Source organism: Nicotiana tabacum, chromosome 24, assembly GCF_000715075.1.
Source record: "Nicotiana tabacum cultivar K326 chromosome 24, ASM71507v2, whole genome shotgun sequence".
Classification (NCBI taxonomy): domain Eukaryota; kingdom Viridiplantae; phylum Streptophyta; class Magnoliopsida; order Solanales; family Solanaceae; genus Nicotiana; species Nicotiana tabacum.
Window position 1 is genome coordinate 44,619,142 of NC_134103.1, and position 72,089 is coordinate 44,691,230.

The 72,089-nt window shown below is 38.6% G+C and overlaps 2 protein-coding genes across 19 annotated transcripts; one reads left to right on the plus strand and one right to left on the minus strand.

The window, feature by feature from the left end:
• Positions 1-9,185: 9,185 nt before the first annotated feature.
• On the minus strand, positions 9,186-14,015 carry LOC107796453 (uncharacterized). Of its 18 annotated transcripts, none has more exons than XR_001650406.2 (10): positions 13,270-14,010; positions 12,361-12,724; positions 11,737-12,042; positions 11,494-11,648; positions 11,322-11,409; positions 10,800-11,199; positions 10,463-10,720; positions 10,235-10,357; positions 10,019-10,151; positions 9,186-9,585 (listed from the first exon to the last, which is right to left on the minus strand). XR_001650406.2 is itself a non-coding variant. In XM_075248078.1 (7 exons), exons 4-7 carry the CDS (start codon positions 11,539-11,541, stop codon positions 10,934-10,936), a joined length of 330 nt encoding a protein of 109 aa, XP_075104179.1. In that variant the 5' UTR covers positions 11,542-11,642; positions 11,737-12,042; positions 12,361-12,633; positions 13,270-13,904; the 3' UTR covers positions 10,795-10,933. The 18 variants fall into 15 exon arrangements, 6 of the variants coding, with proteins under 6 accessions (XP_075104181.1, XP_075104180.1, XP_075104179.1 ...); XR_012706637.1 differs by having other exon boundaries at positions 12,361-12,717; positions 13,270-13,927; XR_001650403.2 differs by having other exon boundaries at positions 10,463-11,199.
• A 980-nt stretch (positions 14,016-14,995) lies between these two features.
• On the plus strand, positions 14,996-58,722 carry LOC142178127 (replication protein A 70 kDa DNA-binding subunit B-like). Its single transcript, XM_075247458.1, has 14 exons — positions 14,996-15,145; positions 15,725-15,995; positions 16,068-16,164; positions 16,247-16,371; positions 16,461-16,545; positions 16,629-16,764; positions 16,849-17,006; positions 17,085-17,205; positions 17,270-17,344; positions 17,490-17,897; positions 18,504-18,508; positions 20,079-20,187; positions 20,332-20,424; positions 58,714-58,722. The coding sequence occupies exons 1-14, from the start codon at positions 14,996-14,998 to the stop codon at positions 58,720-58,722; spliced, it is 1,842 nt and encodes a 613-aa protein (XP_075103559.1).
• The last annotated feature ends 13,367 nt before the right edge of the window (positions 58,723-72,089 follow it).

The window sequence follows — 72,089 nt, forward strand, 5'->3', positions numbered from 1 at the left end:
CCGCTACACCAGATGGTGTCGTTACAGGTATGGTTTCGATTTGTTATAGAGGAGCATCATTCTTATTTTGATTCGGTTCCTTATCTGGGTGATTCCTCTTATCTTGCTTCATACATGGGTGAGTTTCGTTATTCTTGTACTCTACTTATGTGTTTACCCCCTGTTAGGAGATTCTATAATGGTAGCCCGTGTCTATTGTCTTGGTTTGTTCACAATTGAGAGCTATAAGACTAGAATGAACTTTTTGTTACTCATTATGGTAGGTTTTGATGTAATTTCTAGGTAGTTTGGTTATGATTTGTAATTTAGGTGCTCTATCGGTATGGGAAGTCCGTTACGCGTTGTGATTTTATTTTGCAGAATTGAGTTACAGGAAATTTTCGGTTGGTGTGATGTGTATTCTACTTGTGATTCAGAGCTGAGGATGGGATCCTCGTATTTTCATGTGATTTGATATGTTTGAACTGGGCTACGTGCCGTGGTGGAGTTATATTAGGATGCGATCCTTGTGATTAATTCATATGCTTTGATTTTCCCTTCTGTCATTGATTCGTAGTATCGTACTGATAGGGAGTTGTGCCTGTCGGGTTTGTTTGATAGTTCTCTCACGTGTTTCTCTTTCAATATTCAGTCATATTCGCGTTATGCTTATTGGGTTTTAGCTTGCGAGGCGTGTGCCCGGGTGGTGTTGGTGTGAATTATTGAATTGGGTGAATGGTTATGAGATCTTCATGTTCTTGCATCATTGTCAATGTCATGAAGGTTTGGGACAAGGTTTTAGCTAATACGAGGTTATTTAGCAGTGCTGGATTTGTATATGGGCAGCTATTATGGTCAGAGATATTGTTATGGGAATGTGGATGATGTATTACGTTAGGTGGTCATACCTTGTGGGTGTATGCATGAGCTGTGGCAGCTGATTGGATTGGTACAATGTGTGTATGTAGGAATCAGGTCTTTGGGAAATGATCGGATGGTGAAAAATTTGGTTCTAAGGCTTATCGGTGTGGGTGGAAGGAAAAATCTTCAGTTGAGATGGTATTGTCATGTTTATGTGGATTGGGGTGATGTGGGATCATCCCAAAGTATATGTATGGTGAGTTCATTCAGAGATTTGATGAATTTGGAACAGTTCTTGGCACATTCAAGGACAAATATTTGTTTAAGAGAGGGAGAATATAATGACCCGACTGGTCGTTTTTTGAATTAGCGTCCCATTCGGTGGCTTAAGGTCTCGAGTAGCTTTGTATTGTGTATCATGACTTGCGTGTGTGTCCGGATTCGGTTTTCGGATGATTCGGGATTGATTTGGAAGAATGATTCTTGTTTTAGGAGCTTAAGTGGCAAGAGTTGACCAAAGTTTTGACTTTTGTGTAGAATACTCCGGAATGGTGTTTTGATGATTACAATCGCTTCGTATGGTGATTTTGGACTTAGGCGCATGTCTGGATTTGGACTTGGAGGTCCGTAGGTTGATTTGATTCATTTTGGCAAAAATTAGAAAGTTGAAGGTTTGGAAGTTTGAGAGGTTTGACCGGGAGTTGACTTTGTTAATATCGGGTTCGGATTGTGATTCTGGGAGTTGGTATAGCTCCATTGTATCATTTGGGACTTGCATGCAAAATTTGACGTCATTACGGGTTGATTTGATATGATTTAGCGCGATGTGTAGAAGTTGAAAGTTCATTAAGTTCGATTTGAGGTGCAATTCGTAGTTTTGATATTGTTTGATGTGATTTGAAGCCTCGAGCAGGTCCGCGTTATTTTATGAAACTTGTTGGTATGTTCGGACGGGGTCCCGGGGGCACTGGGTGTATTTCGGACGAGTTTCAGATCATTTATATGTTTTTGGGCAAGTCTGGTTCTGGTTTTTCGCACCCGCATATTTTTGGAGCGCAGGTGCGGGGCCGCTTCTATGCATTTTGTGTCGCTTTTGCGACATTGAGGCTTGGGCGGGAGCTTCGCTTCTGCGGACAAAGGAGCGAATGTGCGATGGTCGCTTCTGCGACTTAGTGATCGCAGATGCGTTGTATCCCACGTTTGCATTAGTGAGGGCGCTTCTGCGATGTCGTAGGTGCGACCACCTTTTACGCAGGTGCGAGGTGTGGTCCGGTAAGTGAAAACCGCAGGAGCGGGAGTTGGCTCGCAAAAGCAAGAGCGCAGTTGCGCATTTTTTGTCCGCAAGTGCGGAATCCCGGGGCAGCTTCATTATATATCGAGGGTTTGGCCATTTTTATCACATCTTGAGTTGTAGACCTCATTTTTGGGCGATTTTGGAGGGAATTTTCACCATTTGGATTGTGGTGAGTATCTCTTGACCCAGATTTGGTTATATTTTATGATTCCATCCTTGATTTTATCATTAAATTAGTGATTTGAGTTGGAGAAAATTGGGGAGTTTTATAAAAATATTCTAAAATGTAAAATGAGAATTTGAAGGCCGGTTTGATGTCGGAATTGGATAATTTTGGTATGGTTGGACTCGTAACAGAATGAGAGTTTGGATTTTTTGAATTTTGTCAGGTTTCGAGGTGCGGGCCCGAGATTGACTTTTTGAGTTGACTTTTTAGTTTTCGTTAAAGATCGAAACTTTATTGTCCGGAATTATTTTCTATGATTTTTATTTTTGATATTGAGTTATTTTGGCTAGATTTAAGCCGTCCGCGGGTTTGTTTCACACAAGAAGGTCATTTTAGAATATTGATTTGGCTTATTTGAGGTAAGTATCTTGCCTAACTTTGTGTGGGGGAACTACCCCTTAAGATCTAAGTTGTTGTGTTATTTGTGTTATATGAAAGCCGTGTACGCGAGGTGACGAGTGCGTACTCGGGCATATATATGGAAATTGACTGGTTTAGACTCTTAGGCTTCTTTCGTGTATTTATTTGAAATTATTGTTACATTTCACATCCTTTACTTATCAAATTTACTCTTATATGCTTTATTTGAAGTTGTTACCTCTTTTATCATTACGTGACTTCCTTTATTGTTGAGTTACTCTTAATTGAAATATGTTGTTACATGATATCCTTTTGTTGCCGGGTTATTCTTATGTATTTAGACGTAGTTTCTATTTCGTGCCATCTCTTTCATTGTTAGCCTATTTCATACATTAGAATCCGAAGTTTTGCCATTTCATAGAAATACCTTCATTATCGAGATTATCCTTAAGCAATTAATTGAAGTTGAATTTATTGAAAGTCATAATCTATTCTAATTGAAGTTGTGATTAAAGGGGTATTGTTCATCGTTGAGTTACTTTTCCGTTTATTTTGTTGTTATTAAAATTCTATATACATTGTATTGGAGCCGTGGGCTATTTGTTGTGGAAATGCTGATATTGTTGGTTCTTTTGGGAAGGTTGTGGCCTTTGGGCACTTGTGGCACGAGTTGATATGTCGTGTTGTTGTGATGTTAGCACATGTGAATGATTGTGTGGATTGGTTATTGTTATGCAGAGCATAAGGGTGGCATCTCATTATTGTTGTTATTCGGGGCATAAGGGTGACATCCCACTGTTGTTGATTATACGGAGTGATACGGGTGGCTATTGTATTATTATCTGGGTGGAGCGATAAGGGCGACTATTATACGGAGTGATACATGTGACTAATGATATTGTCAGGGCGGAGTGATACAGGTGGCTGTTGGAGAGATAAGGGTGGTAATGTCAGGGATGATGTGAGATGGACTAGGGGAATTATGTAGATGATATTCGTGTGATGTTGTGATTTTCTTTGTGTAAATTATACACCTTACGTTGCTTGTTGTGTTTCTTTCAATGAGCCTCTCGATATCTTTGATATTACTTATTGACTTGAGTTGTACTGGTACACTCACATAAGCATACACCGTAGTATACCAATACCAGTTCAGGAGTATAAAACTTAACATTTAATGATCATGCCCATGTATTCTTGTATTATGTGCCTTCATGTTGACATTGAGCATGTGACCATGTCGGGCGGATTGTGATATTGAGCCTGTGACCATGCCGAGCGGATTGTGATATTGAGCCCGTGATCATGCCGAGCGAATTGTGATAGTGAGCTTGTGACCACGCCGGGTGGATTGTGATTACGAGCCTGTGATCATGACAGACGAATTGAGATATTGGCACGTAAGTTGTCCATGCTGTTGTGATTAGAAATGTGGGCACAAGGTGCCGTGAGTATATGATTGTGGGTTGAGACTCGTGATTTATGGCTATGAGATGAGGTATCTCGGAGTAATTTCGTTGCGAAACTTGCGTTAGAACGACTTGATTAATTAGTTGTCATTTGTGTCCCTTATTTGGTTTCAATGGTACTTTCACGGTGTTCTTATTACGTTACTGCTTATATCACATGTTGATTCTTGTTGCCATTTACTGATTCCTACTTTCCATTATTAGCTTTATACTTTTATATTGCACAAGTTATTTTGACTAGTAGGTGTCTTGACTTGTACCTCGTCACTACTCTACTGAAGTTAGTCTTGATACTTACTGGGTATCGATTGTGGTGTAATCATACTATACTTATGTATATTTTTGTGCAGAGCCAGGCATTGGAGATACCAGACTTGGGCAGAGTTAGCTTATTGATTGCAAGGATTCAAGGTAGATCTGCTTGGTCTTCGCAGTCCCTTGGAGTCCTTTCCTTTCATTGTACTGTCAGCTTGTCATTTGAACAGTATTGTGTTTTGATCTTTGATATCTTTCCATCTATTCAGCTAGAGTTCGTGACTCTCTATTACCTAGTCTTGGGAGGTTGTTATGATTATTGTCGCGTGGGCTTATTTTGCTTATGTTTCGACATTCACATTAAATTATGTTTTAAATTATCATTGTTAAACTGACTTAATTGTTGAAAGTAATTAGCTTACCTAGTCTTAAAGACTAAGTGACATCACGATACCTGTGGTGGAATTTTGGGTCTTGACAAAGAATACAAAGCATGCCCGTGAAAGCAGCATCGCACCATGAAGATGAAGCTATTGATATGTTAACAACAAGAAAATCAGAGGGTGATAAGAATATGAAAGTCAATGATATGAATATAATTACAAATGCTTTACACAAAAAGGTTGAAGTGGGTCAGTTATTCAAAGATAAGGAGACCATACGTAATGTAATGAAACATCACGCAAGCAAGAATAATTTCCAATTCAAAGTTCGAAAATCATGTTCAAGAAGGTGTGTATGAGATTAGGATTTGAATAAGTTTACCAACACCTGATTTCTATCACCAAAGATACTAGCTAATAATGTAATCTGCTTTGCCTGCTGTAGTTTTCTTTGTCTTAGTTTCAACAAGTCAGGTTTACTATTTATTTTTAACTTTCAAAGTTGTAATAGTATACCATATTTTAATTGGCATATGTTAGAAACTAACATTACACCTAAATAATAACAGGTACTTCATTGATTGTGTATATCAGGATTGTTCATGGGGTTTTAAAGCCTCAAGGCTAAACAAGTCTCATATGTTCAAAGTTAGAAGCTTCAACAAACTTCACACATGCCCAGCTGATTGAAAATTTGATACACGTCAGGCTACTTCAACAGTTATGGCAAACTTGGTAAAACACAAGTATACTAACCCAAAGTTAGTACACTGCTAGAGACAACAACAACAACAACAACCCAGTAAAATCCTACAGGTACAGGTCTGGGGAGGGTAGTGTGTACGCAGACCTTACCCCTCCCTCTACCTCTTCTCGTAGCTGTCAAATCCAACCGCTCACACCTTCTTACCGGCTCCTCCATACATGCCCGAACCATCTGATCTACACTTTCCGCATCTTGTCTTCTATAGGAGCCATGCCCATATTCTCCCAAATATCTTCATTCCTAATCTTATTCATCTTAGTGTGCCCGCACATCCACCTCAACATCCTTATTTCTGCTAGTTTTATCATTTGTATATGTGAGTTCTTAACTAGACAACACGAAAATGCTCTGAGTCGCCTCCCACTGTTCTAACCCGAGTCTTATCTCTGTCATACATGTCCTTGATCGCTCTAATGTAAGCTACTGGCACACCTTTTGCCTCCAGGCATTTCCAGAGAACCTTCCTAGGGACCTTGTCATATGCTTTCTCCAGTTCAATAAACACCATGTATAGATCTTTCTTCCTATCCCTATATTGTTCAACCAACCTTCTAATAAGGTGGATAGCTTCCGTGGTAGAACGACTCGGCATGAACCCGAACTGGTTGTCAGATATAGACACCGACCTTCGCACCCTCACTTCCACCACCCTTTTCCAAACTTTCATGGTATGGTTAGTGACATACAACGTGATGTTGAATGATTACGACGTCACCATGAACTACAAGCAAGCGTGGAGACAAAGGAAAAGGCTTTTGAAATTTTGAGAGGAAACCCAAGTAGTTCATATGGGAAGTGGCCGAAATATCTTTATATGTTGGAGGTAACAAATCCAGGATCTGTTACTAAGCTGCACAAGTCGGAAGATGGATGCTTCTTGTATTTATTTGTTTCACTTTACGCAACAATTAAAGGATAGCAGTATTGTTGGCCTATTCCAGTAGTTGATGGTATTTTCCTGAAAGCATCATATAAAGGAACTTTAATCACAGCTTGCACGCAAGATGCATCAGGTAAATATAGATCATCAAATGTTATACTGTTTATAAGGTTTTTTTTTCCTTAAATCAATGATATACTATTAATAATTCAAATCTTTTTATACAAGTAAAATTCTTGTCTTGCTTATTCAGTGGTTGATTCAGAAAATGATGCATCATGGGAATGGTTCTTCAAGCAATTCAGGGATACATATGTCCTTAGGGATGTCATGTGCATAGTGTCAGATAGGCATAAGAGTATCACAAAGGCATCTTCTACTATCTATCCGGAGGTACCCAATTATTTCTGTATTTTTCACCTCTGGAACAACATTAAGGCGAAGTTCAAGAAGAGTCATAACCAACTTGTGCAAATATTCTTCAAAATGGCCAAAGCATATACAATTGACAAGTTCAATGACCAAATGGTAGAGATTGAAACAATTGATAAGAGGGTGCATGAATATCTATTTGATACTGGATACAACAAATGGCCAAGAGCACATTCAACAGTTAACAGAACAACAATAATGACATCTAACATTGCTAAATCCATGAATTCAACAATAAGTCTACAAAAGATCTCCCAGTAACTCCGTTGCTAGATTTCATGATTTGGATAAGGAGTGGAACTACAGTAACAAAAAGCTCGCAACAGAAATATTTATATAGGTTGGACAAAAGTATGAAGATATGCTAGAAGACAACTTTATTTCTCCACGAAAGATGACAATATAATTTTAATGACCATACTTATTAGATATATTTCAGTTTGTATGATATTACGCTAGAACAATTTATGGTATATCTATTTTAATAATGTAGGTAAAGCCATCAAATAATATTTTGTATATAGCATATGATGGAGGTAGCAGATATGTTGTCAGTATGGAGGAAAGAAAGTGTAGTTGCAGATGATTTCAACTGAATGAACTTCCATATCCGCATGCTTTGACAATTATTAAGAAATTCAATATGGATCCATGTCAATACTGCTTAGTATACTACAAAAGGAGTACTTGATTAAGATTTATGAAGAATCAGTGTATCATATACCTGATGAAACTACATAAGAGATCCCTACAAAAATCTCAGAGTATGATCTGCTATCACCCGGGGAAGATAACACCGGGAAGGCCACAGAAATCGAGATATAAAAAGTTGCATGAAAAAAAATTCAAGAGATCAAAAGTTACATGTGGAATACGTGAACAAGAGGGTCACAACCGTAAAACATGCAGGAATCTTCCATAAAGAACTCAACATACATTTAATGTCTTACAAATTTGCATAGTATCAAATTGTTTCATTGGATTACTGTAATAGTGTTACTCATATCTACTTTTCTGGAATAAAGTTCAAGAAATATATTGGTTTTATCTATTTTAGGTTCTTTTCTTTCATTTCAGTTTATTTTTCAGTTAATGAGATGAGGTGCTAATATATCCAACTATTTTTCTATAGAGAATACCATTAATCCAATTATTCCAAATAGTCTCGGTATACTATAATATATACCATCATTACTGTCATTCCCCATACTGTTGGTGTGCCACTATTCTTGGTAAACTCTATTGAATACCACGATTATTGATATTCATATGGGTCTTTGGTATACTACAAAGGATACTAGTAATACCACGATTACTGGTATTACCAGGGGTCTTGGTATACTCTGTAGTATAACATGTTTATTGGCATTGCCGGGGGTCTTAGTATACCATTATTCCCAATCTTGGTATACGACAGAGTATACTACGATTACTGGTATTCACAGTAGTGTTAGTATACTGTATACCAGAGTTAGTGGTATTCCCCCATAATGTTGGTATACTACTATTCTATGTATACCGTGGTTACTGGTATTCCTATTATAGTTGGTATACTCTAGTTACTGGGATACCATGATACCAACACTATGGTATTCCCATAGTATTGGAATACTACTTTTCCAAGTAATGATAGTATGCTACAAATACATAGTTTTGGTATACCGCTATAGTATACCGGTGTTCCCATTATAGTATACCATAGTTAGTGGTATTTCCCTATAATATTGGTATACTGTTATTCTTCGTATACCACGGTTACTGTATTCCCATTATAGTTGGTAGACTATAGAGTATACCGTGGTTACTGGTATACCATGATACCAACACTTTGGTGTTACCATAGTGTTGGTATACTACTCTTCCCAGTAATGATAGTATACTTTAGAGTATATTCCCCCTAGTATAACATATCATACCATGATCACCGGTATTCTCATAGTGTTGGTATATAACTATTTCCAGTAGTATACCATCATAATTGGTATTCCCCCTAGTATAACATATCTTGGTATACTACTCCAGTGAGTCTTTGGTATAACTACAAAGTATACTATAATAACTGGAATTTTTAGTATACCATGATAATTGGTATTCTCAGTGTCCTTGATCATTACTGGTTATTTTCAGTGGGTCGTTGCTATAATAATAGAGTGTACTATAATTATTGGTATTCCAAGTGGTCTTGGTATATCTTTTACATTAATTAGCCAAAAAATAAATATAGAAGCATACAAAAAGTTATGATATTAGCATAAGGTAACAGTTGCAGAAGGAGCACAATTACATCACAAAAAACTAAATTTAAGATTTCTAAAAAGAAGTTTAGAAGATGTTTGCATATAGCATACTCAGAAGCAAAAAACTAGAAATTTCCTAAAGTACATCAGTAATCTGCTCACAACTATAATACTACTTTTCTAAAAAGTTGTATGAGAGTACTAATTAATCAACATCATCACTCACACCTACAACCTAAAAAACTACTTCTTACTCCTCGTGTTGCGCCTTTTCGAAACACAAGGTGTGTCTAATCTTCCAATGGCTTCATCTTTACTAACCAGATTTTTCACCTGCTTTTTCTTCCCATAATGGTATACTAATGTTCCAAATCTGGTTTGAAGATGTTTAGAATCAAAGATGTGATTGTCTGCAAGAATCTTCTTACCTTCAATGATATACTCTGCAAATGCACAAACAGATACACCGCAATCACTACATATAAAAACATAAATAAAAAGAAATAAGATAACAATAAAACAACAAAAACTAAAGAAGATTATATAAAACAACATAACCACTTAAGCTTTTTCCTCTTCATGCAAGTCTTTCACTAATAAAAGAGGAAGTGGATCAACCAGATTCTCTTTTCAGATAGCAAATGAATACAATGTTTCACAAACAACAATATCATGATTTACAGATCTCATAGAGTCGTATATGTAAATGCACCCATCATGGAAAGACATGACGCCCAATATCCAATGCCATGCAGTTTTTACATTAATTGGCATAAGCACATAATCAACATCGATCCATGGGGTGTTACAAATAATGTAATAGCCAAGAATATACTCTTTTACTTTCTTTGTCAAGGCGAGCATCTTGTTTCTTACATTTGTGCCCCTTGAAGTTGATTTAGCGAATAACTCTTGAATGCTACAACCAAAACAATTTGTCAGTCGTTGTCATCCTCACATTTTCATATTTAGCTTTCTTCCAGAAGTAGTAGAATATCACATCAAAGTGCTGCAAAAGAAAAAGGTATTACTCCAATACATACACACACCTATCAACTAAACAAAAATAAAAAAAAAAGTCTGTTGACATACCGTCGAGCTGATACCTATACCAGCATAGTGTAGTTCAAAAATCACGTCATCTGAGCTATGTATGCAACTCCAAGATCAAACTCTTTCTCAATTATATCATCATTCTTTTCGTACACCTTCTTCCTAAAGATTTAATAAATATATAAATAAACTAGTCAAAACTATCATAAACAAAATAACAATCATAAAAAAAATAACAATCAAACATAACTAAAACTGTAACATTACCTGCGAGTTACAATTAACTTTCTTTCAAGAAACTGACAAAACTCACGACTAACTAATAGAGGAACTTCTTCTGTAATTGAGGATTTAAAAGGGTGATCCCCTTTCACAAGAACACGAGGTACAACAGGTTATCTCATTCTTGTTGCATCTTTTTGATTTGAGTCATCGGAAACCACATAAGGTTGAACATCTTCACATGTTGACTGGATCGACAAAGAAGACGTTGCAACACCTTCTGGTGTAGAGAAATTGCAACACCTACACATATGGATTGGTTTGCAATCTTAGAAGTTAGTTTATGAATCTGAGACTCATTCTAAAAGTCGCTCATCTCAACCTCGTAATCTAGAAACATTTCCGTTGTTGATTCTTTACGAATCTCAACAGCTGGAACATCTTCATCACCTGACTGTTTAGGCATATGACAAAATGAAAGATATTCAGTTGTGGTTTGTTTACCAAGCTCACATGTTAATTTATGAGCCTCCGAGTCACACATTTTAAACCACTTATCATCATCCACATTTCTAAAGTCGTTTTACCAACTCCAACATCAACTAACCCAGGTGCTGCATAAAATACATCAAACTGTCAGAAAGATACACATAAAAAATTAAATTTAGAACTATACAGTTAAATACCAGAAGTCCCTTCCTTGTTCCCTTCTAAATTCACATTTTTATTTTTATTGCCATCATTTTCATTGATATCATGGGCATCCTCTTGAGAGCCAGACACTGAAACATTTTTAAGATTCTTATTACAGAACACGTAAAAGAATCACAACTAACATGAAATATTCAGTATGTTGAACACACAAAAATAGACCAAAATATAATACAACAATATACTTGTATACCTTCTTTCTCTTTGGTTTCATCGACTGCATCCTGATTAGTATCACCATCGCCATCTCCATCTTTTTCGACATCTCTGTTGTGTTGCTTCTACATCCGAATTTTCAAAAAGTCTTATTAATTTCAGAACTATCAAAAAATAGAAAAATAATTCAACAAGGAATACTAGTATACCTCTGAATTTCTCTTCTTAATTGAATCAATGGATTCTAACACCTCCATAAATTTATCGGCAAGATAAGTCTTTAAAACCACTAGTTCATCCTTATATTACTTCTTCAATGTCAATATTTCTACAATTCCCATTGTCCATCTGCCAAAATCTTAAACTGAACATCCCAGTCATTACCTATGTGCAAGGCATTTTTAACTTTAGACTATTTTTTTTTCCAGGTGGAGGTTCGACAAAGGCATTACCTCAACTATGACGTTTGTCATGAATATTCTCTACCACCTCCTTCTCCAAGTCATTTGCAGCTTTGACTTTCATTTTTGATGTTTGAGGTGGAGGATCGACAAAGTCATTATCTGCCACCTTATTGTTCAAGTCAACTGCAACTTTCCCCAGCCTTTTGCCCTGCCTTTTGCCCCGCCTTTTTGAGCTCTCAGGTGGATAATCAACAAAGTCATCATCTGAACTAGAGTGAACTAGAGTGTCTCTGATCAACATTATTTTTCGCGCCATTCTCCTAAGTCGTCAAGAGACATATTCCTTAAATTCAACTACATAAACAAACATCTAATAAGTTAGTAAAAAAAAGAAGTATTTACTGATGGTATACTATTTTACATAAGAAAAAGTCATAGTTATACTAGTGACTTGGTATACCAGAAATACAAATGAGTATATTACATGATATACCACTATTAACTGAAACAAACATCTAATAAGTTATTAAAAAAATAAGTATTTACTGATGGTATACTGTTTTACATTAAAAAAAAAATCACAGTTATACCAGTAACTTGGTATACCAGAAATACAAATGAGTATACCACTATTAACTGCAAAGTAGATAGGAAAGCAAGAAAGTAATTTACCTCGTGAGAAGGAAAACCATACACTTTCTCATGTAATTCCTCGAACTTTAGCTGCCTTGTGATCTTCCATCTAAGAATTCGTGGATATTTATTCCCACACCAAAACTCGACACTATTACGCACATATCCACAACATTCATATAACCATATCTGAATAGCAAGAGGAAACCTTGAAATCTGATAATATTGTGCCCGCCTATCCAAAATGCCAGACATCGATTCCAAGGTAGCCTTAGTATACAACTCTTCCCCATGGACATTTGTTATAATCACCTTCCTCAACCAAGTCAAAGTAACCCCTATGAACCAATTTGGGGTTCTTAATAGAAAAGAGGAAGGAGTTTATCACATAGAGCACTGCCACCTTCACAACATCTTCGTTAGACTTAAATATTTTATTAAGAAAACAATCCGAAAGGTATTTCTTAGCAAAATAAGTGTAATCTACAAAGTACTTTTCAATCAAATGATTCTTCTTTCCCTTAGGACGAGTAGGGAGCCGTACATCACCGGTACATTTTAATCCAGTGACATAAGCAAACTCAGATAAACCAAAACGTAGCTTAACTCCATTGACAACAAACTACATTTCAGCCTCATTTTCTTTTCAACCTCCATCGTCAACAAAGAATATATCAACTATGTGCATTTCTATTCTAGGCAAATCCAATAAATACCCAAAACAAGTTGACCTAAAAATCCTAATTTGTGTTGTTGATAATTTTCTTCTCAAATCGCTAACAATCTCAGAATTAAAATGAATACCAAGTTTCGGTTTATCACTTGTATTAAGCTGTATTTAAATAGACACACATATATAAGTATATCACATGGTATACATTAGAGGAACTAGCTCTTAAAAAGTAAGCTCTGACATACATAAAACTTTGAATACATTCAAAAATTTACCTTTGAAGGGGACTTGGCATGTTTTTTCTGACGAATACCAGTTTGAGAAACATCGAGTTCTCGTTGCTTAGAACTTTGAGAACCACCAATTTCGCATTCCTCAACACTTTGAGAACGCGCTCTTCTCAAACTAGCTGCTCCAGATCCATTTGACATTGCTGAAGAGGATTCTCCATTTGCATGACCACTTAAGGGGATTTTCGGATCAATTTGAGAAACACCGATTTGTTGTTGCTTAGAACTTGGAGAACCATCTATATCTTGTGCCTTAGCCCTTTGAGAACGCGTTCTTCCCAAACTAACTGGTTGAGATCTATTTGCCGAAGATGATTCTCCATTTGCATGGCCACTTGGAGCCTCTTTCATATAAGACTCAACTATTTTTACTGACGGATTTTTGACATCTATATCAATATCAAAAACATGTGGTAAAGATGGAATTGGATGGAAAGGTCTTGCACGCTTAAGAGTGTGCTTTTTATCCATAAAACTTCAATACTTTTTTCTCGAAATTAAAGCTTGACATTACAAAATTTTATAGGAGGAGAAACGAAAATTGAAACCGAACGAAGATTTAGAAGCGAGAATCGCGATTTTGGAGGAAATTTGGGAAAGGTTGCAGAGATTTTGCGTACGTTCAGTTAGAGAACGGTTGTCTATTTTGAAATTGGATAGAGAGAAGTTACTAGTTACTAGCATAAAACGTGGGGCACACATGCCGATAAACTGTAACTTTGGGGCAGGTCGCATCATCTATTCTATCTATATAATATATAGAATATAGAATAACAAAGGCAAAACCATGTTAGGCTGACAAGTGGAATACCCACAATTCTAACACATGTAAAAAATTAGGACAACTCTCCAAGATAATTGGAATTTCAAATTCAAACTACAAATCAACAAAATAAAGTTAAATTTAAAAAATATAAAAAACTTCCAATCGACCCACGATTTTATTTCCAGTCCTTCCACGATTTTGTTTTTGCAGTTATTCTTATTGATACACTTGCCTATTAAAAATAGAATTTCCTTCCCCTTATTTGGGCTGGCTGTTATTAAAAAATAAAAAGAATCCTCCCACTTTCTTAGTTGACCCTATTTTACTCAACAACTACCGTGTCAAAGTTTCAATTAGTTTTTTTATACATAAATAAAAGTTAAAAAAAAAGGACGAATAATTTTTCAAAGTGAGAATTTGGCAAGAGTTAGAACTTGCTAAGAATTAATAACAATGGGCTAACTCATTCTTCAATCAGTTGAAAATATATTGGTAATATAAAAATTAAGTTTCCTGTCGTACTTTAATTTTTAATTATTTCGAAAATACATTTAAAAAATTGTCTTTGGGACTTATAGTAAACTATAAATACTACTGCACTAAAAAAGATATAAAATAAAAAAACAAAATATAATAATAAATATAAAGGAAAAAGAGGCGCATCAGATATGCCCTGTTATCGTCAACTGCTCTCTGTTTTAGCTTTTCTTGAAGACTCTTCAACTTCTCAAACCTAATTCAGTTTCTCACCCCAATTTGTCTACAGTAGTTTTTCTTCTATTCCACGACTGATCGTGCTCCCAAACGTGGGCTTCCAACCAAAAATCTCTATTTTATCTACACATACATAACTGCATGATTTATGCGCTGTATATTTTCAAAACCTTTTCAACTTCGTATTTTATCTACTCAGTATACCAGTCTGATTACAATTGATTTGCAAATATGGCCACACAAATTCATGATATCAAACAAATTTCAGGCAACTCGATGCAATGGAATCTCAAAGTTAGAGTTGTTCGAATGTGGGTAATGCCGGATCGCTTTAAGCCGGAAATACCGTATTCAATTGAATTGGTTTTACAGGATTCTAAGGTAACATATTCAACTTTCTCATAGGTTTAAACTTCGTAAAGTACTCGCATTCTATATGAAAATTCATTCTTCCGCATTACTCAAATGTCTAGGAAGTTGCTCCAATAATTTCTACTTCCATATAAACAGTTCTTTAAGTGATATGGAACCGACTGTGCCATTCTGATTTTTGATTTCAAATCTTGAGGATAACTTTAGACAGTGATTATCCTAATATATACATATAGACAATCAGTTAAGTTGCATCTTCGTACATAATAACAGATGTATTGTTCAAAATAACAGAGGTATTGTTCAAAATATAAAAATCTGGCAAATATTAGATATTGGTTGCCTTGCTTAGACTATCAACGGATGAACATACAGAAACTACGCTTATATATGAAATATGTGTAGTACAAGTATTCCTCTTTCTGTCTATTAATTAATGCTGGCTTCATAATTGATATAGAACAAACTGTAGCATTCTGGTTTTTGGCATCAAATCTTGAGGACAACTTTAGGCAGTTATGACAGTATAGACGATCTTAAAATTGTTGGCTTTATAATTGTGCACTAATAAGGAATCTGATTTTGTAGGGTGATCGTATACATGCTTCAATCGGAAAGTATGTTGTTAAGTTTTTTAGGAACAAGATACATGAACTTCGCTTATATCGTATGAACTACTTTGTAGTCGGACCAAATAATTTGAAGTTGAGGACTACGGCACACAACCTGAGGCTGACATTTACTCAAAAGACATTTGTTGAGGAAACAAATGACCCTTCATTTCATATGAACATCTTTAACTTGCGCTCTTTTGACCAACTAACAAATCAACATGATGTCGATCAGACAGAATTACTCGGTAATTCTTCTTTTCATTTTTAATGAACTAATGGTATTTGTAAAACTATGTGACTAACTTTTATATTTATAGATGTTGTTGGTCAGGTTGTGACCTATGAAGATGTTAAGACCTACAAGCAAGGAGACAACCAAAGTGTCTTTATTAATGTTGTGCTCGAAGATGATCAGTAAGTAATTCAAAAATAGAAATAATACTTTATAATAAATTACCTATATATGTGTTTATTAATCTTACCATGAAACGTATAGGAGGAACAGGATTTTGGCAACCTTATGGAGCGAACTTGTGGATCAAATTCAACATCACTTGAATGAATCTACTGATGAGCCTTTGATTGTTGTTTTCCAGCATATGAAAGCTCAAAAATTTCGAGGTTTACCAGAAATTACATGTATTTTTGAATTTTAGTTTATAAAAATTTTTAAATTTCAAATTTATATTTATAGTTCATTTGATACACAGGTAATTACTCAGTGCGTAGCTGTTGGTATCAGACAAAGATATGGATAAATTCTACGTTGCCGCAATCTATTGACTTTAAATCCAGGTTTTTCAAGTGTATAATCCTTTTCTATATGTACACAAAAAATAACAATAGTATTTATAAATTACAATTTTTGACTTATGCAGATTACTTGCAGCACGTCAATCAAACTTTGAGCGAATCACTCAAACAAGTTCTCAGCAAAGTTACTCTGTTAGAGATGAGTTAGACAAAGGAATTGTACTGTTTAAAACTATAAGGGATTTAGTTCAGTGCACGCAAGTGAGTTTAATTTACTTTGTCAATTATATTTATCTTATGTTTTCTGTTTTGCATTTACAATAATTTTTTATTTTTGTTAAATAGGAATGTAGCTATTGGATTGCGGCAAAATTGGTTAATTTGGAACTTGACCAGGGATGGTCATACTTGGCATGCAACAAGTGTAGTAGAAAGGTTGATAAAGTTGAAAATAAATACTTTTGTAAGAAATGCAATGAAGAAGAATTTTCATTTACTCACAGGTAATTACTATTTATGTATATTTAAATTCTTCTATCTATAAAAAAATATGCATAAGGTTAATCAAAATTGAGTTGCAGGTATAGGCTTCAAGTTCGTGTTATGGATGGAACCGCTTTTATCTCATTGTTGCTTTGGAATCGCGAAGCTATGCAGCTTATAGGGAAGTCCGCAAAAGAACTTAAGGAAAGATTACTTGAGGTATAATACTAAACTTAATTTAGTTATCAATTATAATATTTCTAACCTATGAAATTTGGTGTAGACTTCAATTGCGGATGCTGACTGTTCTTATCCAAGTGAACTGGACGATATTCTTTATAAAAAATTCATGTTCAAGGTTATTGTTAAGCAAGAGAATATTGAGTTCTGATACAATCTGCAGCTCTGACAATACTTATTCAGCACTGGAACATGTACACACTCCTGAATTCTTAAATACAATTAAATGTTCTGGAGTTCCAAATCATGCTCTTACTCTAAAGGTTGGTATTCCAGTAATGTTATTAAGAAATATTGATCAGTCAGCAGGATTATGTAATGGAACAAGGTTGATCATAACTAAACTTGGAAATCAAGTCATTGAAGCCAAGGTTTTAGCAGGACAGATGGCTGGACAGAAAGTGTTTATTCCAAGAATGACATTGACTCCATCTGATGCTAGAATTCCATTTAAGTTCCAGCGAAGACAATTTCCAATCATTGTTTCTTTTGCCATGACAATCAACAAAAGTCAAGGACAGTCATTGTCTCACGTGGGATTATTTTTGAAGAAACCAGTTTTTACACATGGACAACTATATGTTGCTCTTTCTCGGGTGACAAGCAGAAAAGGATTAAAAATTTTGGTTTGTGATGACGATGGGCAAATAACTACTGAAGCTACAAATGTTGTATTTAAAGAAGTTTTTCGAAATTTAGTCTGACACTTGAAAGATAATCAATATCTTTTTGGAGGTTTAAGTACTACTTTTGTTGCTGAGATTCATTAACCAACTGCAAAAAATTCCTGTTGATGTGATTTCTGAAACATGTAATAGGTACGCTTTACTTTTCGGTATTTTTTTAAAAATATTTTCCTATTTCTCTATTTTATATATATATATATATATATATATATATATATATATATATATATATATATATATATATATATATATATATATATATATATATATGTCATCATCTGCCATAACATGGAATAACGTTACTTCTTACATCGCATTGGTGAAGAAGCAGTGAACGTCATGTACAAAATTTGTTTGAATAAGGTAATTCATCAAGTGGATTTTGTGATATTGCATCAACTGTAATATGTTTTGGCTGGCTAAAATAAAATTATGGATGTTTCCATATACTCATTTTTTTGACTACTAATCGACCTACTAATTTTTTTGTTTGTCTTTTATTGGTGTGATACAACAAGATTGTTTCTCAATATGCTTATTCCTAAGTTCTACTACTTCATTATTCCATTATGTTCTTTCTTACTTTGGCAGGAAATGTATGATCAAAGTCACTATTACATTACTGATGACTTCTCCAATTAATGTTCGAATTGTTAATTTGTTCTCATGGCTAGAAAAAATTGTTATTTGATTATCTGATCGACATGAGGAGCATGGGAGAAAGGATTATTCATCATGTAGAGCTCTGCAGTTTGGTGGCAGAGTAACAGTACCTAACCTAAACTGATCTTTATTGTTATCTTCATTAAATTCATTGTGATTAGTTAGTTGTTTAGACGTGCAAAATACTGGAGGCTCAACTATGTCTATCTCGGGTGTTATCGCCTTTCCGTGCAGAGAGTGGTGATAAGGAACTGTCTGTTCATCCGAGACACACCAAATTTATTGTGACTAGAAACAACAGAACCAAGATTGTTTTGGTCGGGCTTCAGGGAGTTGTCAAATATGTTGTTGGGCTAAGTGGTTGTCATTGACTGGTGAGGCCTCATTCTTTTTTAAATTGTGTATTTTGTTTTTTCATTTTACCCATAAAGGTCAAGAATGATTCTTCTTCTCTTTGACAGCTTTACTTAAAATAACTGCTAAAATGGCTTCTTAATTAAGTTACTCTTAATGTTGTGTTATTCTCTTAAAATTTAATGACATCCGCAATGTAAGTGCGTTACATTTCATTTTTATTCTTATTATTCTTCACACTCTTCATGTAATTGGTTTATAAAGTAATATTTTCCTGATATAAATAAGTTTTGCTGCAATTCCAGCTCAATAGTTCAGAAAAATAAGTTATAGTCTGTCAGACAAATGAAAGAGTTGAAGAATGTAATAACTAATAACGGTTCCTGAACAATGGTTTTATCACACTTTCTATCCACAAACCATCTGGTCCTTCTACTTCTTCCTCTGTCTAAGACTTGAGGAACGCTATTTTTAAAGAAGAACAGGGCATGTATCATTGTTATTCTGTTCTTTTTTCACATTACAACAATATTGGACACGAATAAAGAATCTGTAACTTGAAACACTGCTTTAGTAAAACATGAAGTCAATTATGTATTGGGTCAATTACTTACTAAAAATACTACTGATGCACTATCCAGGTCTGTTAAAGATATCAATAAGCATCAAATTATTAGACATGAAGCAGCCAAACTATTCTTTCTCAAAGCAGATGTGGAACACATTACACTTCTGAAGAGTTTTCGAAGTAGGAATCATGGAGATGGAAAAAAGGTTGACCTCAAAGAATGTCCATGATCTAAGCTTTAGAAATAATGTATTAAGTATCTTTGGCAGAATGTGCAAAATCTTTGTCACTTATTGCAATGCAAATCATAATGTTTAGCATCAATATACAAATGGCTTCTCATATACATGCACAGACATTGGTTTTTCTTTATATATATATGATCTGCTCTATTATACACTACTAATATTAATTACCTCTATGGCATGTTCCATATGTTCCTTTTATCCTTGATTAAAAAAGGAGACAATATGTATTTTTTTCTGTTAAGTCAAGGAGTAAACTCTGTATAATTTCTTTACTTTCATTATTTGATATTACCATTTAGCTCTAATTATTCATCGTTTTCTTTCTGTTCTCAGCAAGAGAGAACATTATGAATATATAGTGGCGCAAGGGAAAATTGTGCAAAAACACACTGGAAATCGTCTTGATACAACCAATGGGTTGCTAGAGGCAAAATGGATTTTTGTAATGAGCAACTCAAAAAACTCTATGCAGCCGAGGTGAGTGGTAAAAGCAACTGCGAAAATACTTTTTTGATTATTATCCTGCAAAAAAAGGTTTGTTTTTCTTTTAATAATGTGAAATATTTGTTATTATAATGCCTTTCAGAAGAAGAGAGGAATATATCATCATTCCAGCTTTCTTGCTGGTGGGGCTAGATTAGCAGCTGGAAGACTAGGGGTAACAAATGAGATACTTAAGGTAAATATCTGTTGTCATTGTATTGAACTGTTGCGTCAGATAGTTACACGATATCTCAAAAACTAAAGCAATCAGGTTTTTGACATCAAATCTTGAGGACAACTTTAGGCACTTATGACAGTATATACGATCTTATAATTGTTGGCTTCATAATTGTGCACTAATAAGGAATCTGATTTTGTAGGGTGATCGTATATATGCTTCAATCGGAAAGTATGTTGTTAAGTTTTTTAGGAACAAGATACATGAACTTCGCTTATATCGTATGAACTACTTTGTAGTCGGACCAAATAATTTGAAGTTGAGGACTACGGCACACAACCTGAGGCTGACATTTACTCAAAAGACATTTGTTGAGGAAACAAATGACCCTTCATTTCATATGAACATCTTTAGATAGCCCTAACAACAAATTCATAGAGATAGCCCGATAGGATTCACCTATTTTTCTTTTCGTTTAATTTTTTTTAATGCAGCCAATAAATATAGTTTGCAATATATATCTCTTTCTAATATTTCTCTATGCTCTTTTTGGTTTAAAACTATCCGCGCATCGCGCGGGTAAGTATACTAGTTTTTAAAAACTGGGAGCATTTTGGTCTTTAAATCTTTAAATGGGGCTCTATGTGTCATTTTACCTTTTCTGAATGTATATAATTGGACTAGAAGTGGGCCGGGTGCACCTTGATTTACTTTGTGGTCTCACATTCCTAGGGCAGTGTTGATCATCTTATATCTTAATATTATCGAAATAAGAGTCTGACATTGATCAACACAACTTTTTCCTAAAACTTCTATAGTCGAATTGGAAGACAAAAATTCAATTTTATTTCTTCTTACAAGAACTTGTTGCAGGTTTCAATCAACAGATCTAAATCGATAATTTCTGCATGCGGCAGTTAATAAAGATGTCTACTAGTATTAAATTCTTCTCCTCATTCTTTGCCCATCTTCTTCCATTGACCAGCTCTTTCTAATAATATCGTCACCACCGAGTATGTCATATTTATGACATTAAACTTACTCTACATAGCACTACATGGGAAGAGTTTGTGGTTGAATAAATAGGCAATTAAAACAAGGTTTGAGGAAAAGGAAGAAAGGAAGAATTTTTTTGCAACCAATCAAATGCATATAAGAGGTTTATCGTGTCGCCACCAATGTCATGACTTCTTCTGGTTCAGTTAGAGAGGATAGAAAGAAGAGCGTCACAGAGTCTAACGTTGGGCATAAGGGAAATAATGATACTTTAAAGAATTGAGCTCATGAATATTTCTGTAAGGCACTCTCATTTGGGAAAAATATGTGCTTTGTCGATCAATTAATCAATTAAAAACAAGAGAAGGTTTTGAATTTTAGCTACAATTTCAGCATCGGTAGCACCAGGTGTCACGACCCAATTCCCATCATAGGTCGTGATGGCGCCCAATACTGCTATTAGACAAGCCAACAAAAAATTCAACTCGCCATTAGATAATTCAAAACGCATTCCGAAGCAAATAATGAGATAAATAATCGGAATCGTTCAATTTCATAGAAAATAATACTCCATCCGTTTCAATTTATGCGAACATATTTCCTTTTTAGTGTGTGCCAAAAAGAATGATCACTTTCCTTATTTGGGAATAATTTATCTTTGTGCGGTAATTTATAGTTACACAAAATATATATGCCTCATTTTACACAAGTTCAAAAGTCTTCTCTTTTTCTTAAACTCCGTGCCCGATCAAATAAGTTCACATAAATTAAAACGGAGAAAGTAATATAATTTTAAATGCTCGAACATGGTCAAAATATAAATCCTGATTCATAACAGAATACCATCAAGAATAAAAATCTAATTCCTCAAAATCCGGTGTCACAAATGCATGAGCATCTACTAGGAAGTGTAATACTACTACAACATTTGCCTGGATCATAAAATAGACATGATATAGTAATTGAATAAGACGGGGACTCCATGTGCTGCACATTATAACATGCAATGCAGCTCATCACAAAGTCTCCTCAGCAGCTGCGCCTATGTGCCAAGATGACCACCAAGTGTAACTGTCTCAGTACTTGCACAATTAGTGCATAAGCGTAGTATGAGTACGTAAGTCAACGCGTACTCAGTAAGTATCTAGCCCAACCTCAAAAAAGTAGTGACGAGGGGTCGATATCGACACTTACTAGTGGTCAAATAATTAAAGTACAATAAAAGTAGAAAGGTATGCAGCACATCAGGTAAAAGCAACGAAACAGATATATGTGCAAAACATGATCCTCAATAGAAGAGTAAATACAAAGTCTTCAAATACCGGACACTACCTCTAATTGAATACATAATGGCCAACACCAAATACAATGTTACATATCAATTCAGGAAGGCTCATAGGTATGCTGACTCCTTATCGAATATTACATACGATTCTGCCGAGCCATTTAGCACGATCCATAAAATAGTGTATACTGCCGAGGTCGTACAGTCCGATCCGTAGATGTATCTCATAATACTGCCGAGGTCGTACGACCTGATCCATAATAGTACTACTGAGGTATTCAACCTGATTCCATAGGAATAGTAAAACTTCAACGGGTCACTAGCCCCACTCACGAATATATGTGTGGGTTATGAAATTCAAGAAACTTCCGAACTAATACGTACAACGCGGGAGAAATCCGTAAAAAAAAGTATAATCTTCGCGACTAATCAAGTAGCGCGTCAAGTATCAAAAATATCAAGGTTCGATATGCTATGTAAGTCTAGTTTTCGCCTAATATATAAATTAAAGCATTTAAACAAGCAAGAATAACTCAAGTAATACAATTAAAACATGGTGTGAGTCTAAGTCAATCCGAACATAATCAAGAATCTAGCATATGCACGGACACTCGTCACCTCATATGTGCGTATCTCCCATAACACGTAACACGCAACAAATATAGCACCTATGGGGTAAATTTCATACAAGGTTAGACAAGAAGACTTACCTCGCTCCAAAATTCGATAACCGGCTCCAACGCCTCTCTAGCACCTCAAATCAATGCCAAACGATCTGAAACTAGTCATAGAATGTGCAAACCAATCAAAATATACTCAAAGACTTACAATTTAATTAATTAGAAATAATTTCCAACTCCACATGAAAAGTCAACAAAGTCAACCTTTGGCCACGCACCGGGATTTCAAATATTCTCAAAGATAAATATTATCCATAGCACCAAGAACTCAAATATATAATTTATTCACAATTCCATGTCCAATTCCGTAGTCAAAACTCAAAAATATTATTTCTAGATTTTTCTTCCAAAATTTCTCAATTTCTACTAATTTTCATGTTAAAATCCATACATCTTCATGAACTATAATTAAAAGTGGGTTAGAAGCACTTACCCTCAATAGGTGGATGAAATATCTCTCCAAAAAAATTGGTTCCAAGAGATAAAACGAGATGAAAATGAGCTAAGTCCTGATTTGCATTCTTATAGACTGCCCAAGCATCCTTCTTCGCAATCGCGGAAACAGCCTCGCGATCGCAAAGGCCAAACCAGCCTCGACACCATCAGCCTGTCAAGCCTACGCGCTACACGAGCCCAGCTCCGCGAACGTGAAGGCCAATCTTCTAGCCTCAGCAATACGTCTTCCGCGATCGCGACATTCCTTACGCGATCATGTAGAGCAACTATCCAGCCCAGACCGGCCCAACAAACTCATCGCGTTCGCGACCCTCCTACATGAACGCGTAGAACAACCCGACCTCCAATCGTGATTGCGATGCCCATTTCGCGATCGCAAAGAAAAAAGTCTTCACCAGCTCCACTCACCCCTTCGCGATCGCGATACCTCTTCCGTGATCATGATTCGTATCCCTGACACCAGAAACTAGCAACTGCAAAACAAAGGGAATTGGTCCGAAACTATCCTGAAATACACCCGAAGCCCCTGGGACCCCATCATATCATACCAACAAGTCTCCATACCTTATCCAAAGACTCGAAACGCTACAAATAACATCAAAACCATGAATCAACGATCAAAAATATTTCTTAACTTTCAAACATTCAAACATCGTCGAATGCATCCAAATCACACTTAAGCATTCCGAATTACGACCAAAATTCACACACAAGTTCCAACCAACTAAATAGACCTATCCAAGGCCCCGAAACATCGCTTGGAGTCCGATAACACCAAAATCCACTCTAAGTCAAAATTAGCTAATTTAAAACCTTCAAAATGCAAACTTCTGATAATAAGCGCCGAATCGCTCTCGGACTATCTGACACTCAACCTGGACATACGCCCAAGTCCAAAATCTCCGTACGAACCTACAGGAACCTTCAAATCCCGATTACAATATCGTTTACTCAAAAGTCAAACCTCGACCAACTCTTCCAACTTATAACTTCCGAATTGAGAATTATTCTTCCAAATCAACTCTGAACTACTGGAAAATCAAAACCGACTACATGTGCAAGTCATAACGCATAAAGTGAAGCTACTCAAGGTCTCAAACTGCCGACAACATGATAGAGCTCAAAACGATCGGTCGGGACGTTACATTCTCCCTCATTTAAATATAGGTTCGTCCTCGAATGTGCCAAGAGTTTTTCAGAGTTGCCCAAAATCACTGTTAAACACCTCGTGCACCTACCCGTGCCACCACAACCTATATAAGAACAATAGCTTAAGTCAGACTGAAGATCCTTCCTGCTACCTTAGCCCACAAGCCTTAGAACAAAATTCCAACATCTGAAATTCTCTACCAGGTCTGATTCTAACATATGAACACTGTATCAACTCAACAAGTTGTACCAAAGAATAATCATACACCTAAGTTGCAACCACACAATGTACCTCATTGTTCATATGCCCATAGTAATATCTTCCAACCACAATAGCTGCAAATTTTCGAATCCGGTACCTGTAATATGCCTCATGACACTTAAAAACCTATTCCAAACCTCACAATACTGCAGCAATGAAAGAGGTGTAGAAACTCATAACCACCCGTCAAGCCAACAAATCATGGAGCTCTTCCGCTCGACAAGAACTATTGCCGCATTCTGAACTGATTAATGACATCCCTTCCCCGAACATACATTATACCATTCCGATTATACTAATTCCAGGTCCAACAACCTTGTCTCACCCAGTACAAGATGCTCAGCCGACAAGCCACATCAGACACCATCTAAAATCTCAGATGATGTGATCTGTGCGCCAAACAAGCCACAACTCGAATATGACCAATAAGGAAAGGAAACCCAAGTACCAAAACTACCCAGTAAGCGTAAGAGATATAAGAACCAAACAAAATGCTATGAACCTATCCCATAGAGGTATCGTACCCAACATCTCACTGTTGTGGCGTGCAACCCGATCAACACATGATACCGTTGCGGCATGCAACTCGATCCAAACATCATACCCATGGAGGCTTGCCATCCGATCCATACATAATAATCTGCATGGGAATACCCATCGAGCTCAAAATGCTTATACTTACTAGACACACATATATCAATCACAAGCACGCCAAGTGCATAAACATAACCCTGGGGAGATGGATAGCGTCATCATGCGAAACAAAAGAGGCTAAGTACGACTAAGGTGCAATAAACAACCAGCATCTCGAGAGCCAACTTGCTCATACATTACCATTAGTTTACATAGGACAACAATACGCGTGTGAGTAGTCAAGTCTCCTCACAACCCACATAACATTAAAGGGTAACAAATGAAATAGATGATGACAAGAATAACATCCACCATGTCAACGACTCATCCATAGACAAATGCTGTGCTGAATAAACATATCCGATCTGGTGTAGAATATACATTCATATTAGGCCTACCAATGGACCTCTAAACTGATTCCGAATACCTCAAAATGGTATATATCCTTCCAAGGATCCACAATGACCATATCCATGGCACATATAGTTAACTGTCAAGTCGTGAACAAATTTTCGTCGTCCGCAACCTGAGGTGTAGTCCACCTCTCAGAAATAAACTCTCCAATTTGCGATAGTAGCTGGATCTCCATACCTGATCTCAATCTCTCCCACTTGAATGACTAACACGTATCACCTACACAATCATCCCATGGGAGGTACTCCCACAACCTTCCGCACCTAGAAACAAAATCTGTATATCTATGGCTACAATCATGTTATCTCTGTAGTGCAAATTTAGAATCCGCAAATCAATACACAATGCCTCTTCCACAGAACACACCATTCTCAGGCGACACTAAAAGTGCACCAGTACACTCTAAACATCTGAAATCTCCCCCGCTCCCTCGAACTCGTGATATCCCCTACAAATGAGCCACAACCTTGACCATTCAAATTCCAAGTTCCGCCTAGGTCACTGCATCCATCATGATGTTACGTGAAAGTACTGGAATCCCATCATAGATACTGAATTACCAGTAGAATAAGCACTTCATCGGTTAGAAACATTATCACTTAACTTATTTAAGGAGAAAATTTCAACACGCAGTCGACTTCCCATAACCGTAGAAGACACAAACTTCAAGTCGTGTCCAACACCGTCGTAAACTCTTCGGGACTCATTTGCACATAACCGAACCATTGAAACTGAGTATTCTAAATCAACCGAGTCATGCAGACTGCCAAACCCACAAGTATAGCCACAAAACACCTGTATAACATTATCATACCGAAGGAACTGATCATTTCCCCTTACCATACTGATCCAAGCCACTGCTAGGCTGACCCCACTTCTTCAGATTTTCTCTCGACTTACCTTCAATATAACACCTCTCTTTACCAACACATAAGGCATTCCAATCAACACCAATCCTGAGTGTCCCCAAGTCGCAAGGCCACATCGTCTCAATACCCATAAGCCATTTTATACTCTCGCATGCACTCAATGGCACCTCCAACTGACACATCCGTTCCGAAGATACCTTCTGCAAATCCGATGTCGCTTCTTCTATCTCTATAATACCATGTCACAAATCTAATAATGATGTAGAATTGCCCCAAGTATCTCTCATACCCCACTGGCAACTCAATCCTTAGCCACGCAACAAACCCAAAAATCCTCAAACACCACACCTTGAATCTTGAACCCACTAGAACCATCATTGAGAGTCGCCCACTCTAAGCTAGTCCCGAATATATAATCAAACAACCAGTGCTTCTTTAGCACACGAAACCCCCCAAAGAAGCAACCGAATGAATCCCTTCCCTTGCATATAACATTCACAAAGAAATATCAATTCCTAGTCATTATACAACCTTCACATATCAATAAGGTAAAATATAGCACACATCCATCAAATTCCTTGCTCGAATTAACCCTGATGTCCTCTTCCTCAGTCATAATTAATCCACCAAGGTACCGAAATCCAGAGACTGCAAAGATATATGACCACGTGACCCAAGCACTGATGGTAGGCTCTCTCACTTGGTTTTAAGCCACGATCACATAACCCAAGAACCCAAAATGACTTCTCCTCCTCAACTACCATGATCTAGCACTATTACTCAACTGAATTCTCATAAGCCCATACTTCACTAAGTATAACATATCCCAAATTATCAGCCCCAAATGCACACTCCACATCATGACAGTCGCGCCATCTTCCTCAAGCGATCTAGACCCACATTATAGTACATGCCTCCCGTTGGATAAAAAAGTAAACCCCTCGTAGGAACCTCATAAGAAATCATGCGACCCCTAACCATCTCACAAGAGATAGTCCACTTGTATAACCCCATGCGGACATATTCCAACGATATTGCCATGGTTATAACCACCACGGAATCAGTTAATCTCCTGAGTCCACACTCGTCCACCAGCTGCAGTATCCGTTCATTGTATTAACATCAACCAAAGGTCCAACAATACGTTTAAAACTCGAAGCTATATTGCATCCCAAAATGATTATCAAACATTCACATTCCTCTACATTCCAAGCAAACTCTTATTGTCGCATTCAAACTTCCTAAATATCGAAGCCACTATCTCAAATAAAATACATAGACTTAGACATATGTCCGCATGAGCCAAATCACACTAAGCCTTCTCAAATCATGTAGCTACCCTACAACAAAATTCATACGATATGCTACCACTCCCACTCCTACTCCGATTTAGCCATCTCCCAAAGCAAACTACTCGATATTTGCTGCTTATACTTGGCCTGCTAACTATTCAACCACCACGAGACATATCCCATAATGTCATTTCTCATCCCGCACCACCAATAATGCTGCCCCAAATCACGATCCATCTCCATGGCACCCGAAAAAATAGAGAACCATCATCTACAAGCCTTGTCAAGGATCACCTCCCTCGAACCATCAACATCGGAAACACCGATCCGACCCTGAAGTCGCAACACACCGTCTTCTCTAATAACTGCTTCTTAGGTACAACCCCGCAATATCGTGCCCCCAAAGGTAAACAAATGAAAACCACCATACTAACGAGCCTTAGTGCACTCCAATAAGAGCGATGACACCACAACACAAACAAAATTGCCACCAAGTTTAGAAATATCACATCTCGCTAACTCTGTCAACCAAAACCTAAACATCCATAGTCCAACTGCCTCTCATGCGCTAGAATTAAATACTGAATCTTCCAGTCATTAACTGAATAATCCTCCTCATAAAATATTCACTGCTGCAACACATAAGTAAACACCCTACCGTTCACACCAACACTGCGTGATAACAATGCGAGAAATATCACAATATACCATATTTATCCCTGAACCCATGGGCAACACCAACACTGGACTGAAATGACTGAACACCTCTCCATAAGGCGACAATAGTAGCCCGCCTATAGACGCAGGGAAAAACATCTTTCACCATATCTGTAGAATCTCCACAACTCGTCGGTGCCCAACTGATATCGAATGCTTGACATCGCGTATGAATGAGTAGGAAGAAACTGAAGACATAAGCTTCAATTGAAATCAAATCGCACAACTAGGAATCAAGAGAGGGAATTTCTCGTAACAGCCCTGTAGCCTCTCGAAGATAAGTACAGATGTCTCCGTACCGATCCACAAGACACCACTAGACTTGCTCATGACTTGTGATATCTAAGTGAACCTAGTGCTCTGATACCAAGCTGTCACGACCTCAATTCCAACCATAGGCCGTGATGCACTAATGCTGCCATTAGGCAAGCCAACAAATAACTCAACTCACCATTATAGAATTCAACGCATTCCGAAGCAAATAATGAGATAAATAACCGGAATCATTCATTTTAACAGAAATTATTGATATTATTTTAAATGCTCGAACATGGTTAAAATATATGTCATAATAGAATACCACCAAAACTAAGAATCTAAATTCCCAAAACCAGGTGTCACAAGTGCATGAGCATCTACAAGGAAGTACAATACTACTACAACATCTATCTGGAACATAAAATAGACAGGATATAGTAAATGAATAAGACGAAGACTCCGTGTGTTGCGGATCGTAATATGAAATGCAACTCACTACAAAGTCTTCTCAGCAGCGGCGCCTATGCGCCAAAATGCCCACCAAGTGTACCTGTCTCAGACCTACACAATAACTGTACAAGCGTACTATGAGTACGTAAATCAATACGTACCCAGTAAGTATCTAGCTTAATCTTGAAGAAGTAGTTACGAGGGATCGACATCGATACTTATTAGTGGTCCAATAATTAAAGTACAATAAAAATAGATAGGTATGCGGCACAACAGGTAAAAATAATAAAACAGATATATGTGCATAACACGATCCTCAATAGAAGAGTAAATACAAAGTCCTCAAATATCGTACACTACCTCAAATGGAATACATAATGGTCAACACAAAATACAATGTTACATCTCAAGTCATGAAGACTCAAAGGTACGCTGACTCCTTATCATATATTACGCATGATTCTGTCGAGGTCGTTCAATCCGATCCATAAAATAGTGTACATAGCTGAGGTCGTATGACCAGATCTATCGATGCATCTCATAATAATGTCGAGGTCGTACGACTTGATCCATAATAGTACTACTGAGGCATTCAACCTGATTCCATAGGAATAGTGAAATTTAACGGGTCACTGGCCCCACTCATGAATGTATGTGTGAGTTATGAAATTCAAGAAACATCTGGAATAATACGTACAATGCAGGGGAAAATCCGTAAAAGGAAGTATAATCTTCGCGACTAATCAAGTAGCGCGTCAAGTATAAAAAATAGCAAGGTTCAATATCCTACGCAAGTCTAGTCTCCGACTAGAATATAAATTTAAAAATTTAAACAGGCAAGAATAACTCAAGTAGTACAATTAAAATATGGTGTGAGTCTAAGTCTACTCGGACATAATCAAGAATCTAGCATACAACGGACACTCATCACCTCATACGTGCGTACTCCCATAACACGTAGCATGAAACAAATATAGTACCTATGGCGTAAATGTCCTCTTACAAGACTAGACAGGAGACTTACCTCACTCCAAAATCCGATAACCGGATCCAATGCCTCTCTAGCATCTCAAATCAATGCCAAACAATCTAAAACTAGTCAAAGAACGTGCAAATCAATCAAAATATACTCAAAGACTCATAATTTAATCAAATAGGAACAAGTCCTAACTCCACACAAAAGTCAACCTCCAGGCCCATGCGCCCAGATTCCAAAACATTCTCGAAGATTAAAATTACACATAGCACCACGAACTCAAATATATAATTTATTCTCAATTTTATATCCAATTTCATGGTCAAAATCCAAAAATATTATTTTTAGGTTTTTCTATAAAAATTCCCAATTTCTATCAATTTTCATGTTAAAATCCATACATGTTCAAGCACTATTATCAAAACCGGGTTAGAAACACTTACCCTTAATAGGTGGATGAAATAGCTCTCCAGAATTGCCCCATAATTGGCTCCAAAAGAGAAAATGAGATGAAATTGAGCTAAGTCCCGATTTGCATTCTTATACACTGCCCAAGCATCCTTCTTTGCGATTGCGAAAATAGTCTCATGATAGCGAAGACCAAACCAGCCTCGCCCAGAAAACCTTCTCCGCAAATGCGAGTACCAAGCTTGCGATTGCGACCATCAGCCTGCCAAGCATACGCGAACGCGGACCCAGCCCTGCGAACGCGAAGGCCAATCTTCCATCCTTAGCAATACATCTTCCGCGATCGCGAAATTCCTTACACGATCATGTAGAGCAACTATACAGCCCAGACCAGCCCAACAAACTCATTGCGGTGGCGACCCTACCATGTGAACGCATAGAACAACCTGACCTCCAACCGCGATTACATTGCGGCCAAACACACACGCAAGTATATGCGGTCGTCAAGTAATAAAGTGACTAGAAGTTGAATGTCGAACCCACGAGGACTTTTTATTAACTATTAGCTAAATTAGATTATCCTAATTATCTATAACCTAGAAGTAATTAAAATAAAAGAAAACCAAATACTAAACTCTAAAAAAAAGGAGCAGATTTTTATGTTATCAATGTGATGAAAACGATTTAGGTTATGGGCTATCTGACAATCCTATTGTATTCTTCACTTGAATTGACTAATTAATTTATCTCATTTATTGGTTAACGAGGTTAATATTGATTATAAGAATCTATTGAGTTCTTACTCGCCTATTCAAGCTAAACTAACGCCTATATGTCTATAGCGTTAGAATCAACAAGAATGCATTCATAATTTCCGTATAATAACCAAGCAAGGCAATTAACATATGTCTATCCTAACCGCGAATCCATTCCCCAATGTCCGGGTTCAAGAACTTGCTCTACTCAATCCTATATGCAATTTAGAATTTCCACTTTCGAGTTCAATTAGAGATTCATAGATAGTATTCAATTTGTGATCAATCAATCAAATAATTAAGCGTAGGATTGAATAAATAAACTAATATAATAAATCAAAAAATTAAAATCAATATTCGAATAACAATAGTCATGAAGGAACACAACCCTAGAACTTGAAGTTTAGCTCCACATAGACATGGTATCCAAATAACAAATTATCCAAAGAAACATAAAATTACTATGTTTGATGGAAGAAAAGATGAAATGCGATCTCCACAGAGGCTCGTGCTCTTCCTTGGTTGAATTTCTCTCTAAAGAACGTCAACCCCCTTCTTAGACATATTTAAGAAGTATTTATATGCTAGGGTAGAAGTCTTCAAGTCCAAAACTGAGTAGGAAATAATTTATTTGCGGACTGGGGGACCAGGCCTTAAGCTAGGCGAGGCCTGATCTGTAGCGCGCTATAACGACCCGGCTGCTCGTTTTGAGTATTTTTGCCCCGACCCCCTATTTATTGCCTCCTTTATGTTATATTATGGTTATGTGACTTGCTGGGGTAGTTGGTTTTGGTTTCGGGTGAGTTTCAGAGTGAAATGGGATACATTGTCCCTAAGTTGGAGGCTTAAGTTGAAAGAGTTGACTGGAGTTTGAGTTTTATGTAGACGACTCCAGAATTGAGTTTTGACGATTCCAATTGCTTTGTATGGTGATTTTGGACTTAGGAGCGTGTCCTGATATTGATTTGGATGTCTCTAGGTCGTTTCGGCTTGAATTGGCGAAAGTTAGAAAGTTAAAGATTTGGAAGGTTGATAAGTTTGATCAGGCATTGACTTTATTGATATCGGTGTCGGATTCTCCTTTCGGAAGCTGTAATAGGTCCATCATGTCATTTATGACTTGTGTGCAAAATTTGAGGTCAATCGTAGTTTTTTTGGTATGATTTGGCATTAGTTTTGGAAGTTGGATGTTCATATTTTCAATAGGCTTGAATTGGGTTGCGATTTGTAGAATCGATGTTGTTTGATGTGATTTTAGGCCTCGAGTAGGTCCGTTATGTGTTTTGGGACTTGTTGGTATATTCAGACGGAGTTCCGGGGGCTCCGGGTATGAATCAGATAAATTTGGACTTAATTATTTTGCTGAAGTTTAAGCTATTCTGGTGTCATCACACCTGTGGTGGGAGTGGCCGAAAGTGCGGAGCCGCAGATGCTGCTGTGTGTTCGCAGGTGCGAAATCGCTGGGCAAAAAAGGGGTGTAATCGAGGGTTTATTTCATTCTTTATCTTTTGACCTAGAAAGCTCGGTTTGTGGCGATGTTTCGAGGAATGTTCAAGGAAATCATCGGGGTAAGTGATTCTAACTCGGATTTGGCTATATCACATGAATCCATCATTATTTTTGTCATTTAATTAGTGATTTGAGTTGGGAAATTAGGAAAAAAATTACGAAACTTCTTAGACCAAATTTTGGGGATTTGAAAGGCCATTTGAAGTCGAATTTGAGTATTTCTTGTATGGTTGGACTCGTTATCGAATGGGTGTTCAAATTTTGTAAGTTTGGTCGGGTTTCGAGATGCAAACCCGGGGTTGACTTTTTATTTCTTTTTAAAGATTGCAACTTTATTGTTCAGAATAGCTTCCTATAGTTTTTCCTATAGTTTGAATTTATGGTATAAAGTTATTTTGGCTAGATTCGAGCCGTTCAAAGTTGGATAATCACAGGAAAGGCTTACTAGTGAATTGAGTTAGCGTGTTTTGAGGTAAGTATCTTGCCTAACTTTGTTTGGGGGAATTACCCCTAAGGATTAGTGTTGTTTTGTGTTAATTCTGATATGTGAAAGCTGTGTACACAAGGTGACGAGTGTGTACACTGGCTAAATATGGTAATTGATCGGTTTTAGCTATATAGATTCCTTTCATGCCTTTAATTGCGTTGCCATAATATGTTATATTCATGATCATTAGTCTATCATCACATGCTTTACTTGACATCATTAATACTTGTTTTATCTCTTACTTGCTAATTATCTTTACATGCTTAGCTGAAGTTATTGTTCTCTCTATTCCGTATTAATTATTTAACCGTTGAGTTCCTTTCTTGAAGTGGTTATTCTTGAAATATCTTATAGTCAAATTGTAGTGTTGAAGTTATAAAGGCCGTTATTTATATTGAGGCAAATATGTAAAGTTGTTGAAATACCATTTTGTTGAGTTATTCACTTTCGGTTGCTATTGTTGAGACTCTTGTGCACATTGTGTGTCACGCCCCGAACCGGGGGGGGACCGGCACCTGGTGCCTCACTTAACCTAGCGTACCAACTTACGACGGAGGGACTCTGAACATACAATGCCATACTTTGGATATGGTGCCACATTGGAAGACAATTTGTGAAAATAAAATATAAAACTAAACAGAAACTAGCTCTGACTAAACATCAATATAAAGCTGGGCCGACAAGGCCGTCATAACTACTACATCTGACAAACAACCAAAATATACATACAAGGCCTACAAGCCCAACATACTGCACTAACTGACAAGATATGTCTAAAAGCCTCTACTGATGGATGTACTGTGGTCGGAACAGGGCCCCAACCTACCCATAATATATATACATATATACACAATATGTACTCAAAACCCTATACCCGGCAACTCCAAAGGACGTGGAGCTTACCGATCAAGCTGATCACGGACATCACCTACGGAGGAGGTCTACCAGGCTGTCTATCCGAACCTGCATGCATGAAATGCAGCGTCCCCACGAATGGGACGTCAGAACGAAATAATATACCGAGTATGTTAGGCAATAGAGTAACTGAAAGCTGAAACTAAACTGATAGTATAATAACTAAAAGTAACTAGGAGTCAAAGATGATCGTGAGATATACTTACCTACTGATACTGACTCAACTCTCTTAATATAGTAAGTAAAATAGTTGTCCGGCCCTATAAGGCTCGAAACGTGTAACTGCTCAGCCATAGTAGGCTCGCTCATAGGCGCTCGACCATACTAGGCTCTGTATCTCGTTCATTTTGGGCTCGTTCATAGGCGCTTGGCCACAGTAGGCTCGGTATATAACTTACCATCTGATCAGAGGTTGCCCAATAGGGCCCTGCCCATCGATTATAGCTCGATGGTAATGAAAATACTATAATACTGTATATATAGGTTCTCTTCTCTCATGACTAGAAAAAAGATATATATATATATATATATACCCTCTACTCTCTTGACTGGAAAAAAATAATACTTAACTGAATATAAAGTCTCGATAAGGGAGAATACTGTAACTTATGAGACTAGGATAATGTACATAAGCTCAGGAATACAAACTTCTCTTTATGTCTCGTTATCAAACTCATGTAGTTACGAGATCATGCTAAAATGAAGAAAACGTTTAGCCTTAACATACCTTATCACAATCTTTCCAATCAACAATTTGAACTTGCCCATTCGCACCTTAATCTACAACAACGATAATAATATTATCATTAAGTTATGAAAGGTACAACTATCGCACATTGAACGACAAGCTTATTTTGTATTAAAACGGGCAGCATCTCCCCTATAATCCTTACTCCATCAAAATTCAAGATAACACTAACAACACAAGAACACAATAATAACAACATATATACATTATTTTCCAACCTTATATACACCACAAATTACTACAAAACAGCCCAAAATACCCTAATCTCTTCCTACACAAAACGACCATCGTAGTAGTGTCAAACATCCTGAAAATATTACGACGAACGACCATCCCACCAAACTGAATTTATGTGGTGTTTCTAGACACCCTTCCTCCTCAAAAACTCCATAAAACAGTAGCAAAATGCGCCGTCCAACAGCAACACGAAACAATACGCTACAAGTGAATAATTCGAACTCACGGCTTCCGATCACCGTCCCGTGAGTTCTTACAATTATAGAATGACTTTCCATACATCTCCAGCAGAAACAATAGATGAAAGAGAGCAGAAAAATTACCTTATTTATTGAATAACTCAGCTCCTATCTTGGTTCTTCAAACTCTAGGTTTTACCTTCAACTAGAACTTGAAAAGGAGAAAATATCAATTAGGGTTTGTGTGCAATTATTTTGGGAGGATTTTTGCAGGAGCTTATATCTGGTTATTATGCCCTATTATTAGTGTAATATATGAAGGAAATAGGACTTTAAAATGTCTCTTTGGATGACCCGAACTATCCTATTTTCGGACATATATAATCCTCTCATTTAAGCAAGTAGGTGACACACCTACTTGTCACCTAGCAGTCTGCGCAGTCTTGCAAAAATACATATATCTCAAAAATGCACATATCTCTCTACTCCGATGTCGTATTGACAAATGGTTTAATGTGTTAGAAAATAGACTCATAGATATTCAATTTGATAGGTGGAACACCCCATAACTCTAAGTATATTGGGAGAAAATCGCAGTTACATTTGACCCCAAATTTCAGTAAAACTTATGAACGTAACTTGTGATGACTTCCATCGACTTTTGCTCCACAACTCACTTGACCTCAAAACATAATACACGACTATCATAAAACTAACATAACTCATAACATAACCTTTTTATCATGTTAAGAACCCTAGTCTCACCCCAAAGGTATGGGTTATAACATTCCTAACTTGTCGACTTTCGACGAAACATTATTTTCTTCAATTTCTTAGCTTCTGTACCTTCCAACCCTCTTTATACTTGTTGTTCATGATCTTCAATATTTGTAAGCTCCAAGGTAACATGATAACTTACTTTATATACTTCCAGAGATGATCTCATATTTGGTCTTACATTAGTTTGCTTACGACGCACTTTTACATACGAAAATATGGGGTGTAACATTGTGGTTGAGCCATGGGTTATTTATTGTGGAAACACTATTATTGTTGACTTCTTTGGCAAGTTGTGGTATTGGTCACTTGAGGTACAATTTGTGATACGTTGTGATATTGATGCACATGCGGTGGAATAAGAAATGTGGTTGAAACACATACAGTGAGATAAGGTGGGATTGATACGCATGCAGCTAGTAGGGGAACTAATTGAAGCCACGCAGTATGATAAGGTGGGCTAAATTGCGGGTAGCTATTTTGAGAAAATAATTTTCAAAACTAAATGCAAGGCTCCCGCGGTGATATAAGGAAGTATTGTGATTTGATTTGTGAAATGAGACTACGAGGCGGTACCTCAGTAGTGATTCTTGTTTATACCTTTCAGTTACATCACTTGTGTTTTGTTTGCTTTGTTTCCTTGGCATTTCATTCTTTGTTTTCTTCCATGATGTCTTAATTGACTTAGTTCAGTGTAGCTATTCTTGTTATATTTCTTCATTGTATCATCCCATTATTTTCTATTATCATACGGTCATATATACCTATTTAGGTTTTTCATTTATTCTAGTAGGATCTTGACCTGACCTCGTAACTACTCTACCAAGGTTAGGCTTGATGCTTATTGAGTATTGTTGTGGTGTACTCGTGCTATGCTTCTGCACATTTTTTTGTGCAGATCCAGGTACATCTTACCAGCCTAGGTACCAGTGAGTTGAGCTCATATTTGGAGACTTCAAGGTATACTTGCCGGCGTCCGCAGACCTTAGAGTCACCCTCTATCTAAATCTATTTCATTTTCCCTTTTATAGATACTTTTGTATAGGGATGTTTAGTATACTCTTTTAGAGCTTGTGACTTGGTATCACCGGGTTTTGGGAGTTTTGTTTTGTTGAGTTACGGAGTTCTTTTTATGATAATAGTTGATTGATTTTAAAGTTTTATCATTATCTCAGTTAAATTTTGTATGCATGTTAGGCTTACCTAGTCTTAGAGACTAGGTGCCATCACGACATCCTACGGAGGGAAATTGGGGTCATGACAAGTTGGTATCAGAGCTCAAGGTTCATAGGTGTTACGAGTCACAAGTAGGTTTAGTAGAGTCTCGCTGATCGGTATAGAGACGTCTATGCTTATCTTCGAGTGGCTATGGAACTGTTAGGAAAAACATCACTTCTTTGATTACTTATCATGCGAATTTGTTGACTTCGAAATTCTGAATCTTTGTCTTTCTATTCTCTCACTGATGATAAGGACAGGCACCACTGGATCTGACAATCAGACACACGTGTCTCCTGCTAGAGCCGCGAGAGACCGGGGCAGAGGCCGAGGAGGGGCACACCGTGAAGCCAGAGCACCTGCCTGAGCTGCGATAGAGCAGCCACCAATAGCTTTAGTTGGGGGAAGGCACCTGAGACGCCTGTTGCTACCCCTGCACTTCAGAAGACTCTCGCTAGTTCTTGAGCATGTTTGGTACTCTATCTCAGGCAGGGTTGATTCCACTTGCACTGGCCACATCTCAAGCTGGGGGAGGAGCACAGACTCCCGCAGTCCGTACCCCGAAGCAGCGAGTCCAGGCTAACTAGGTCTTAGAGGTTAAACTAGTGCAACGGGTTGTCCCAGTTCAGCCCGAGGTTAGGGCAGCAGTATTAGATGAGGAGAAGCTTAGTCTTGAGAGGTACAAGAAGTACCATCCTCCTACTTTTAGCGGCCTAGATACAGAGGATGCACATGACTTTCTGGAGAAGTTCCACCGTATTCTCCGTACGATGGGTATAGTGGTGACGAGTGTAGTTGCTTTTACTACCTTCCAGCTATCAGGACCAAAATATTAGTGGTGGCAGGCTTATGAGTAGGGTGGCCCCACCGAGGTAGCTTCACTCACATGGGTTCAATTTTCAGAGATATTCCTGAGAGAGCTTGTTCCCCAGAGCCTTCGGTATGCATGGCGCGCGAAGTTTGAGTAGTTGCGCTAGGGTGCTATGACTGTGTCAGAGTATGCTGTTAGGTTTAGTGAGTTGTCCAGACATGCACCTGCCTTAGTATCCACAGTCAGAGAGCGAGTTTGTTGATTTATCGAGGGGCTCAACTATGGTATTAGATTAAGCATAGATCGAGAGTTGGAGACTGATACTCCATATCAGCAGGTGATAGAGATCGCTCGGCGATTGGAGGGTATGCGGGGCTGGGAGAGAGAGGACAGGGAGGCCAAGAGGCCTCGAGATTCTAGAACATATATTGGTGCCCGTGCCCTAGTTGCAACCCGTCATGGTAGGGGCTATGTGAGCCGTCCAGTTCATTCAACACTTCTAGCTTCTAGTGGTATTTCGGCTACTCCCAGGCCTCAAGTTGCTCATTATGCACCTCCACTGTATAGTATACCTCCTGTACGGGGTGCTTTCAATCGTCAGTCCATCCGACCAGGTCCACATAAGTTTCAGCAGCCATGACCTCTGAGATCTTGTTTTGAGTGTAGTGATACTCATCATATGGTGAGGGACTTCCCCAGACTCAGGAAGGGTGCACCTCAATAGACTACTCACGCTCCACATATTCCACAGGGTCCCCAAATTTCAATGTTGGTACTCCTACTGTTGAGTCAGTTCCGGTAGTGAGAGATTATCCAGATGTATTTCCGGCGGATCTTTCGGGCATGCTGCCTGATACGAATGTCGATTTTGGTATTTACTTGTTGCCGAGTACTCAACCCATTTCTATTCCACCATATCGTATGGCCCCAGCGGAGTTGAAAGAGTTAAATGAGTAGTTAGAAGAGTTGTTTGATAAGGGTTTCATTCGGCCTAGTGTGTCATTTTGTGGTGCTCCAGTCTTGTTTGTAAAGAAGAAGGATGGTTTTATGCGCATGTGTATTGATTATCGGCAGTTGAAGAAGGTTACAATGAAGAACGAGTATCCATTGCCACCCATTGATGACTTATTTGATCAGCTACAAGGTGCCATAGTGTAATATAAGATTGATTTGCGGTCAGGTTATCACCAGCTGAAGATTCGGGATCTGAATATTCCGAAGACTGCCTTCAGGACTCGGTACGGTCATTACGAGTTCCTTGTGATGTCATTTGGGCTGACCAACGCCCCAGCTTCATTCATGCACTTGATGAACAGTGTATTCCATCCCTATCTTGACTCATTCATAATTCTATTTATTGACGACAACTTGGTGTACTCTCGGAGCTGGAAGGATCATGAACAACATTTGAGGACAATGCTCCAAACCTTGAGAAAAAAAAGATGTATGAAAAGTTTTCAAAGTGTCGATTCTGGCTTGATTCAGTGGCAATTTTGGGTCATGTGGTGTCGAGTGAGGGGATCAAGGTAGATCTGAAGAAGATTGAAGCAGTACAAAATTGGCCCAGACCATCTTTAGCTACTAAGATCCAGAGGTTTTTTAGTTTGGCAGGGTAGTACCGTCGTTTCGTAGAGGGTTTCTCATCTATTGCTTCACCTATGACTAGATTGGCCCAGAAGGGTGCTCCGTTCAGATGGACCGAGGAATGTGAGGAGAGCTTTCAAAAGCTTAAGACTGCCTTGACTACAACCTCGGTATTGGTGTTGCCTACGGGTTCGGGGTCTTACACTGTGTACTATGATACATCACGTGTTGGCCTCGGTGCGGTGTTGATGCAAGGCGGTAGGGTGATTGCCTACACGTCTAGATAGATGAAGGTACATGAGAAGAATTATACTGTCCATGACCTGGAATTAGCAACTATTGCTCATGCCTTGAAGATTTGGTGACACTATTTGTACGGTGTCCCTTATGAGGTCTATACCAACCACCGGAGTCCACATCATCTGTTCAAACAGAAGGATCTTAACTTGTGGCAGCGGAGATGGTTAGAGTTACTTAAGGACTATGATATGACCATTCTATATCATCCCGGAAAGGCCAATGTGGTGGCAGATGCCTTGAGTCGAAAGGCAGAGAGCTTGGGCAGTTTAGCATATCTACCGGCGGCGGAGAGGCCATTAACATTGGATGTTCAGGCCTTGGCCAACCAGTTTGTTAGATTGGATGTTTTGGAGCCGAGTTGAGTTCTGGCCTACGTGGTTTCTCGGTCTTCTCTCTATGATCGTATCAGAGAACATCAATATGACGACCCCCATTTGCTTCTTCTAAAGGACACGGTTCAGCACGGCGATGCCAAGGAGTTCACTATTGCGGATATAATGTGTTACGGATGCAGGGTCGGATATATGTGCCCAATATGGATGGTTTACGTGAGTTCATTCTTCAGGAGCCCCACAGTTTGCGGTACTCCATCCATCCGGGTGTCGCTAAGATATATCAGGACCTGAGGCAACCCTATTGGTGGAGGAGGATGAAGAAATACATAGTAGAGTACGTAGCTCGGTGCCTAAATTGTCAGCAGGTGAAGTATGAGCATCGGCGACTAGGTGGGTTATTTTAGAGGCTTGAGATTCCCGAGTGGAAATGTGAGCGATTTACCATAGATTTCGTTATTGGGCTCCCACGGACTCAGAAGACGTTTGACGTAGTATGGGTGATTGTGGATAGGTTGATCAATTCAGCTCATTTCATTCCAGTGGTTACTACTTATTCTGCAGAGCAGCTGGCTCAGGTCTATATTCGCGAGATTGTACGACTTCATGGCATGTCAGTATCCATCATCTCTGGCCGGGGTACGCAGTTTACATCGCGATTCTGGAAGGCTGTATAATGTAAGTTAGGCACACGGGTTGAGTTGAGTACATCATTCCACCCTCAGACGGACGGACAGTCCGAGCGCACTATTCAGATATTGGAGGATATACTTCGTGCCTATGTTATGGAGTTCGGGGGTTCTTGGGATCAGTTCTTGCCACTTGCGGAGTTTGCCTACAACAAGAACTACCAGTCGAGTATTCTGATGGCTCCATATGAGGCCTTGTATGAGAGGCAGTGTCGGTCTCCGATGGGTTGGTTTGAGCCGGGTGAGGCTAGGCTATTGGTTATTGACTTGGTTCAAGATGCTTTGGAAAAGGTTAAGTTGATTCAGGATCGGTTTCATACAGCCCAATCTAGACAGAAGAGTTATGCGGATTGGAAGGTTCGTGATGTTGTGTTCATGGTTGGAGAGCGGGTCTTGCTCTGGGTTTCGCACATGAAGGGTGTTATGAGATTCTTGAGAGGATTGGGGAGGTGGCTTACAAGCTTGCATTGCCACCTAGCCTAGCTGCAGTTCATCCGGTATTCCATGTTTCTATACTCCGAAAGTATCATGGTGATCCGTCTCATGTGTTAGATTTTAGCTCAGTCCAGTTGGACAAGGATTTGTCTTATGTTGAGGAGCCGGTGGACATCTTAGGTAGACAAGTCCGAAAGTTGAGGTCGAAGAGCATTGCGTCAGTGAAGGTCCAATGGAGGGGTCAACCAGTCGAGGAGGCGACTTGGGAGACCGAACATGATATGCATAGCCGTTATCCTCATATTTTCATCACTTCAGGTATCTCTCTATACTCGTTCGAGGACGAATGTTTGTTTTAAGAGGGGGAGGATATAATGACCTGATCGATTGTTTTAAGTATTTTAGCCCCGATCCTCTATTTATTGCCTCCTATATGTTGTATTATGGTTATGTGACCATCCGGGGTAGTTGGTTTTGATTTCGGGTGAGTTTCTGAGTGAAATGGGACACATAGTCCCTAAGTTAGAGGCTTAAGTTAAAAGAGTTGACCCAAGTTTGACTATTGTGTAGACGACTCCGGAATGGAGTTTTGACAGTTCAATAGCTCCGTATGGTAATTTTGGACTTAGGAGCGTATCCGAATATTGATTTGGAGGTCCGTAGGTCATTTTGGCTTGAATTGGCAAAAGTTAGAAAGTTGAAGGGTTGATAAGTTTGATCGGGAGTTGACTTTATTGATATCGGGGTCGGATTCTGATTTCGGAAGTTGAAATAGGTCTTTCATGTCATTTATGACTTGTGTGCAAAATTTGAGGTCAATTAGAGTTGTTTTGGTATGATTCAATGTTAGTTTTGGAAGTCGGATGTTCATAGTTTCAATAGGCTTGAATTGGGTTGCGATTCGTAGAATCGATGTTGTTTGATGTGAATTTAGGCCTCGAGTAGGTACGTTATGTGTTTTGGGACTTTTTGGTATATTCGGACAGGGTCCCGGGGGATCCGGGTATGAATCAGATTGAAATTGGACAATTTTGGACTTAATTATTTTGCTGAAGTTTCAGCTATTCTGGTATCATCGCACATGCGGTGGGAGTGGCCGCAGGTGCAGACTCGCTGGTGAGAGTGAAGAAGCGCAGAAGAAGAAAGGGGCCAGCCCAGGGGCGCAGATGCGCATCCGCAGGCGCGAAGTTTTCTTCCACAAAAGAAGAACTATGAGGGCTTGTGAAGGACCACAGGTGCGGTCAAAATTCCGTAGAAGCGGGCTCGAAGAAGCGAGCATTTGTCCGCAGAAGCGAAGGAAGCTGGCCTAAGTGAGGGCCGCACCTACGATGGAAATTCTGTAGGTGCGGAGCCGCAGATGCGGCTGTGGATTAGCAGGTGCGAAATCGCTGGGCAGAAAAGAGGTGTGTTCGAGGGTTTATTTTATTCTTCATCTTTTGACCTAGAGAGCTCGGTTTGCGGCGATATTTCAAGGATGTTTCAAGGAAATCATTGGTGTAAGTGATTCTAACTCGGATTTGGCTATATCACATGAATTCATTGTTATTTTTGTCATTTTATTTGTGATTTGAGCTAGAAAATTTGGGGAAAAATTGTGAAACTTCTTAGACCAAATTTTAGGGATTTGAAAGGCAATTTGGAGTCGGATTTGAGTAATTCTTGTATGTTTGGACTCGTTATCGAATGAGTATTCGTATTTTGTAAGTTTGGTCGGGTTTTGAGACAAGAGCCCGGGATTGACTTTTTGAGTTGATTTTTTGTTTCACTTTAAAGATTGCAACTTTATTGCTCGAAATAGGTTCTTATAGTTTGTATTTATGGTATGAAGTTGTTTTGGCTAGATTTGAGTCGTTCGGAGTTGGATAATCACGGGAAAGGCTTACTAGTGGATTGAGTTAGCGTGTTTTAGGTAAGTGTCTTGCTTAACTTTGTGTGGGGGAATTAGCCCTTAGGATTGGTGTTGTTTTGTGTTAATTGTGATATATGAAAGCCATAACGCAAGGTGACGAGTGTGTACACGGGCTAAATGTGGTAATTGACCGGTTTTAGCTATGTAGATTCCTTTCATGCCTTTAATTAAGTTGCTATAATATGTTGTATTCATCATCATTAGTCTATCTTCACATGTTTTACTTGACTTCGTTAATACTTGTCTTATTTCTTACTTGCTAATTGTCTTGACATGTTTAGCTAAAGTTATTGTTCTCTCTATTCCGTATTAATTATTTAACCGTTGAGTTCCTTACTTGAAGTAGTTATTCTTGAAATATCTTATCGTTAAATTGTTGTATTGAAGTTATAAAGGCCGTGATTTACATTGAGGCAAAGTTGAAAAGTTGTTGAAATACTATTTTGTTGAGTTATTCACTTTCGGTTGCTATTGTTGAGACTCTTGTACACATTATGGTTGAGCCATGGGCTATTAATTGTGAAAACACTATTATTGTTGACTTCTTTGGCAAGTTGTGGTATTAGGCACTTGAAGTGCGATTTGTGATAGGTTGTGATATTGATACGCATACGGTGGTATAAGGATTGGGGTTGAAACGCATGCAGTGAGATAAGGTGGGCTTGATACGCGTGTTGCTAGTAGGGGAACTACTTGAAGCCACATGGTGTGATAAGGTGAGCTAAAACGCGGGTAGATATTTCGGGAAAATGATTTTCAAAACGAAATACAAGGCTACCACGGTGATATAAGGAAAGATTGTGATTTGATTTCTAAAATGAGACTACGAGGAGGTTTCTTGGTAGCGATTCTTGTTGATATCTTTCAATTACATCACTTGTGTTTTGTTTGCATTATTTCCTTGGCATTTCATTCTTTGTTTTCTTCTGTGATGTCTTAATTGCCTTAGTTCAGTGTAGCTATTCTTGTTATATTTCTTCGTTGTATCATCCCATTGTTTCCATTATCATACTATAAGATATACATTTTTAGTTTTCTTATTTATTCCAGTAGGATCTTGACTTGACCTCGTCACTACTCTACCGAGGTTAGACTTGATACTTACTGGGTACCATTGTGGTGTACTCATGCTACACTTCTACAAATCATTTTGTGCAGATCCAGGTACCTCTTACCAGCCTAGGCACCAGTGAGTTGAGCTCGGATTTGGAGAATTCAAGGTATACCTCCCGGCATCCGCAGGCCTCGGAGTCACCCTCTATCTACTTCTATTTCATTTTCCATTTTATAGATACTATTATATAGGGATGTTCAGTATACTCTTGTAGAGCTTGTGACTTGGTATCACCGAATTTTGGGAGTTTTGTTCTGTTGAGTTACATAGTTCTTTTTATAATAGTAGTTGGTTAATTTGAATGTTTTATCATTATCTCAGTTAATTTCTGTATGCATGTTAGGCTTACCTAGTCTTAGAGACTAGGTGCCATCATGACATCCTACGGGGGTAAATTGGGGTCGTGACACGCGCCATAAGCCAGGCGAGGCCTGGTGTATGGCCAGGTTGAGCTTGCCTTAAGGTAGGCACGGTGAGATACCTTTGCCTTGCTCCGATTTTCTCTTTTTCGTACTCTTTTCTTGTGTCTTCAACATCTTTTTGTGCAACTTTCATTCCTTTATGCATTCCAATGATCCTATAAATATAAACAACCCAATCAAGCTCAAACGTTGAACAATTAATCATTAAAACACCAAAATGTAAGGTAATAAATGCACTAAAAATATGGAATTATAGCCAAACATCACTACCCCACACTTAAAACGTTACTGGTCCTCGAGTCAACCAACAATTTACATTATCTTGGAGCACTTTATATTTAACTTATTTGAAGAACACTACATCAATGGCTATGGTTGATAAAAATAATTAAACTTTAGCATATGCAATCACATAAACTTCCGTTTAACTTATGCCATATTTCAAAAATATTCCCAACAAAGACCACATGCTCATAACAATTGTAGCCTCAAAAACCGACTCAATGTCACAATGCACTCATGGCTTGAACATCCAACATTATAGAGAAGTCTAATAATGTTACCTATCCCTCGTGAAACCATGTGACCTCCCAACAAGAACAAGAGAGTAAGTTGAATCCACACATTCAAATCAAGTGCTCAAATACATTTTAAGGACTAACATATATCAAATAAAATTTTTCACTCTCACAAAGAAGTTACATGCATGCAAAAGGTACCATAGGCTTGCCTATTATATAAATCTTTACTAATGTAGGATCGCTTGATCTAAGATCAATTAGGAATTTTTTTCATGGTTGTAATGTGGGTTAAGGGACATGTAGGATAGATTTAGGAATAGTGGTTCACCCTCCTAAGCACTTTAATGCATAACAAAAATAACTTTAAGCCCAAATTCTTCAATCCAACTTCAATTCCACTAACAATATGACTCCCAAACATATTCTCTTTTTTTCTTTAAGTACTACTTTAATTCATACCCCACTAGCAAGAACAAGATATTTATTCACCTATATTTTCCTTCTCTTTATTCTCCTTTTTTCTTCAGCAAGTTTTTCTTTTCCTTTTGCAATGCCCTTTTTCCTTTTCATTATTTACAATTTTTGCTAGTGGTGTGGTATTTTACAATACAAGTGCACATTTCTTTCTCTCATTGGTTCCACTCAAAATCCTCCCACGTTTCCTCCTTACTTCTTCTAGCGCTTATATTATAATTAAAGTACCTTAAGAGGTAAAAGGATCAAAACGATGTCAATTAAGAAAAAAGGGTATAGGTTTGTAATGTGGGTGCAAAATAAAAGTCTATAGGCTCAAAAGGGCTAACCAGGGGTAAATTTTATTTGTGATAAGCAATAAAGCTCAAAAAGATTGAAGGAAGCCTAAAATTATTTTTCAAACCGAGCATCACCTAATATTTCGCTTCAACTCACATACCGGCAAGTTCTGGACACAATTACAGTGACATGGACTGCACTAAACCACACCACGCATGGCATATGATTCACTAAGGACAGTTCCATTCCGACTTTCAACTAATGTAAGTATTTACGGAGCCAAGAGATATTAAGCATTAAGAATAAAGTGAATATAATCAAGAAAATGAGACATAGGCATCACTAACATGCTATCCAACTAAACGAGGCATCATGAACAATTTCAACACATTGGAAAGATACTTCACATGCCAAAACCTAAATATGCTACTATCAAATAAGTCAAAAGGCACCTAGGAACCTCATAATTCTTTCTCCTTTTATTTCCTATATCCCAAGCTACTCTAAATAAATAAATAAATAAACTATTACCCGGTTCAAACTACATCCCATGGAAAAGAATCGAGGCACAAAGAGAAATTACGGGGGACTATTACTACCTAAAGAAAACTAAAAAGACATGCCTTTGGATTTTTCTGTTTCTTAATTTTTTGTATTTTTGATTTAGACTTCAATCCCTCAAGAAAGCTGCCTACGAGATCCATCGTCGGGAAAAGTTCAATCCTTTTCAATTTTTTTTTCGATTTTTCATATATATGTTTTTCCAAAAAAATGATTAAGCTATTAAAACTACAACTAAACACTCTACTAATAGTTTAAAAGATACTAACCTATGCAAGCAAAATCCAAAGATATGTCCGGAAGAATTTAACATTAATACTAATATACTACTACTACTAATAATAATCCAAAGAGAGTCCTTGTCACGACCCAAAATCCAATTAGCCGTGATGACACCTAACCCAACCCGTTAGGTAATCCAAATATCCATAAACACAATCCAAATGAGATTACCAGGAAATAAATGATGAAATAACTAAATTCTCATACAATAACCCAAGGACTGGTAGTACAAGTCATGAGCCACTAAGACTTTAGATTTACAAAGCTGGTATGAAATAATATTTAGAACATCTGTTTGAAATATACATAAACAGAACTCAAATGTAAACTACCAAGAACAAATGGTAGCTATGTCTGAAAGTCAGGTACATCTTCAACGCCGGCTCCCGTCATAATCAGCAGCATCAACTCCAAGATCTGCACGCAAGGTGCAGAAGTGTAGTAAGAGTACAACCGATCTCCTATACTCAATAAGTATCCTAACTAACCTCGGCGAGATAATACAAGCAAGAACTATAAATGATACACCCTGATCACTTGTGTAGTTCATAAATTCAACAAGTACAAAATATATATAAATGATCAAATTAGGATATTACAGGTAAAAACCACCTTGGTGCTCAAAATTATTTATTTTAAAGAATTCTACTTAGTCAACAATCTATCATATAAAGAAGATATGCAAGTAAAACTGGTAAAGAGTCAAGGAAATTGCAAGTAAAGATGAAATGCAATAACCTAATATCAGTCCGTTGCGGCGCGCAACCCGATCCAAATAACAATAAAGCCAATAAGGCCTGTTGCGGCGTGCAAACCAATCCAAATAATATTATCTAGCTCTCCCAGAGCTCACATCAACCAGAAACCCGTCGATTTCTCACAATCCGCATGTACATCATCAAGAGAGAAACATGACAGGGTGACCCTAGGGGAATGGATACATATCCACACGCTGCACGGACAACTGGCGTGCTAATAATATTAACCGCACGACAACTCATGTGCTGCATGGACAACTCACGTGCTATAATATCAATATCTGGATCCACACGGATAACTCACGTGCTGCACGAATAACTCACATGCAGATATCATAATTCGCCCGGCGTGGTCACTTGCACAATATCATAATCCGCCCGGGTTGGTCACAGGCATAACAACACAATTCGCCTAGCATGGTCACAGGCATAACAACACAATCCGCCCGGTGTGGTCACAAGCATCCAGTCCAAATTATATCGCACAGAAGCAAGTATACAAGAACACATGTATATGATTAAATATCAGATTTCATGCTCCTGGACTAGTATAATAACATGCTAAAGTGTAGGAACGCGCAATACGTGCTATCATAGCTCAAATCGAAAATTTCATCATAAAATTAGCATTTACCAAGTTTATTCAGGGAATTAGCCTCTTCGTAACCTCAAACATGGCTCAAATAGTTCACAATAATGTTACAAATATGAGAAACAATATAGTTTAAAGCTTAATAGTCAATTCTAGGCATATCATAGCCTAGGCACTACCCTGAGCATGGATAAATACCCGGGTTCTCGTACATGGGCTCAAACCCCACACATATGCGCACCCATAGCCCGTAGCTATCACAAATAATTTGGGCCCGCACCTTGAAACCTGACAAAACTCACAAATTCCGACAACCCATTCAATTACGAGTCAAACCATACTAATTGCACTCAAATCCGACTCTGAATCGATGTTCAAAACCCAATTATTCACTTTAGGAAAGTTTATGAAACCCCCCCCCCCCCAATTTCTCTTTAAAATTAATAATCCAAATGCCAAAATTGAAGATAGATTCATAAAATATAATAAAAACCGAGTCAAAGATACTTACCCCAATCCATGTGGTGAAATCCCCTCTAAACTCACTCAAAACCGAGCTCCAAATCTCGAAATGTGAATAAAATAACAAAACCTCGATTTATAAACATCTGTCCAGCTTTTTCACATTTGCGAAACAATAGCTGCTTCTGCGGCATCGCTTCTGCTACACAAATCCCACTTCTGCGAACTCCACTAACTAGCCGACCTCTCGTACCTGCGGACAATGATCCGCTTATTTTGAAACGCAGGTGCGAACTTAAACCCCACTTTTGAGCTTCCTCTCATTTCTGCGCACCTGACCATCGCTTCTGCACAACTGCAGATGCGCCTTCTTCTCCGCATCTCCGAAGCTCCGAAGCTCAGCCCCATTTCGCTTCTGCGACAACGTGACCACATTTTTGTCTCCGCACCTGCGCCCAATATTCCACAGCTACGGTCACACCAGGTATCAAAAATCTCAGCAATGCCAATCTAATCCGAAATTGTCTGAATTAATCTGAAGCACACCTGGGCCCCTCGGGACCCCGTCCGAATATACCAACAAGTCCCAACACATAATGTTGACCTATTTGATGCCTCAAACCACACATCACAATATCAAAACCTCGAATCACACCTCAAATCAAATATCATAAAATTTCGAACTTTCAACTTCCAAAACTCGTGCCAAACCATATCAAATCAACTCGGAATGACCTCAAATTTTGCGCAAAAGTTTTGAATGACATAACAAACCTTATCTAACTCCGGGAACAACAATCCAAACCCGATAACACCAAATTTAACTCTCGGTCAAACTTATAAACATTCCAAACCTTCAAATTTTCAACTTTCGCCAAATAATGCTGAAACCTTCTTGAAACATCCAAATGCAAATCCGGGCATACGCCCAAGTCCAAAATCATTATCCGGACCTAACAGAACTATCAAAACTCCGATCCGAGGTTAAATACACATAATTCAAACTTGGTCAACTCTTCCAACTTAAAGCTTCCTAGTTGAGAAATATTCTTCCAAATCAATCCCGAATCACCTGAAAACCAAAACTAACGATTCACACAAGTCATAATACATCAGATGAAGCTACTCATGACTTCAAACAACTGAACGGAATGGAAATGCTCAAAATGACCGGTCGGGTCGTTTCATTCTCCCCCACTTAAACATACGTTTGTCCTCGAATGTGCCAAGAGACGTTCCAAAGTCAACAAATCACTATGTAAATTCACCATACTCATACCCGTGGGTGATCCCACGTCACCCCAATCAATATAATCCTGACAATACAACCTAACTGAAGATTCTTACTTCAATATTAGCCCATAAACCTTAAAATCAAACCTCCAACATCTGACTCATTATAAGACTCGATTCTCGCATCCATACACTGTATAAGTCTAAACAATCTGTACCAAGACATAACCATAACCCAGGATGTAATCACATGATATACCACATAACTCAGATACTCACATCAATAACTTCTGGCAATAGTAGCTGCTCAATGACAAATCTGATACAGGTAACAAAAATTAAAATAAAACCTTTTTCTAAACTTTTGTACTCTGCCAATGATGAAAGAAACACGCAGAAACTCATAACCACCCATCAGTTCAACAAGTCGTGGAGCTCTCTTGCCCGATAAGAACCATTGCCAAATTATAAGTTGACTTCCGATATTATTCTTTCAAATATACTGAAATCAAATCTGATAGCACTCATTCCAAGTCTGATAACCTCATCTCATCAAATGCAAGCTGCTCTACTGACATGCTACACCAATACTACCTAAGCCACAAATCGTGTAATCCGTGCACTAATAAGTAACAACTCGAATGTACCCAAAATGTAAAGTGAATCAAATGAGAGAACCGCCCCGCAAGCTCAACAAGCACCACCACGAGCACAATGCTTTAAACCCATTACACAGGGAGAACCAAGACACACGAAATCAACCCAAAGGATCATAACCCAACATAACTCCGCTGCAATGCGTGACCCCATCCAAACACCAGTCCATATGAAATATCTCAAACCATGATACTTACAATCAACAATCATAAGCATATCAACAACGAATACGCAAAGTGCATGACCATAACCATAGAGAAACGGATAGAACAATATACTAAAAATAGGAAAGACCATAACCAAGGCGCAACCAACCATTCAACACCCCAAGAACGATCTTGCTCGAATTCCACCACTAGATCCAAACAGAACCGCATCATGTGTGTAATAGTCAACAGTATCACAACCCATTGCAGAATAGAGAGTAACACATGGAACATATCAGATACAAATAAGATCAATTCTAACCAAATGTCACATCCCTCAACAATAGCAGTGCGGAGTCAACAAATCTAACCCGGTGTAGAATACACATCCGCATTAGGCCTACCAGTGACCTCCAAATCAACTCTAGTCATCCACAAATAGATAAATAGCCCTCCAAAAGTCTACAATAACCTAACCATAACACATACCATCAGCTGTCTAGCTTCGAACATATCTTCATAGTGCACAATCAAGGAATAGTCTACCTCCGAGACTCCTAGTCTCCAAATCACAAGAATACAAATATCTCCATATTTAATCCCGACTCGACTACCCAATTAACTAACTCATCTCTCAAGCACAACCATCTCAGAAGAAATACTTCCTAAATTCTTCGGTACCACATAGCAAATATCTGAACATCAGCAGTCCACCAACCAGGCGATTGCCGTAATACTAGTCAAGCACCCGTAAGTTAAAACACAGTGCGCCTTCTGAATTACGCACCCTTCTTAAGTGATACCAGATAGTGCCAACACTTCTATAAATATCCATAACCGTCCATGCTGTCTAGAACTCATGACCTTCCCTTCGAAGCCGAACCACAACCTTGTACATGCACCTCTCAATCCCACACGATGCACCACCTCTATCATACCATAATATGAAAGCACAAGAATCCCATGGACAACCTTGAGTCACAAGCAGAATACATACTCAATTAGCAAGAAACCTTCCACTTGATCCCATTCAGGAGAAAATCACAACACAGAACAAACTCCCCCCATGCCTGTAGAAAAACAATATCCATCCAAGCCATGGTACAAATCATCGAGAACACTTCCAAACTCATTTGCACATAACCAAGCCATCAAAACTAGATTCCTCTAACCCAACCAAGTCATAAAGGCGCCAAGCACAAGATAATTGCCATAAAACACCCGTAAAGCCTTATCACATCATAAGAACCAAAATAACTGGGCTTACCATTACCATACTTGTCCAACCTACTACCAACCTATCTTATTTTCTCTGAGTTCCTTCCAAATTACCCGAAAGTTGTTACATCTCCTTGCCAGAACTCCACGATACTTAACCGAAGCTCACCACAAGAGATCCTAGCATGAAACCACGTTGTCCTAAAGCTCATAAGCCATTGCATTCCCTTTTAAACACTCAAAGCTCACCACAAGAGATCCTAGCGTGAAACAGAAATACCGCAAGTCTGGCACTATCCAATGTAAATCTTAGATCTGAGCCATATACAAATTCGAAAATACCACATATGAATCTTGAACCCATTAGAACCTTCTCGAGAATCATCCACCATATTCAAATCCCCAGTGCACCACCCAAATGAGACGAACAATCTGTGCTCCATTAGCACACCAACATCTAAAGAAGTAACCCAACCTTAACGCAACCGATTAAATCCCTACTCCATGCACACTACATCTATCATGACTCACAAACCCAAATCATCCTATGATCTTCATTTACCAGTAAAGTGTAATACATCATGTATCCACAAACTTCCTTACTCAAGTCAACCTCGAAGCCAACCTCTGCATGTCATAATCTATCCACAAGTATTGCCTCAGGCCAAAATAGTATAACACATAACCATGAAATCAAATTATCGATAGGAGACTCCCCACTTGGCTCAAAGAAATAGAGTATAACATTCGATAACCCACAATACCTCTACTCTATTACTGCCAAAATCCCGCACTGTAATTGCACTAAATCCTTCATAAACTAATGTAGCACAAATCCAAAATACCTCAAATCATCCGCTACCCCCACATTGACCCTCCCTTTTAAAATTAAATTATTTATACATAACGATTTGAAATAAATTTATTGAAAATATTTTCTAATCAATAATACTTATTTTAAAAGAATATAACAAAATACGAATTAATAGTGTTAAATATATAATTCGGTATTAATTGTTTATAAAATATATCGCCCTAATTATTTTGAAATAATTAAAATAACCTCTATATTTTGTTACACAAGTTTTACAATTAATTTAACAAATGAAATTTTGATTTTTGATTAACTCATTTATTATTTAAATTAATCCAAAATTAGTTCTATAATTTAGGAAATAAATTATTTTAATAAATAATTGGTTAATTATGGTAATTTCTAGTGTATTTGATAATTATATTCTAAATCACATTTAACTAGAATTAGTTAGGTTAATTAAGTTAATTTCAAAGGGGTTAAAAGATCAAAATGCTACAATTGCAAATGATCAATTAAATACAAAGTGACTATTTCTCAAATCAATTTCAGCCCAAATGTTGGCCCAATCCCTCATCTGACCTACTCCAACCAGCCTCACCTATCCATGTTGGCAATCCACCCCCACCTTCACGAACCTGAGGGTAATACTTCTTGTACCTCTCGAGCCTAAGCTGCTGCCCCTCAGGAGCTGCTGCCCTAACCTCGGGTGAATTGGGGCAACCGACTGTGCTAGTATGATCTCTGGGACCTGGTCAACCTGGACCCGTTGCTCTGGGGTACGGGCGACGGGAGTCTGTGCTCCTCCCCCGACCTGAGATGTGGCAGAAGCAAGTGGGATCAACACTTCCTAAGCCAAAGCGCCAAACATGCTCAGAAATTGGGCGAGGGTCTCATGAAGTACTGGGGTAGTAACAGGCGTCTCATGTGCCTACTCTCCAACTGGAGCTACTGGTGACTCCTCTATAGAAGCTCGTGCAGGTGCTCTAGCTGCACCACGTGGACGTCCTCGGGATCTATTGATAAGTTGGTATTTTACCCACTTATCTCCTCTTGATACTTAGGCTTTTGTATGATTTTGTTTAGAAATTAAGGCATTTATTGAGGCTTATTGGCATATTTTAGGTATCAAGTGATTTAGGAGTGGTGGTGAAGAAACCATGTGAAAACAAGTCAAAAAGAATTAAAATGCAAACAAAATGCTGCCCAGTGAATTACCCTTCGCGAACGCGAAAAGGGTTAGACGCGAACGCGGAGCATCAGGACAACAAACCTTCGCGAACGCGAAGTTCTGTACGCTAACGCAAAGAAGGAGAAAGGCAACCTTTGCAAACGCGAAGGTATAATCGCGAACACGATACTGGAGGAAATAATACATCGCGAACGCAGGGCTAGTTCTGTGAACGCGATGAAGAAGCTGGTCAACTGCTCTGAAATGCTCTACGCGAACGCGCGATGTAGTCTGCGATTGCAATGCTTTATAGAATTACTCTTCGCGATCGCAATCCTCTTTTCGCGATCACGATTCACAAATCTTGGCAGTTTTGGAATTTCACGATTTTGACCCCAAACCATTTAATACACGACCTAGCTCATTTGTAAAGGATCTTTTGGCAGATCTTTTGGCTTATTTTTCAGTTCCTAGACTAGAGAAGACAAGGTTTGGAGCTAGGGTTCTTGCACACACACTTGGGGCTTGAAGATTTGTTGCTTTTGGTTGAGAATTTCTTACTCATTTATGCTCATTTCTTCATTTCCTTGCTTTGTATTGAATATTTAAGTGTGTAAAGTATTTTTTCCAACACTTGAATCTTGTTTATGGTAATATTCATATTTAAAGTATGGATTAAATACCTTGTTGTGCTTATGTATTGAACGATTTTTATTTATTATGAAGTGAGTTATTGTTTCTTTAATTATTCTTGTTCTTGAATGTTTCCAAAGGGATTAACTAACCCTAGGACTCGCCCATTCACTTCGGATAAATTTTTGGAAAAATAATTCGGGATTGGGAAAGATTAATTAACAAGAACTTGAGGTGTTAACCCTCACTTTATAGATTCTACCTAGGGATAGGAGTGAACTACTTGTTGCCATATTCGGGTGTGCTTAATCTCTTAATTATTTTAGGGATAATTCAATTAGGAAGTCTTGTTAGTCTTCGAGAGAAGCTAATATAGAATAATTATCCGAGGCTGATTAATATAAACTCGCTCATATTTATAAAATTGTGAAATATATTGGATCATTACTTGAGTGTAATTCCCGATGCATCCATGCTTGTAGCCAATGATCATTTTACTTACTTTCTATGTTAGTTTACATTTTCACATTTAGCTATAATATTTTCTCAACCACCATTCTAAGTGTTTGGCATTGCATAATAAGTGATAATTCTCCTACATTCCTAATCGCCTATATATTGTTCTCTGTGGGATTCGACCCTGACTCATAGTTGGATAAATTATATTGCATGCGACCGTGTCCATTTACTTTTTAGTATTGGATTTGAACGTCATCAAAATTGGCGCCGTTGCCGGGGAGCAATTTGGCGTAAATTAGGTTGTTTGAGAAGTAAGCGTAAGTGCTTTGATCCAAACTTGTGAATATTTGTGTAATTATTTTCTTATCCTTGTTTATCTTCCTATTTGTTTTCTTGTTTACTTTCTTAGTTTTTTTTATCAAAAAAGGCATCATATAATGAAAATTGGCCGGATTTTATTTGTTCATACTTTGATGACCCTTGTCCATATTGTGGAGGACCACACTCGTGGCAAAATTGTTTAAATTCTCCCGGGGGTGGATTGTGCGCACAATCTCAAACCAATGAGTGGAGTATTTGTGATAAGTATGGTCGTCAAAATGGTCATTGGGATAATTGTGCATATATGTCCTTCCCTTCCCCAAGGCCCCGCTATGATGGTTCTACTTTTTGTGATGACAAGTATAGGGACATGGAAGTGGAAAAATTTAGCATGGTCAAAATAGAGAGTTCAAGCTCATGTTAGAATGCCTACTTGAAGGAGGAAACAAAGAGCAAGGTACTTTGGAGGAGCTTTTGGAAAATAGTCTCCAAAATGATTTGGCGCTTGAACGGATGCACTCACAAATGGGAGAAATACTTGAAGCTTTAGAGGCCCAAAAAGTCTCGGAAGTGAATGAAATCCAAGAACCCTCCTTAGATGTGGAAGCTGAAAATCCTTCCTTGGCACTTGGTCAAAACCAAGAAGAACTCTCAAATGCTCAAAATGAGAAAATGATGCTCATGATGGAGGCCATTCTTGAAAATGAGGAGAAGCACCACTTGACACTCGAGGACTTGAAACAAGGCTTGAATCAAAATGATGATGACATCCATACCTTGGAAAAGCAAATGGAATAATTGATTGAGGTTCATTATGCCCATCAATTTGAAAGTGTGGAAAGAGATCAAGAAGAGTCCAACTCCGAGGAAGAAAGTGAGCTTTATGTTGAAGAATTAAGTATTGAACATCCACCAACTGACTCCATAAGTGTTAATGATGCCAAGAAAAATATGGAATTAGAGTCAACCGGTGTAAGTGAAAATATGGTTGAAGTTGACTCTAGTTCGGGGGAAAAAGAGAATGTCAAAATTCGGGAAGATTTTCAATTTGAAGGCTTGAGGTTGCACTCCAATCATTTTTCAACCTTGGAATTGCATGGTGATATGGTTATTGAGCCGTGCAAATCCATATAGAAGTGCAAAGAAAAAAAGCAAGAGCCATACATTTTGCAATTTGCATATTCAAAGAGGTAAAATGACATTTCTCACATGAAAGCCAAGAAACGCAAAATGAAGAAATTAAAGTTTGGCTTGATCAATTACTTACCACCCCCATTGCTCGTGGTCACAAGCTTGATGCCAAGTTAGGTACCTAATTCATATCATCCAAGTGGTGAGAAAAGTGGTAAAGTTAACTTGCGTCGTGCCACGACTTTAAATGTGGCGCTTGGTGGGAGGCAACCCATCGTTTTTAAAATTTTCGATCATTTTTCAAATTTTCTCTTTTAGAATAGCTTAGTATATTATTTTTGACTAATCTGCCAAGTTTCACATTTTTTGGAGTTGTTTTGGGCAGGTTGCATCCGGGCAGTCCAAACCAGTAGCTGCAGAAAAATTGCAGAGAACTGCAGATAATCGCGATCGCATGAAAAGCCACGTGTTCGCAGAAAAAAAATAAAAAATAAATATTTTCTATCCCACGCGATCGCAGAAATAGAGACGCGATCGCGTTCTTTTGGTAATTTGTTTTATGCGAATGCAAGAGGTTTCATGCGATCGCGATTAACAGGTAAGTTCTAAATTTTAAAACACTGGAAATAACTAAAGATGCCCACTTTCACCCAAATAAAGATACAGCACCCTCCTGCTCCCCTAACCCCTGAAACCATCTCCAATTTTAATTTTGTTTCAAGTCCATTGCCTCACTCATCTATCATCCTCAAGGTAAGTGGATTTCTCCCTTAACTCTCACTTTTTCCAATTCTTATTGTGAAGTAGTAGAAGGGCAGCCCTATTTTCAAGATTTTAGGGATTGCATTTTATTTTCCTTGTCAAATTAAAATGTTGTGTGCTTGCTTGTTGTGAGTGATTGGTTGAGAGTTTGAGTGATGTTCTATCAAATTTCGGGGTAAATATCTATGGGTTGATGGTGTGAACTTGCTGAGGAAATGGGGGCACATAACCTATTTGATGGAATGCCCAAATGAACTGTCACTGGGCGAGGAAGAAGACCCTCGCGATCGTGATGCTTAATTCCGCGATCGCGTAGGTCTAATTCTGCTGAGAGCAAAAATTGCACATAGTGATCGCGTAGCTTAATTGCAGCTGAAAACTAAAATGTTCTTCGCGATCGCGTGACCAGTTCCGCGATCGCGATTCATTGAAACCCAGGCAGCAAAACAGTAGCTTTGCACAGCTCTGCCCTGGAACTTTTTCGCCCATTTCTTTGGCCTAAATACTTCCTAATACATTGTTTTGAGTGTCTATATAAGCTTTTAACATTGTTGGTCTACTTTGTAGGTACTTTGACCTCTAAAATGGATTCGGAACCAAATAAAAATGTTCAAGAATATATCGAATAAGTTGCCGAAGAGGAGTACTTTGATCGGGACATATTCTCATCATTGAAATATTCCCACCACTACGACAAACAACTGTGTAGAAGTATGATTAAAGAAAGAGGAATTCTCTTGACCGACCTTGAAGGTCGATGGCCCGAGTTCCATGGAAGATTAATATCGAGTGGATGGATTTGCTTTGCGGAAGAGCCAAGAACAGCCAATCATGAAGTGATAAGAGAATTTTATGCAAATGTTGTAGAGACCGACTTCAAGAATGATTTGGTTGTTACTGTCAGGGGCAAACAAATCCGCTTTGATCCAGAGATGATAAATGCATATTACAATCTTCCCAATGCCGACAACAAGGTGTACAGGGATAGAGCTAAAGACATGGGCACACAGTGGTTTGTAGACCATTTGCACGGTGGAAAGATGCCGAACTGGATAAGAAATCACTCAAGGATCGAGTCTTCTGAATTCACTGCCGAGGCCAAAACTTATCTCTCCATTATTTGTGCTTGAGTCATGCCTTCACGTAATGAGACCGAGGTGACACTTGAGAAGGCAAGGGTGATTTGCACAATCATAGAGGGCACACCAGTGAATGTGGGACAACTTATTATTGATGAGATAGCAGAGGTTGTTGCAGAGAGGACTAAGAGTTTATTCTTCCCATCCCTGATCACTCATTTATACTATGAGGCCGCAGTGGAGAAGAGGCCTACAGAGAAGGAAAAGAACCTAGAGAAGCTCATTCATCCATTGCTGAGAAAGGGAGTAGGGAATGCACAGAAGAAAAGAAAGATTGATGTAGCATCTCCCTTATTTGGCCAGTGTCTTGGCACCATCACTGAGATACCAGCTTCTGCCACAGAGGCCACAAAGCATTGTACTGCTATTGCACCACTTGATCAGGGACCTCTCACACTCAGGTATATCTTTTGCCAATACTATGGCATGGAGACACAGATCCGCCAGCTTATAGCTGGTCTCCCTTCTGGACCATCCGGAGAGAGCACATCTGCAAGTCCAGCTGGCCAAGGAAAGGGTCCAGCTTTGTCAGATCTTGCTAAGGAGCAACAGGCCATTAAAGCCAAATTGGGTAAGATTGAGCAGAGGCAGCGAAAGCAAAAAGAACATGAAAAGAAGAAAAGCAAGTTCTTGACAAAGATGATGAACACCTTGAGGATGTTTTGTGGATCAGAGGACGGCGACGAGGATGACTTGGAGCTCTCAGTGCCCAGTACCTCCAGCTCGGAGTGATGCCATTTAGGGAGCATCTCTTTAATTTTATCTTATTTTGTTTAGTTGCATTAAGGACAATGCAACACTTTAGGTTGGGGGTGGCTCATATATGATGGATGTATGTGAACTCGTGTAGATTGGCTGACATTTGTAGTTTATTAGTAATATTTTGTAGTTTAATTCTAGCATGTTAGCATTAGCATTTTCTTAGTAGTTTTCATTTTTTATAGTAGTATTAATGAAACTCCTTAGTTTTTATTCATACCGCGGTTCTTTTCCAAGGAATTAATTTGTTGAACCGGGTGACTTTTCCCTATGACGGATGGTGTGACGACTTTCTTAAGGGAATTAGTTTTGTTTAGTTTTTTTTGAAATGAAGACTTTTGGATTGTTTGGTACCAATAAAATTAGTCTCTTGTATGTGAAGTGTGAATTAAGAATACCCCTCCGATTTTTGATTTTAAATTGAAAAAATAGTAAGTTGCATGGGGAAGAATAATTTTTGTGACAACTTTTTGGCTCATTTGGTGACTCTTTGCCCACTAGTTGGCATGATATTGCTCTAAATGCTCTTGTTAAGAAGTGAAATTGATCCGTCTTGATTAGTTCATGTGCCATGTATGTTAGTTTTTGTTATAAATAATTCTTGTGTTTATTTCTATCATCTAGAACTTGCTCGGTTGGTCTTTCAATGCTAACGTTAATTATGTTTGGTTGGAGGGATGACCTTAGGCATTCTTTGTAATCTTTGAAAAAGCCTCTCTAGCCTTTCAAGCCTACCATTACATAAATATTATCACTAGTTTACCCTATTTGAGCCTTTAACCTTTTCTTTGGCCTCCTCTTTACAAACCTTTACCCTTTTGTGAAATAATTCCCTCTATTGAACCCGTCCCTCCTTGAATATTGAGAATGAGGCTAAAAACCTAAGTTGGGGTATTGGTGTCAAGTGGAAAATCGATAAGGTTGTACATTGAGGGTAGAGACATATACCTCAAAGTTGTTCATATGAAGTTACTCAAGCTCCAAAAGACAACTTAAAAAAAAAAAGAAAAAAAAAGAAAAAAATGTATATATATAAATATGGAGTCTTGAGAAAATTAGAGAGGTACCGTAAGGTGGTTCTATGCTGGTGACTAGATGCCAATAAGGGCTATGTGGTTTAAAAAGAAGCAAGTGCAATAAGAAAGACAAATGTGAGTAGTGTTCAAGGAGGGTGTAATCATTGGTATCTCAAATGCTTATCCGATCCTTCCCTAAACCTAGATTACAAGCGTAAAACGTCCTTATGGGATCTCCAACCGAATGTTCTTGAATAGGTGGTGAATTAAAATAAGGGCAAGCTTATGGCATGATATTTTGTAATACTTGAAATTCTTTGTTAAGAGTGAGTGTCTTTGTGCATTTATCCCTTGTGTTGTTTTTGTAAATATGGTGATTTTAGGATTTTTGTTTTCTTGTAAGGGCACATGAATTAGGATGGATTGGTGATATTGATGTATCCCGAAATGAGTAAATTGAGCGTATATAGTAGACTAGTACTTTTGAGTCACTTCTTGTGGCTTTTTGTTGTCACTTGATCATTTTGAAATTCCTTTGCATTTCTTGAAGTAGTAATTAAATGAGGGAGTTATTTGGTTAAGATCCACATGCTTGAGCCTAATTATTAGTACGAACCAAAGTCACTAGATTGTGTTTAATTTGAACATTTTTGACTTGAAATGATGTTTGGTATGCCATTGAGCTTAATTGATGATTTTATTGAAGGATGTTCTTAGTTTTTGAATTGCTTGAGGACAAGAAATAGTTTAAGTTTGGGGGTTTTATAAGTTGGTATTTTACCCACTTATCTCCTCTTGATACTTAGGCTTTTGTATGATTTTGTTGAGAAATTAAGGTATTTATTTAGGCTTATTGGCATATTTCAGGTATCAAGTGATTTAGGAGTGGTGGTGAAGAAACCATGTGAAAGCAAGTCAAAAGAAGCTAAAATGCAAACCAAATATTGCCCAGTGAATTATCCTTCACAAACGCGAAGAGTTAGACGTGAACGCGGAGCATCAGGACAACAAACCTTCGCGAACGCGAAGTTCTGTACGCGAATGCAAAGAAGGAGGAAGGCAACCTTCGCGAACGCGAAGGTATAATCGCGAATGCGATACTGGAGGAAACAATACATCGCGAACGCAGGGCTAGTTCTGCGAACGCGATGAAGAAGCTGATCAACTGCTCTAAAATGCTCTACGCGAATGCGTGATGTAGTCTGCAATCGCAATGCTTTATAGAATTACTCTTCACGATCACAATCCTCTTTTCGCGATCGCTATTCACAAATCTTGGCAGAATTCTGGGCAGTTCTGGAATATCACGATTTTGACCCCAAACCATTTAATACACGACCTAGCTCATTTGTAAAGGATCTTTTGGCATATATTTTGGCTTATTTTTCAGTTCCTAGACTAGAGAAGACAAGGTTTGGAGCTAGGATTCTTGCACACACACTTGGGGCTTGAAGATTTGATGCTTTTGGTTGAGAATTTCTTACTCATTTATGCTCATTTCTTCATTTCCTTGCTTTGTATTGAATATTTAAGTGTGTAGTATTTTTTCCAACACTTGAATCTTGTTTATTGGAATATTTATATTTAAAGTGTGGATTAAATACCTTGTTGTGCTTATGTATTGAATGATTTTTATTTATTATGAAGTGAGTTATTGTTTCTTTAATTATTCTTGTTCTTGAATGTTTCCAAAGGGATTAACTAACCCTAGGACTCGCCCATTCACTCCGGATTAATTTTGGGAAAAATAATTCGGGGTTAGGAAAGATTAACTAACAAGAACTTGAGGCGTTAACCCTCACTTTATAGATTCTACCAAGGGATAGGAATGAACTACTTGTAGCCACATTCGGGTGTGCTTAATCTCTTAATTGTTTTAGTGTTAATTCAATTAGAAAGTATTGTTAATCTTCGAGAGAAGCTAATATAGAATAATTATCCGAGGCTGATTAACATAAACTCGCTCATATTTATAAAATTGTGAAATATATTGGATCGTTACTTGAGTGTAATTCCCGATGCATCCATGCTTGTAGCCAATTGTCATTTTACTTACTTTCTAGGTTAGTTTACATTTTCACATTTAGCTATAATATTTTCTCAACAACCATTCTAAGTGTTTGGCATTGCATAATAAGTGATAATTCTCCTACATTCCTAATCGCCTACATATTGTTCTCTGTGGGATTCGACCCCGACTCATAGTTGGGTAAATTATATTGCATGCGACCGTGTCCATTTACTTTTTAGTAGTGGATTTGGATGTCATCATCTACCCCGGCCTCGACCTCTCACTACTCTAGCAGGGGGCGCGGGTGTCTGGTCATCCGATCCAGCTGTATGTGCCCTCACCATCTGTGAGAGAATAGAAAGACATATATTTAGAATCCCGAAGTCAACAATTTCGCATGATAAGGAATCAAAGAAGTGAAGCTTTTCCTAACAGTTCCATAGCCTCCCGAAGAGAAGTACAGACGTCTCCGTACCGATCCGCGAGACTCTACTAAACCTGCTTGTGACTCATAACACCTATGAACCTAGAGCTTTGATACCAACTTGTCACGACCCACATTTCCCTCCGTAGGATATTGTGATGGCACCTAGTCTCTAAGACTAGGTAAGCCTAACAAATATGCGGAGTGAATGAAAACAATAATCTAAAATCTCAAAAACTCTACAACATATATATAAAAAAGAGAAATCTCTACAGCTCGAAGTATATACAATAGCCCAAAAACCGGCATAATACAAGTCACAAGCTCTATGACAATACCAAAACCATTCCTATACAACTATGTCTAGTAAAGAAGGAAAATATAAAAAGGGATAGAAGGGGACTCTGAGGCCTGCGGACGTGGGCAGATGTACCTTGAAGTCTCCAAATGCAAACTCAGCTCATTAATACCGGGATTGATAAGATGTACTTGGATCTGGACAAAACAATATGCAGAATCGTAGTATGAGTACACCACAACGGTACCCAGTAAGTGCCAAGCCTAACCTCAGTAGGGTTGTGACGAGGTCAGGTCAAGGCCTACTGAATAATAATAAGAAACAAGGCGAAAGATATAACGATACAATGGTAATAACAATGGAAATGAAACAAATAAGGAATTTACAAAAAATTAACTACACAGAATCAAGGCAGATAATACAACACGGAAGGAAACAAGGATTTGACATGTTAAGGAAACAAACAACCAAGAAAAGTAAACCAAATAGAGAAAGATCAACAAGGGCCACTACTGAGGTACCTCCTCGTAGTCCCAAATCACAAAAGTAACTCACAACCTATGAACTATGACCTTCCAAATTCCGAAACCAATGCCGATTCATACCAAAACAACTCCGATTGACTCCAAATTTCACACACAAGTCATAAATGACATTACAGACCTATTACAATTTCCTGAATCGAGATCTGACCCTGATATCAATAAAGTCAACTTTGGTCAAACTTTCCAAAATATTCCATTTTTCAACTTTCGCCAATTCGCGTAGACACGACCTACGGACTTCCAAATCAACGTCCGAACATGCTCCTAAGACCAGAATCACCATATGGAGCTATTGGAATTGTCAAAACTCCATTCTGGAGTCATCTTCACACAAGTCAAACTACGGTCAACTTTTACAACCTAAACCTCCAACTTAGGGACTATGTATCCCATTTCACTCCGAAAACTTACCCGAAACCAAAACCAAACACCTAGGCAAGTCATAAAATCACAATGTAACATAGAGGAAGCATAAATTAGGGGATCAAGGCTAAAATACTCAACAATCAACCGGGTCATTACATCCTCCTCTATTTAAAACAAACGTTCGTCCTCAAACGAGTATAGAGACATACCTGAAGTGGCGAAAAGATGAGGATAACGGCTACGCATATCATACTAGGCCTCCCAAGTAGCCTCCTTGACTGGTTGACCTCTCCACCGAACCTTCACCGAAGCAATGTTATTCGACCTCAACGTTCGAACCTGCCTGTCCAAAATGGCCACCGGTTCCTCAACATAGGACAAATCCTTGTCCAACTGGACTGATCTGAAATCCAACACATGAGACAGATCGCTGTGATAGTTCCGAAGCATAGAAACATGGAATACTGGATGAACTGCAGCCAGACTGGGTGGTAGTGCAAGTCTGTAAGCCACTTCTCAAATCCTCTCAAGAATCTCAAAACATTCGGTATACCTAGGGATATGCTTGCCCTTCTTCTCGAACCTCATAACACCCTTCATGGGCAAAACTCGGAGCAAGACCCGCTCCCCAAATATGAATGCAACGTCGCGAACTTTCCGATCCGCATAACTTTTCTGCCTAGATTGGGCTGTACGAAGCCGATCTTGAATCAATTTAACCGTCTCCAAAGCATCCTGAACCAAGTCTATACCCAATAACCTAGCCTCACCCTGCTCAACCAACCCACCGGAGACCGACACTGTCTACCATACAAGGCCTCATACAGAGCCATCTGAATGCTCGACTAGTAGCTGTTGTTGTAGTCAAACTCCACAAGCGGCAAGAACTGATCCCAAGAAACCCCAAACTCCATCACACACGTACAAAGAATATCCTCCAATATTTGAATAGTGCGCTCGGACTGTCCATCCGTCTGAGGGTGAAATGTTATACTCAACTCCACCCGTGTGCCTAACTCATGCTATACGGCTCTCAAAAACCGTGATGTAAACTTCGTACCCTGGTCAGAGATGCTGGATACTGGCAAACCATGAAGCCTGACAATCTCGCGAATATAGACCTGAGCCAGCTACTCTAAAGAATAAGTAGTCACCACTGGAATGAAACGAGCTGCCTTGGTAAATCTATCCATAATTACCCATACTGCCTCGAACTTCCTCCGAGTCTGTGGGAGACTAACAACAAAATCCATAGTAATCCGCTCCCATTTCCACTCTAGAATCTCTACCCTTTGAAGCAATCCACCTGGCCGCTGATGCTCACACTTCACCTACTGACAATTTAGGCACTGAGCTACATACTCCACTATGTCCTTCTTCATTCTCCTCCACCAATAGTGCTGCCTCAAGTCCTGATACATCTTCACGGCACCCAGATGAATGGAGTACCATGAACTGTAAGCCTTCTAGAGAATCAACTCAGGCAAACCATCCACATTGGGCACACATATCCTGCCCTACATCCGTAACACACCGTCATCCCCAATAGTGACGTCCTTGGCATCGCCGTGCTGAACCGTGTCCTTGATAAGATCATAAAGAGAAGACCGAGATAGTGGTCATCATACTGACGCTCTATGATACGATCATAAAGAGAAGATCGAAACCACACAAGCCAAAACTTGACTCCCCTCCGAAATATCCAATCTAACAAATTGGTTGGCCAAGGCCTGAACATCCAAGGCTAATGGCTTCTCTGCTACCGGTAGATATGCTAAACTACCCAAGCTCTCTGCCTTGCAACTTAAGGCATCGGCCACCACATTGGCCTTCCCGAGATGATATAGAATGGTGATATCATAGTCCTTAAACAACTCTAACCACCTCTACTGCCGCAAGTTAAGATACTTCTATTTGAACAGATGATGTAGACTCTGGTGATCAGTATAGACCTCATAAGGGACACCGTACAAATAGTGCCGCCAAATCTTTAGGGCATGAACAATAGCTGCTAACTCAAGGTCGTGGACATGATAGTTCTTCTCATGCACCTTCAGTTGTCTAGACGCGTAGGCAATCACCATACAGTCTTGCATCAACACCGCACCGAGTCCAATATGCGATGCATCATAGTACATAGTATAAGACCCCGAACCTGAAGGCAATACCAACATTGGGGCTGTAGTCAAAGCTGTCTTGAGCTTTTGAAAGCTCTCCTCACACTCCTCATTCCACCTGAATGGAGCACCCTTTTGGGTCAATCTGGTCATAGGTGCATCAATAGATGAGAAACCCTCTATGAGTCGACGGTAATACCCTGCCAAACCAAGAAAACTTTGGATCTCAGTAGCTGAAAATGATTTGGGCCAACTCTGCACTGCTTCAATCATCTTCGAATCTACCTTGATCCCCTCACTCAAAACTACATGACCCAAAAAGGCCATTGAATTAAGCTAGAATTCATAGTTTGAAAATTTTGCATACAACTGCTTTTCTCTCAAGGCCTGAAGCACGGTGCTCAGGTGCTACTCGTGATCCTCCCGGCTCCGGGAGTACATCAGAATGTCATCATTAAACATAATAACGAATGAATCAAAATAGGGTCGGAATACACTGTTCATCAAGTGCATGAATGCTGCTGGGGCGTTAGTCAATCCAAAAGACATCACAAGGAACGCGTAATGACCATACCTAGTCCTGAAGGCAGTCTTCGTGATATTTGGCTCCCGAATCTTCAACTGATGATAGCTTTAATGCAAGTCAATCTTGGATAATACTCTGGTACCCTGTAGCTGATCAAATAGGTCACCAATGCATGGCAATGGATATATTTTCTTGACTATAACCTTGTTCAACTAGCGATAATCAATACAAATGCACATAGAACCATCCTTCTTCTTTACAAACAAGACCGGAGCACCCCAAGGTGATAGACAGGGCAGAATGAAACCCTTATCAAGCAACTCCTCCAATTGTTCCTTTAACCCCTTCAATTGTGGTGGGGCTATACAATATGGTGGAATAGAAATAGGCTGAGTGCACAGTAGCAAATCAATACCAAAATTGATATCCCTATCGGGCGGCATGCCTAGAAGATCTACCCGGAATATATCCAGATAATCCCTCACTACCGGAACTGACTCAACGGTAGGGGTATCAACACTAACATCTCTTACATATGCTAGATACGCATCACATCCCTTCTCAACCATTCGCTGAGCCTTTAGAGATGAGATAACCCTACTAGGAACATAATCTTAAGTACCTCTCCACTCTAGCTTTGGTAAACCTGGCATAGCCAGCGTGACAGTCTTGGCATGACAATGAAGAATAGCATGATAGGGCGACAACCAGTCCATGCCCAGAATAACATCAAAATCTACCATACTGAACAACAATAGATCGGCTCAGGTCTCAAAACAACTAAGAACAACTAAACACGACTGATACACACGGTCAACAACAAAGGAATCTCCCACAGTTGTGGACCCATAAACATGAGAACTTAAAGAATCACAGGATACACCCAAATATGGATCAAAGTAAGATGATACATAGGAATCAATGTATACTGGGTTAAATAAGACCGACACATCTCTCTGACAAACTGGAACAATACCTATGGTAACTGAGTCGGATGCAACTGCCTCCGTCCTAGCAGGAAGTGCATAATATCTTCCCTGGTCTCCCCTTCTAGGGCGACCTCTACCTACCCGACCTCCACCTCTAGATGGCTATGCAGGTGGAGTGGTAACTGGTGCGGTAACCATGGCTTGAGGACCCGGTGGAATACTCAGAGCCTGAGTAGTCGGTGGAGGTGCACCCCTCCCGAGTCTGGGGCAATCCCTCACCATGTGACGAGTGTCACCACACTCAAAATAATCTGTAGGAGGACGTGGCTATTGTGACTGGCTCGGGACTGATCGACTGGATTGACCACTGTAAGCACCCCGTGCAGGAGGCGCACTAGACAATGACGGTGCATAATGGGGAACCTGGGGCCTAGGAGTGGCCGGAATACCGATGAAAGCTGGAAGGCTGAATGAATAGGGCGGCTCATATAGCCCCTACCATGATGGGCTGCAACTGAGGCACGGGCACCATTGTATGTGCCAGAATCTCGAGGCCTCTTAGCCTCCCTCTCCTCTCTCTCCTAGGCCCACATACCCTCCAATCTACTAGCGATCTTCACTACCTACTGGTATGTGATGTCCATCTCTAGCTCTCGGGCCATGCTGAATCTTATACCGGGGTTGAGCCCCTTGATAAATTGACGAACTCGCTCTCTGACAGTAGCAACCAAGGCTGGTGCATGGCTTGACAAATCACTAAACTAGACTGCATACTTCAATACGGTTATAGAACCCTGGCGCAACTGCTCAAACTCTGCGTGCCATTCATCCCTGAGACTATGGGAAACAAACTCTCTCAAGAACGTATATGAGAACTGATCCCAGGTGAGTACAACCACCTCGGCCGGACTACCCAACTTATATGCTCACCACCATTGATAAAGCTGCTCCCTTAAGCTAGAACATAGTGAAAGCAACCCCACTAGACTCCACAATACCCATAGTACGGAGGATACAGTAGCACTCCTTAAGAAAACCCTGGGCATCCTCTGATGCCAAACCTCAGGCAGAACTGGGGTGACCGACTGTGCTGGTATAACCTCTGGGACCTGTTCAACCTGGACCCGCTGCTCTGGAGTACAAGCAACGGGAGTCTGTGCTCCTCCCCCGGCCTGAGATATGGAAGGATCAAGTGGGATCAACCCTCACTACTAGAAAATGATTTTATTGGAACAGTTATTGTGCAACAGTTTTGTAACTGTTACAATATATCATATATTGGACCGGTTTTAACCGTCCCAATAGAGTCAAAAGGCTTTTGGGACACTTCTGAAGAATAACTGTTCCAATAGTATAATAACCGTTACCAAAAGTAAATATATGGAGACGGTTTGTAAAGACGATACAATAGAGTTACCTGTGGGAACGGTTTGATAAAATAAAAGTATATTGGAAAGGTTTACTTTTCCCTCCTTACTTTCCCTCCTACATATTTATTAAAAAAATAAAATAAATGACCCCACTAATATTTTAATAACTCTTTAATATAGAAATGTTCTGTCACTCTCTCTAAACTCTCAAAACCTTGAAGACCGTCTCTCTCAAACTCAACCTAGAACACATCACCATCGACGAACTCTGTCGGCCAGCTCCGGCGAAGGATGACAACTGCCGGTGAATGACGACAAGTTTTGGCTAACATACGAGCAATCTCCGAGGTAGGCTAAACCTTGAAGACATCGTCTCTCTCAGCCTCAACCTAAAACACATCAACCTCACCATCGACGAACTCTGTCGGTCAGCTCCGGCGAAGGACGACAACTGCCGGTGAATGACGACCAGTTTCGACTAACATACGAGCAATCTCCGAGGTAGGCTATCAATTTTTCCCCTGTTTGATGTTTGTATAATTATTCAATTTTCTCTTTCTTTTTCCCCTTATGTTTTCTTTATCTGGTAATAGTTCTGATAAACCTATTATTTTGCTTCTGCTTTGTTTGTATTACATGATACATTTGTGATTTCTAGTTTGCAAAATTGGGGGATTTATTTGTAAGGTTTTGATTTTCTGTTTGAAACCATGAGATTTTCTTTGTTCGATGTTTGCTATCGATGTTCGATCTTCGCTGTTCGCTGTCTTAGTTATTCAGAAAAATCATTTTGCTGCTCATTTTTTCTTTCTCTGGTAATATGTTTTATAAACATATTCTTTTACTTCTGTCCGATTATGCTTGTGCTGCTTTCACTTAAAATTGTGTGATTCGTTCATGTCTATGCTTTAGTCTAACGGGTAACTGTTTGCCTTCACGTCTATTAGACATTGGGGTTATTCTTCTCAGCAAATTGCTTGCCTTTCTAAATTTTCTTTCTTGGTCAAAATGATGCTATCTAATCCTTAAAATCCATCTAATAAACTTTCGGAAGTAGAGATTTTTTGACTTATAGGTAGTTCGTCAATCATACTCTCATAGTTGTAATTAATAACTTAGTGCAAAGAATGAAAAGCTATAAGCATTCTGTTCTAGTTGTTTACTGTTGAGGTCTTCTTTGTAATTACGACCTAGGAACTTAACTTACCCATTTCCAATTACATATTTTGTCCAATTTTATGATGTTATTTGGTCACAGTATGTCCCAGAATAGTAGAACTTTCCTAGAATAGTGAATATCCAAACCTCTTTCTAACCTCAAGTTCTTAAACTATTATATGTACAGTAAACTTTTAAGCAAATGAAAGGGACTATGGATAGAAGACATGGAAACACCTCAATTACAAGCAAATGAGTAGACTGTTTCTAACATAATTATTGCTTCATGTCATGTAATAGCATAATAATTGCATTATGGTGAAAGCAAGTTCATCACAGAGTGATCCTATGAATCTTTTGGAGAATAGAGCTCGTTTGGAGTAAAGCAGTGATGTTACAATTAGAGATTAAGAATTAAATTGTCCCCTGTCTTTTATCTAAAAGAAACTTTTAAAGAGTTGAAGTTATCATGAATAAGTGTATTAGTATATGTATGAATACGAGCGTATAGAAGTACAACTTGTCCACCTAAAAAAGGAAAAAATTATATAACTAAAAATAGAAAGAAAAATAAATCCAGAGGCCCAAACATGCTCAGAAACTGGACGAGGCTCTCCTGAAGTGCTGGGGCAGTAATAGGCGCCTCAGGTGCCTACTCTCCAACTGGAGCTACTGGTGGCTCCTCTGTAGCAGCTTGTGCAAGTGCTCTGGCTGCACCACGTGGACGTCCTCGGCCTCTACCCCGGCCCCGACCTCTCACAACTCTACCAGGGGGCGCGGGTATCTGGTCATCCGATCCAGTTGTACGTGTCCTCACCATCTTTGAGAGAATAAAAAGACATAAATTTAGAATCCCGATGTAAATAATTTTGCACGATAAGGAATCAAAGAAGTGAAGCTTTTCCTAATAGTTCCATAGCCTCCCAAAGATAAGTACAGACGTCTCCGTACCGATCCGCGAGACTATACTAAACCTGCTTGTGACTCATAACACCTATGAACCTAGAGCTCTGATACCAACTTGTCATAACCCCAATTTTCCTCTGTAGTATGTCGTGATGATACCTAGTCTCTAAGACTAGGTAAGCCTAACAAACATACGGAGTGAATGAAAACAATAATCTAAAATCTCAAAAACTCAACAACATATTTATAAAAAAGGAGATCTCTACAGCTCAATGTATATACAATAGCCCAAAACCCGGCGTAATACAAGTCACAAGCTCTATGACAATACTAAAACCATTCCTATACAAGTATGTATAGTAAAGAAGGAAAATAAAAA

What these genes read in the sequence shown, in the direction of transcription:
- LOC142178127 (XM_075247458.1), top strand. Translation starts at nt 14,996, where the DNA reads ATGGCCACACAAATTCATGATATCAAACAAATTTCAGGCAACTCGATG. An exon ending in GAAAGCTCAAAAATTTCGAG is followed by an intron (nt 16,372 to 16,460) that starts GTTTACCAGAAA and finishes TTTGATACACAG; the next exon opens with GTAATTACTCAGTGCGTAGC. An exon ending in TTAAGGAAAGATTACTTGAG is followed by an intron (nt 17,206 to 17,269) that starts GTATAATACTAA and finishes AATTTGGTGTAG; the next exon opens with ACTTCAATTGCGGATGCTGA.
- LOC107796453 (XM_075248077.1), bottom strand. Translation starts at nt 13,755, where the DNA reads ATGGATAAAAAGCACACTCTTAAGCGTGCAAGACCTTTCCATCCAATT. An exon ending in ATGCCAAGTCCCCTTCAAAG is followed by an intron (nt 12,680 to 13,269) that starts GTAAATTTTTGA and finishes TTTTCTATTAAG; the next exon opens with AACCCCAAATTGGTTCATAG.